General features: G+C 56.0%; 1 protein-coding gene and 2 long non-coding RNA genes across 3 annotated transcripts; 1 reads left to right on the forward strand and 2 right to left on the reverse strand.

Moving 5' to 3' along the window:
* Positions 1-14488: 14488 nt before the first annotated feature.
* Positions 14489-23522, reverse strand: LOC114098013 (ficolin-1-like). Its single transcript, XM_027942100.2, has 11 exons — positions 23427-23522; positions 22938-23067; positions 21685-21801; positions 20413-20526; positions 19100-19153; positions 18768-18803; positions 17984-18016; positions 17460-17587; positions 16896-17025; positions 16028-16162; positions 14489-15031 (listed from the first exon to the last, which is right to left on the reverse strand). The coding sequence occupies exons 3-11, from the start codon at positions 21764-21766 to the stop codon at positions 14784-14786; spliced, it is 960 nt and encodes a 319-aa protein (XP_027797901.2). The 5' UTR covers positions 21767-21801; positions 22938-23067; positions 23427-23522; the 3' UTR covers positions 14489-14783.
* LOC139701633 (uncharacterized) lies at positions 22006-24337 on the forward strand. The gene is made up of 2 exons (XR_011704187.1): positions 22006-22240; positions 23515-24337. It is a non-coding gene; the product is annotated as an uncharacterized lncRNA (long non-coding RNA).
* Positions 24338-24705: 368 nt separating this feature from the next.
* Positions 24706-30411, reverse strand: LOC139701634 (uncharacterized). The gene is made up of 3 exons (XR_011704188.1): positions 30333-30411; positions 27909-27990; positions 24706-25321 (listed from the first exon to the last, which is right to left on the reverse strand). It is a non-coding gene; the product is annotated as an uncharacterized lncRNA (long non-coding RNA).
* Positions 30412-69692: the final 39281 nt, after the last annotated feature.

Here is a 69692-nt window from a genome sequence, read left to right on the forward strand (position 1 = left end):
GAGGACAGGGAGAGAGGACATGGAGAGGGGACAGGGAGAGAGGACAGGGAGAGGGGACAGGGAGAGGGGACATGGAGAGGGGACATGGAGAGAGGACAGGGAGAGAGGACATGGAGAGAGGACATGGAGAGGGGACATGGAGAGGGGACATGGAGAGAGGACATGGAGAGAGGACATGGAGAGAGGGACATGGAGAGGGACATGGAGAGGGGACAGGGAGAGGGGACATGGAGAGAGGACAGGGAGAGGGGACAGGGAGAGAGGACAGGGAGAGAGGACATGGAGAGAGGACATGGAGAGAGGACAGGGAGAGAGGACATGGAGAGGGGACAGGGAGAGAGGACAGGGAGAGAGGACAGGGAGAGGGGACATGGAGAGGGGACATGGAGAGAGGACATGGAGAGAGGACATGGAGAGAGGACATGGAGAGGGGACATGGAGAGGGGACATGGAGAGAGGACATGGAGAGAGGACATGGAGAGAGGGACATGGAGAGGGACATGGAGAGAGGACAGGGAGAGGGGACATGGAGAGAGGACATGGAGAGGGACATGGAGAGAGGACATGGAGAGAGGACAGGGAGAGAGGACATGGAGAGGAGACAGGGAGAGGGGACATGGAGAGGGGACAGGGAGAGGGGATAGGGAGAGAGGACATGGAGAGGGGACATGGAGAGGGGACAGGGAGAGAGGACATGGAGAGGGGACATGGAGAGGGGACATGGAGAGAGGACATGGAGAGGGGACAGGGAGAGAGGACATGGAGAGGGGACATGGAGAGAGGACATGGAGAGGGGACATGGAGAGGGACATGGAGAGGGGACATGGAGAGGGACATGGAGAGAGGCCATGGAGAGAGGACATGGAGAGAGGACAGGGAGAGGGGACATGGAGAGAGGACATGGAGAGGGGACATGGAGAGGGGACATGGAGAGAGGACATGGAGAGGGACATGGAGAGTGGACATGGAGAGGGGACATGGAGAGAGGGGACATGGAGAGGGACATGGAGAGAGGACATGGAGAGAGGACATGGAGAGAGGACATGGAGAGGGGACATGGAGAGAGGACATGGAGAGGGGACATGGGAGAGAGCCTGGAGTGATATTGTTTTTGAATTTATTTAGTTGAGAGGTGATCTAAGAATAATTTTTATAAATACATAGTTTAAGTCCTGTTGTAATGTAATATTCCTGTTGTAATGTAGTTATAGATATTGTTGTTTGGGGGATTTCCTGATTTTTTAAAGTTTTTTTTTTTTTATAAAAGTATTTGGGAGGGAGAAGCCTGTGCAATCAACATAATGAAAAGACAAATTTTGCATTATACGTGGGTCTTCATGTGCACACAGCCCTGGGAAGGTAGAGCTGGTTGCTGGGCACCAACGATGCTCCATGGCCAGGCTGCTTTCCATTGTCTGGGTGGACACCTGGGAGCATCCCAGAGACCTGCTCCTCTATGTGCTTCCCGATGGCCAGGAGCCCTGATGGCGAGGCCTGGCTTTGGCGGAAGCCACTGGTGTGAGCGAGGCTTCAGCCTCTGAATGAGATCTGAACCAGGACCTCACAGCTAAGACCCCTGTATGGGAAGGGCAGGATGACCTCCTTGGAAGCCCTCTGCAGCAGGAAGCTGGTGGACCAAACACAGGCGAGGCCATCCTCTGCCTCCAGGGTCCCTTTGTACAGATCCGTAGTGGGGGCATGGGGAGCAGAGTGCTGGGGGTTAGTGAGCAGAGTGACAGTACTGTCCACCTGCCTTACCCTGCTGGCCCAATCATCCTCCCAGACCCCTGCCCCTCTGTCCTGAATGGGTGGTGCCTCAGAGCTCCCCAGAGACTGACCAACAGGACATCAAGAGAAGCATGAGTGGGAAGCAACTCCTGGTCACAGGCTGAGAAGTCCCTTGGTAGGGCACACGCTGTGAGAGACCCCAGGCAGGCAGCACAGGTGAGCCCAGCCCAAAGACCCCCGAACCAGGAACCCTACAGTGACCAGCCAGAACCTGAGCGCTGGAGGTTTGGGTGGAGGTCCTGGAGGCCAGGGCATGTAGCTGCAGTGCTATGGCAGGAGATGGCATTGCCCCAGCCCCAGGAGACAGACGCACATGCCCTGTACTTATTCTCTCTGGACATCCAGCTGATGGGTTATTGCCACCCACATGGAGGGTCATCCTTTTGGTGGCCCGTGCGGGGAACACCTGAATCTTGGGGGTAAGTGAAATTGCTCGCCCCTGAGGGAGAGCGAGAGAATGGGTGACCATTTCAAAAAACAATGTGTTCTTGTTTTGATTTATTTTGTTTTTGTTTCAAGCTGCCTGTCCCTAGAACTTTCTCAGGCAAACTGGGAAAAATGGTTGGCTCAAGGTTTGAAGTTGTTCGGCCCTGAGGAAGAGAAAATTGATACAACGATTTTTTGTTCTGTTTTTGTTTCATTTTGCTTTGGTTTTGTTTTGAGTTATCTGTTTGAGTTGTGTTATCCTTGTAGCAGAAATATGGGGTCAGAAATTAGCAAAGAACAAACCAAAAGAATGTTAAGTAAATTGTTAGAGGAAGGAGGCACCCCAGTAAAACCAAAAAGAGTCAGGGCATATGTTGATACAATACAAAAATGTAGCCCATGGCTTTTTAAGGAGGAGTTGTTGAATATATCACAATGGGACCATCATGGTGAAGATTTAAGGGAGAGGGAAAAGAAAAACCCAGGTGCTCTGCCAGTTGGCACATTGCCATTGTGGATGATGATACGATTTTGTTTGCCTAGTCCAAACCTTTCAGTTCAGATTATGGTAGAAGACATGTTAGATCAGGAAAAAGAGGAGGCCTCTAAAGAGAGTCAGAAAGGGGAAGAAAGTTTAGAGCAAAAAAAGCTATCAGGGGAAAAGTTACAACAGGAGGCTGCTACTAACACCTTTCTATCACCAGAGGGCGTAAGTGTCTGACCAACAGCCCCGCCTATGGGACCCTCAACCCCCGTAGCTGATAGATGGGATCCTGAGACAGGACCTCAAAGATTAGCATGCCCTGTATTTGAGGCAGCAGGAGGGCAGCGAATTCACCATGTTTTAGATTTCAATACAGTGAAGCAGCTAAAAGAGGCTGTAACAACCTATGGTCCTCAAGCACCCTTCACCATAAGCTTGGTCGAATCCATTACCAACTTGAACATGATGCCAGCAGATTGGACTAGTGTCTGTAAAGCTGTGCTAAATGGAGGACAATATCTGTTATGGAAGGTTGCCAATGAGGAATTTTGCATGGACATGGCTAGGCGAAATGCAGCAGCTGGTTATCCTCAGATAAATCTAGATATGTTGTTAGGAAAAGGACCTTATGAAGGTCAGCTGCAACAAATTGCATATGATCCTGCTATATACTCACAAATTGCTGCAAATGCAGTTAGGGCATGGAAGACTTTACAAGGACATGGAGATTTACAAGGTCAGTTATCTAAGGTAATACAAGGAGCTAATGAACCTTATGCTGAATTTGTAGATAGGCTTATTCAAACAGCTACCAGAGTTTTGGGGGATACAGAGCAAGCAATGCCATTAATTAAACAGCTAGCCTTTGAACAATCAAACAGATGGTGTAAGGAGGCCATTAGACCATGGAAACATGGAGATTTAAACACATATATCAAATTATGTAGAGACAATAATGAGCAAGGGCAAGTCCTGGCAGCTGCAGTACAACAGGCTTTAGATGCCAGGCCAAAACCATGCTACAATTGTGAAAAAACAGGACATTTTAAAAGGAGTTGCCCCATAGGAGGAGGGTTTAACAAAGCTGGGTATCAAAGGAGTAGAATACTGGGTATTTGCCCACGATGCCATAAAGGGAAACATTGGGCTAATGAATGCCATTCTCAAACCACCACATAGGGTACTCCATTATCAAAAAACAGACAAGGACCAGGTGTTTACCCACGATATCGTGGAGAAAAGCATCAGGCTCCATTGCCAAAAAATGGACTGGGGGGCCCAATGCTCCGGGGCCCACAACCACAAATATACGGGGCATTGGAGGAACCCAGCAACACCATCAGGGTAGTGCCCAGGACACATTATCCATCAGATCTCTCATCAGACAAACCAGAGGGAGCGCAGGGTTGGACATCTGCGCCTCTGCCAGAGCAGTACTAACTCCAGAGATGGGAGTTCAAATCATTCCCACGGGGGTAAAAGGACCTCTTCCCCAAGGAACAGTAGGCTTATTATTGGGACACAGTTCTTCTACACTAAAAGGACTTATAAGTCCTGGGGTAATTGATCCCAATTATGGAGGTGAAATAAAAATTATAGCTAGTTCTCCAAGAGGTATATCAGTAATTTCACCAGAAAATAGAATAGCACAGTTATTAATAATACCCAGCCTGCATGATAAATTTTCCAGTCGTACTGTAGAAAGAGGTTCCAGGGGATTAGGCTCCACAGGTGTAGACTGGACTATGCTGTCTTTAAATTTAGATTCTCACCCAATGCTAAAACTAAATATTCAAGGACATGAATTTAATGGACTACTGGATACAGGTGCAGACCTTAGCATCATATCTCGTCAAGAATGGCCAAAACATTGGCCATTACAACAGGCCACTCAAACGCTTCGAGGCCTAGGAGTGGCGACCAATCCCCATAGAAGTGCAATGGTATTAGATTGGAAGGATCCTGAAGGATGTGAAGGAACTATACAGCCATATGTATTGGATCATCTTCCTATAAATTTATGGGGATGAGATGTCCTAGATCAATTAGGTTTGACATTAACAAATAACATCAATCCAAATGCGCCCACTACTAGGGCTAGACAAGGTTTTAGGAAAGAAAAAAGATTAGGAGAACAAGAACAAGGTATAGCAGCACCAATTCAAATAGATCAAGGAATAAATAGACATGGATTGGGTTTTCAGAAGGGGTCACTGAGACAATCAAAATTACTTGGAAATCAGAAAGACAAGTATGGGTTCCTCAGTGGCCCCTGACTAAAGAAAAGATACAAGTAGCCCATGACCTGGTAAAACAACAATTAGCGGAGGGACATATACAACCTTCCATATCTCCCCATAATACTCCCATTTTTGTCATTAAAAAGAAATCTGGTAAATGGAGATTATTGCAAGATTTAAGAGCCATTAATAATGAGATGGTTATTATGGGACCTGCTCAATCGGGGATTCCCCAATTGTCTGCTTTGCCAAAAACCTGGTATGTTTTAGCTATAGATATTAAAGATTGTTTTTTTTTTTTCAATTCCAATTCATCCTGAGGATAGTCCACGTTTTGCATTTACTATCCCTGCACTAAATCATGAAGGTCCTGATCAGAGATATGAATGGAAAGTACTGCCTCAAGGGATGGCTAACAGCCCAACTATGTGTCAAATTTATGTTAACAAAGCAATCCAGCCACTTTGAAATCAAAATCCTGAACTACAAATATTTCACTATATGGATGATGTATTATTAGCACATAAAGATAAAAACACATTGCTAGAATGTTATGCCACACTTACAAATTTATTAAAAAATTATAATCTAGAGATAGCAATAGATAAAGTACAATTAAATCTTCCAATTAATTATTTAGGAATTCTATTATCCTCAACCATGGTCTGTCCACCAAAAATTCAAATACGAGTACATCAACTCAAATCACTTAACGACTTTCAAAAGTTATTAGGAGACATAATTGTATAAGGCCTTATCTAGGCATACCAACAGGAGAGTTGGGACCTTTATTTGATATCCTAAAAGGTCCATCAGATCCAAATTCACCCCACATGTTAACTCCTGAAGAAAGAAAGGCATTAAAAATTATTGAAACATATATGGAATATATGCATTTTGATAGAATTGATATAAGTTTGCCTTTATTATTTATTGTACTACCAACAAAAAATATTCCTACAGGAGTATTTTGGCAAGAAGGTCCATTATTATGGATACATTTATCTTATTCTCCTAACACTATTCTTACTAGGTATCCTGAGGCTGTAGGACAATTAATACTCAAAGGAATAAAAGCAGCAAAGGGAGTGTTTGGAATTTCTCCCAATAAAATTATTACTCCATATACTATTAATCAAATTGATGAGTTAGCTAATGAGTTAAATACTTGGGCAATAATCATGTGCAAATCTAATGTTTCATTTGATAACCACTTACCATTTAATCCTTTGTTGTCTTTTTTGGTCTTCGCATCCTGTAGTTTTTCCAAAAATGACAAGAAAAACCCCTATCATGAATGCTCCAAATATATTCACTGATGGGTCAAATAATGGTACAGCAGCAGTAGTTACCCCTGATCAAACTTTTACATTTTTAGTACCCCAACAATCCGCTCAAAAGGTAGAGCTTAATGCAGTATTACAAGCTTTTGTGATGTTTAAAGATTCTGTATTTAATTTATTTTCCGATAGTCAGTATATAGTTAATGCTATAGTATCCCTTGAAGATGCTGGTAGGATTTCCCCTTCCTCTACTGTTTTCTCTTTGCTTTCCACTATACAAAGTCTAATCTGGGACAGAAAAGATCCATTCTTTATAGGACATATCAGGGCACATACAGGATTGCCTGGAGCCCTTAGTTTGGGCAATGATTTAGCAGATAAAACTACACATGACATATATATTTTCTCTACACTAAAAGAAGTTACAAATTTTCATAAAAGGTTCCATGTCAATGCTAATACTTTACAAAAGTGTTTTAAAATAACTAAGGAACAAGCTAGACAAATAATAAAACAATGTCAAAATTGTGTGACCTTTTTACCACAAGTTAATCTTGGAGTCAATCCTAGAGGACTGATACCTAACCATATTTGGCAGATGGACGTCACACACCTGCCAGAATTTGGAAAATTAAAATATTTGCATGTTACAGTTGATACTTCTTCCAGATTTTTGATGGGCTCCCTTCATGCCGGAGAGAAAACTAAAGATATTATAGCTCATTGCTTACAAAATTTTGCCACTGTGGGCGTTCCAAAACAGTTAAAAACAGATAATGGCCCTGGCTATACTTCTACCTCTTTTAAACAATTTTGCTCATCATTTGGCATTACTCATATAACAGGAATCCCATACAATCCACAGGGACAAGGCATAGTTGAAAAAGCTCATCAAACTATTAAAATGTACTTATTAAAGCACAAAGAGGGAATTGGAAAGGGGTATATGTCACCCAAAGATAAACTTAAAATAACCCTTTTTACTCTAAACTTTTTAAATTTGGATTCCTCAGGGCTTAGTGCTGCGGAAAGGCATATGTGTCCAAAAAATGTACATAAGCCCAAGGTACTTTGGAAGGATATTCTAACAGGACAATGGAAAGGTCCTGACCCAGTGATTGTCTGGAGTCGGGGTTCTGTTTGTGTGTTTCCACAGGGAGAACAGCAGCCGATTTGGATTCCAGAGAGACTAACCAAAGCGATTTCTACAGACCAAAAAGAAGATGATTTGACTCAAATCCATAACAGCTGATATCCAGAGCTCCAGCTTGGCTATTCTTACATCTGCGACAGTGGTTCTCCCACACCTGGAGGCTAATGAATAACGAACACCATTAAGGCCTACTTCAAATGTAAGAAACCTTGGGGCTTGCTTGTGGGAATACCTTCAGATCCATTATGCAAGTTACAGGAAAAATGATGGGATATCCAAAGAAGAGTCAAACCCAGGTGGTAACCAAGATGTCTTTTTTCAATATCTATTTTATTATTGCCTTTTCCCACATCATAAAGTTCTATTTTATTTTTTGAGCTCATACAGACCTAGGTTAATGTTTTTCTGATCAGTTTTATTTTTTGACTGTGGAGTTTTTAAACATTGCAATGGAGATTTCACCTGTGTAAAGCTACAAGGCCTTTACTATTGTCTTATGTGTTGTACGTTTGTGTGCACACTTGTGTTTTGTGTTGTATGTCTGTATGTGCGTATGTCCATATATCATATATGAGGAGCACTCATGAAGAAATGGATCTGTATTTTTTTTACTCACATGATTTGAATGGTTTGGTTTGAATTTGGTAAACAGCTGTTGAGGATTGTTTTAATATGTGAACAAATAGGGAGGTTGGCAGATCTGTTTGTTTACTTTCACCTTTCCTTTTCATTATATTTAATAATGCTGTTCAGGATAATGTAAATTGTTCAGAAAATTGTTTTCTTAGTACCTGTTGGAATGTTACATATTTTTTTTTTAGCCATCATTGCCAGAATTTCTATCTTCATCCCAGTGCCGGTGAAGACAAAGATAAAACCAAACTACAGCTTCTTCGATAGTTATGACAACAAACTGTATAAACTGATGCACCAATGAATAATGTAACTCAACAAGTAATGCTCAATCAAGGAGTTGGTTTACTTTGGGAGGAGATGGACATATTGATAGATTCCTTTGCTTTGAACTGCTTGCAGAACTTGCCTGGACTATGTATCACTTGTATGCATTGTAAACTGTCTGTTGGTGCAGCGAATTGTGGTAGTGCTGGGGTATCTTTGCTGATGGTGTCACCGGTGGTACAATTTTTCAAAGGAGCCGTCAATTGGCTTAGTGTCGTGGCATTTCTGTATCCTCCTCCCTTCTGCTAGTAATAGTCTGGAATTTGGGGGCCAGCAGAGGTGAGCAAATAACCTCACACCACCCCCCACTGGTGCATAGGCCTATCCACAAGTATGGCTGTATGCTGGACCGGTAGTCAGTGACGGGTAAGATCCAATTGCAGTGGTACCAACCTAAGACAGGAGGCTGACGCCTTGAGGTCAGCTCATCCAATGATGGGTAAAGGCCATTTGTAGTGTTGGACAGCCTGACAGGCACGGTCCCTAAGCCACACGTTTGGTGCTTGATTGAACGGAGCGGGGGAGATGCTGGGAGCCGTGGCCGAGTGGGAGTGATGCATGGCATTTTTGGTTGGGGGGTGACGCCAGCGGGCCATTGGGATGGTGATGGTTGTGTTGAAATGTGTGTTTGGTTGGATGTTGGACCCCTGCTGTCCGCCTCGGCCTGCTGCTTTAGAGCTCTCGCGGGGACTCCCGGAGAGTTCCCATTGGTTGGGGGGTGTGGTAGGAGGGATTTCCGGAGGAGGGATTTCCTGTTGGTGTGTTGTGTCCCGGGAGAAGGCCGCGTGGTGGCGTTCGCGGGAGTCTTGGAAAAGGAGTTTGTTCCTGCTGGAGTGGCTCGTGGTTTTGTGCCCAGCCGGACTGCGGCAATCCTGCCACTCAGGACTCCCACGATGATTTCTGGGAACACCCACAGGATGCCCAGCAGAGCACCACACCATCTGCAGGTGCCTGAAGTTGGGTGTCACAGTGGGTCAACTGAGAGGAGCCTCAGTGGCCCCAGTCACTGGCCGCAGAGAAGAAAACCCCAAACCTGGGTCCCCATCCTCGAGGTCAGGGAAGGCACACTGACTGGGTGTTACTGGCTCTTTCCCATTAAAAATGGCACAAGTTAGTTAGCAAGGAAAGATGCGGATGCACCACGTCTCACTGGTTCCTGGAGCATCTGTGGTGCGAAGTCCTCCCCGGGGCCCAGGGTGTGGATCATGCCCGGTAGGAGCTCCTGCTCTCACCAGGGGTGAGACATTCCCGTGGCATCAGGGAGGCCTCAGGAGCGGGACTCTAGGGGGGCACAGCTCGGGGCACAGCTGGGGACCTGTTTCTCCCAGGCTCAGCAGGGTTTCTCTGAATGCTGGGGAGGCACATTCCCTAGTTACATCCTCCCTGCCCTCGGGCCAGCGGGCCTCCAGACAGTGGCTCAGAGGGCAAGGCCACCTTCCAGCAGGCTCTCAGATGGCATCTGTGGGGAAGGACAGGACTCTCCAGGCCTGCTCTCTTCACGCTAGGAGCGTCCTGGCAACGTTGCCTTCTGCGCAAGGTGTCCTTGCTGCGGCTGTGAGGCAGAGAGGGCGCCGTGCGTTCTTGTCAACCTCTGTCCTCCTGTGGACGTGGGACAGTCACAGTTCTGAATGCCTTGTGGTTAGATGGGGCCGCACACTGGAGAGTCGATGAGGGAGGCCCACAGGGGCCAGGCCAGGGGTCTTCCAGGACTGGCCCAGAACCTCCCGCACCACGTCGGGGAGAACGCTGGCCCCTGCCAAGCGGCACTGCAGTGTGGGGTGGGGTCTATGGTTTTAGCAGCTGGCAGCCCTCAGGCCAACTCCTGCCGGTACCACAGGAGCCACCCTGGTGGCCTGGCCTGGCAGCCCCATGGCAGGTTGGAGGGCAGAGGTTCGAGTCTGATACAAGCGTTGCCTCTGACCCCACGTAGGTGGTGGCTGGACCGTCCACGTGGCTCAAGGGGAGAGCTTGGAGAGCAATTTGAAAGTGTGTGCTTATTTTTCTGGGTCCTCTGACGAGATGTTACAAGGAGAAGGAGAGCCCCGCAGTTTCCAGGGAGAGCAAGGACAAAGGGATCAAAGAGTCGGGGAGGCTGACCGGTGGCCGTGGAGAAGGCCCGGCATCTAGACGCCCCCGCTGCACAGAGCGGCCTGCGGGCGCCTCGAGGCGCGTCATTTATTTTTCTTTAAGTGTCTCAGCCTGTAGTAAAAATCCCTCCTGCCAGACCAGGGAAGTCGCCTGAGCTGACAGGCAGACGGGGTCGGTGAACTAGTGGGGACCTCAGGAAGACAGGCGGGGGAGCAGCGTGGCAGGAGGAGCCGGGTGCCTGCCCCTGCGGGGAGCCTGGCTCTGCTCACTGTGACCTGGACCTGGGCGGGAATGAGCTGCGCTGGCCTCCGACCCCGGCTGCGGAGGTGGCTTGCGAAGGGCGGCTGTCTTCAGGGAGAGGCCGCTCAGGCGAGGGCAGAGCTGGGAGCTTCCCACACCCTCTGGGCTCCCGGCCAGCGAGGCCTCCCACCCTGTTCTTTAGCTGCACTTGAGCTTCTCTGGTTGTCATTGTCACCATGACTCGTCAGCCTGAGGCATATGGGTGGGGGGCGGCTCAGGAGCCATTCCTGGAGCTTGCCCGAGGCTGGCGCCCCACCCCCACCACAGGATGTGGTGGAAGTCCAGGCAGGAAGCCAGCAGGACCAGGAACCATCCGAAATGCCTTCTGTCCCAAGGTGGCACCCAGGGCCCCAGAGTGCTGGGTCTTCAGTGGCGAGAAGGTGCTCTATGAAGAAATCGGGGTTGAAATGCAGGTCATCAAATCCCAGCGCTCGGCTCCATCCCCCGCAGACCCAGACTCCGTGTCCCAGTGGCTCCCGACAGACCCATGTCCCTTCAGCTGCATTTGGAGACCTACAGGCCTAGCCCACTCACTGCCACCTTAAGATGCCACAGGATGGTGTGGCCAGGGCAGCTGCTCCCAGCCCTGCAGACCTTCCTCTTCCCAGGGCAGCTGTGCCCTCATGAGAGCTGACCTTGACCTTGGGAGTGCTCTGTCACTCGAGTTTCCTGGGCTTGCAGCGAGGACACAGGAGTCAAGGACAAAACCACATTAGCAGGCGCAGCCCTCACTGCCCGTCCTATGTCTGGGCACTTGGCCCTGGGCCAGGCGCCAGCCTCCCATCACTAAGTGGGCAGAACAGAGAAGCCGTGGGCCTGCACACAGGGGACCTGCCTCTGTTGACCCTGTGGCCCAGCCTCTTCTGGGGGCTGTGCCCGTGGGGCTCTAAGGAAGCTCTTTACCCTGACTCCCTCGACCCTCTGTTCCCAGCACGGCCTTCTGCTCTACCAGGAGCTGTGCTGTGGCGGCTGGGGGTTGGGCTCATCGCTGGACCACGGGCACCCTGCGGGCCACACAGCTCCCTGGATTGGGCACACGTGTGACTCCAAATTTGAGTGCCCATCAGAGCCACCTGGGGAGACCAAAAATGCTGTCATGGGCCCTCCTGGGTCCTGGGAGACCCAACTTTCAGGGGAAATAGCTGGAATCTGATGTTTTAGAAAACTTTCTGGGGATTCCGATGGTGACCATGGTGAGAACCACTGTCAGCATGTCCAGCAGGCAGAGTGATGGCCAGGCCTTCTCCCACCCCCCAGCCACGTGTCCAGGGCCCCTGCTATTCCTCAGAGTCCAGGGAGGAAGATGCACCATAAGAAAGCTCACGTAGGAACAGGTGGCAGTGTTTGTCACCTGACCCTCTGCGGAGCAGACCTTCTGGGAATCGGTGTTTAGAAGTGTAAGAATCTAGTCTAGAAATGCAATGAACCCAACGTCTCTCAGATTCCAAAGCAGGCTATAAAAGCACCAAGATTTACAAGTCCAATCATAAGACTAAGTCAATTAGTTAGCTCCATATTTCAGTCGGACTTATGAGACCTTTTTCATGATAGGCCAAATTCCTTATGCATTATAAGATTATGAAATACCAAGCCCATCTAGACTCCTAAATATAAAAGATGTGATTCTGTGGCCTTAATGGGACGTTGCTGTCCCTGGGGATAGGGGGACCTCTCCCTGCAGTCACTGACTCAGGGACACTGGATGCCAGGGAAAGACGTCGGTGTCACTCCTATCCCTGGATCTGATCATCTCTGTTTCTTTAAAAATGATTCAGACCATTTTAAAAGATGTCCCCGGCAGCTCCTGTGCTGAGGGCTTGGTCAGGGCTGGCTGGATCGGAGGGCTCTGACCCTGGACTCGTCCTGTGTGCAGTCATCCCCGGGGGCTGGAGGGCCTGCTGTAGGTGGCAGCTTGGGGGAAGCAGGTCACTTCCTGCTGGGCCGTCCTCTCCCCAGCCCCTGGCTCTCTGCTCCCCAGCTGCCGTGAGCTGGGCAGCTCCCTCTGCTGTGCCCTTCTGCTGAGATGTCTCTGCCCTGGACCAGCCGACCCAGGCCTGACCTCTGAACCCTGAGTCAGGGGAAGCCGCCTCCTCTCGGGAGTTGGGGCTGCAGCCGGGAAAGCCGAGTCACACGGGGTGTCGAGGGGTGCAGCTGCCTCCTTGCGTTGCGTGGAGAAGGTCGAAGGGGTCCCCACAGGCCTTACCCAGAGTCCTCCTGAGTGGCCTTGGGGTTGCTCCAGCTCAGGGCTCCTGTGTGCGCACTCAGTGACACTTCCAGGCCACAGAGGGGATCCGTCTGGGAGCGACGGTGTGTGTCTGCTGCCCCTAACTGCATACCCCGATATTTCCTGATTTAGTGCCTCCACCGTGATGCGACCAGCAGTATAAAAGTCCCCGAGTCCCTACACTGGGCACTGAGGGTCTTTCTCACTCAGGGGCTGCGGAGGGAGGAGCAGCACTTGTTTTGGTTATGAGCTGCGTCTACCCAGTAAGTAATCAGGAGGAGGACCTTTTATAGGAATGTTGGCCGCCGGCTTCAGCACAGCTTCTGTTCAGACCTCCTCCCGTCCTGTGCAGGGTGCTGGGAACCCAGGGCCTCCAACGAGGCCTTGCTCTGCCATGGAGGAGCACCCCGCCCTGCTAGGCATGTTTTACTGAGCTTCCAGATATACCTCTCTCACTCCCCGAGGAGCCAGCCCTCTCCACCCACCCACCACAAGTAGCTCGGCAAGACCTTGGTGGGCTCCTGACCTACAGAACCTCAGGTCACCAGATGCTGCTGTTTTAAGGCACTAACTGCGTGGTGACCCGTGGAAGCTGGGCTGAGAGTCTAGACACAGGCCTGTTGCAGAGGTCCCGTTCCCCGGGCCCTTCCTTTCCTCTCTGAACGTCTTTGGTAAGCAGAGTCCTGGACTTGACATGGCCACCCCTCCTTCCCTAGCCTTCACCCTTCCTCAGTCCTATAGAGAAATTTCTCCCTGGCTGAGACAGGGAGACCCCACCCACCATCTCCCAGGATGTCTGCTCAGCTCAACTGAGTTAGGCCCATGGTCCCAGGAGGAGCTGGGCACTGGGCAGGGCAGGCCAGCTCTGGAGATGGCTCCGTCAGCTCCCGGGGGCTGCCATTATCGGACGCAGACGCTGGGGTCCCTTGGCCCATCGACAATGGAAGGCTCCCACTAAGTTCCGCTCCTTTTATGAGAGCTTCCAAGTTCCAAAGTGTCCTTAAAGGTGAGTGAGGGGCCATGAGTCAAGAGGGGGCTCAGGAGGGAGAAATGGGGTCACCCCACCAGGGGACAGAGCTTGGCACTGGAGGTGGCAAGCTGGGAATATGCTCTTAAGCTTTGGGACCAGGGAGGTCGTCTGCTAAAAGGGCTTCCTGACCGCTCCTGACCTACTGAGCTCCTAGAGCCCCGTTCCAGGGCCCAGATGTGGGAAGGGCTGGAAGCCCTGCCACTCGAGAACCAGGAGTCGGCTCTGCGGCCTTCTGGGCACAAAAGCCTCCTCAGAGTGGTTCGTCCAGTGAGGTCGTGGTGTGGGCTCAAGGGCCAGGCCAAGGGCTCCGCAGGCCGTGGGGAGAGGGGAGGCGGGAGGCCGTGTGGCCCTGTAGCTGGGACCAGGTGAAGGTTTGTGACTTCGATGCAGACACTGGGGTCCCTTGGCCCAGTGACAATGGAAATGAAACCTAGTCAGGCAGGGAAGTGGACACGCAGGCAGGACTTCTGCGGGGACGCCCCTTAGGAAGGGAGACTCCGTTCAGGCGGGTGTCAGGGTGGCTCTCTGGTGAGCGAAGGGGCTGCTTTATTGGTCACGTGTAGGGGCGGGCGGGCTGGTTGGTCAGGGGCACCCAGTGGAGCCCCGGGCTAAAGGGGAGTCCGCAGCTGTTCTCAGGGTGCAACAGCACCCGACGTCAGCGGGGCAGAGCCCACTCTGGCTGGGGGCTCAGCCAGGCCCCTGGGTCTGCTGTCTGTCTGTGAGCCAAGGGCCTGTGTGGGCTTGCCCTCGCCCCTGTGTCCTGGTCTCACTGTCCCCACCTGCACAGGTGGGAGAGGCCTGTGGGAACTAGGTGGGCCGCACCTTCATCTCCGACATCTGGTAGCTGTAATTGTACCCCTTCCCCGTCTTCCAGTTGACGCCGTTGGCAAAGGTCTCGTGGTGACCCTTGAGGTAGAGGCCATTTAGGTTGGACAGGTGGCATTGAGAGTGCCACCAGGCTCCACGATACTTCTCCACACAGTTGAAAGGGCTGATGTCATTGTCCTGGTCCTTGGTGGAGAAGAACATGTTGTTGTGATACGTCAGAGAATCACCTGCGCGGGGGAAAACGTGGGTTCTGTGGTGCTGGAAGCCTCCCTAGGTCCTCCCCGGCCCTGCCTCCTGCTCCCAGCCTGACCCTCACCTGAGCACACATGCTGAGGCCCAGGAGGATGCCCGGCCTGCCCAGGCTTGGGGAGGAGGAAACCGCAGGTAGGTCCCCCCGTCCCTGCAATCTCGGCCTCCCTCCTGCACCCGCTGCCTGCTCCCCGCAGGGCTGCCCAGGACCATCAGAGCTGTCCCCCCTCCTGCGCCTCTCCCATGGACTTCTCCCCCACCTGCCTGGTGGTCCCCAGGGAGGCACAGCACAGCCCCCACATGGACGCACCCTGCTCCATGCTGGGCGGTGGCACCTCTGGCTCCTACCGGGGGCACTTCACCCACTAAGCCTTACCCCCTGCAGAAGGCAGTCTGCTCCCTGCCCGCGGCCCTCCCGGGGGTCTCAGCTGACAGTGAGCCTGCGGAGCAGCCACGGACCCAGGCTGCGGGCATGGAGATTCCCCAGGCCATCCAGCACTGGGTCCCGTGCAGCCAAGTTGGCTTCATGCACAGCCATCTCCAGAGGCCGCAGGGGGCTCCATGCACTGGGAACCCTCCAAACAGGTGCTCTGTGGGACATGCCACCCAGAGTCCTGTGGCCAGAGTCCCTTTGAAAAGGATGTCCCAGGGACATGTTTGGGAAGCAGGGATCCCAGGACCTATGGGAAATGACTGTTCTCTTCTGGGGTTCACCTGTGACAATGGCAGTCACTCAGGCCCCCTCCCCATGGAGTGGACATGGCCCTGGAGTGTCAGCTGACTGCATCCTAGGCCCCACACTCCATAAGGACATGGGTCTGGGCATCTGCTTTTGCAGGTGGGAAAACCAGGTTGAGTGGTGGCCCTCAGCCGGGTCCCCAGGGGAGACAGGGTGGTGGTGGTGGCCCTCAGCCGGGTCCTCCCCACTCCCACTCCACTCTCAGCCTCAGCCCAGGCCCCAGGCGGACGCTCACCAGCACTGCCTCCAACAAAGGCTCCTAGGGTGAGCTTGTACTTCTCTGCCTCCCCCGCCACCCTGAACGAGCTGTACTTGGCAAAGTCACGGTTGCCCTCAAAGTCCACCAGGTCCACCCGGAGCTCGCTGGTTCCTGTGGGGACGGTCTGGTCTTAGCCCTCGAGATCTTTATGCCACCAGTCACGAGAGGTCCCTATGTGGGGCAATGAGCGGCCAACGTCTGGACTGGGCAGTCAGAGGAAGCTGTCTTGGGCATGTCTGAGGACCCGGGGCCATGGGGGACCTGGAGTGGCCCCTGGCTCCTAAGCAGCCTCCCACCCCCACGGGTCGTGCTGAAAGGCCACGTGGGCCCTGCCCTGGGAGGGCACCGGGGCTGTGTGGGCAGGGGCTCTTGCAAGGACCTGGGGCACTTGTGTGGACACTTCCCCATGACCACGGGGCAGAGGGCAGGAGAAAGGGGCCTGGCTTCTTTCATTTGGCCACAGGGCAGTCAGGATGTGGATCAGAGCGGGTGGGAGAGCTGTGCTGCTTGGGGGCTGTCGGGCCACTGTCCTGGAGGCCACTGTCCCACAGGACAGACAGCAGGGGACACAAAGCCTGTCCCCAACCTCACTGTCCTTGTACCCCTTGATCTGGGGTTCTCAGATGCCAGTGGCCCACAATGGACAAGTGCCACCTGTGTCTTGTGTTCTGGGAGACCCCAACAGGGGGCACACGGCCTGGAATGTCACAGCTGAGCCCTGCCTGTGACCACACTGGACACCTGGGGTCATGGGGCTCTGGGCTTCTGCCCTGGAAGCCCTGGTCTGAGGGCGGGTCCTTTCTGTCCAGCCCATGGCCACCCTCGCCCAGCGCTGCCTGCCTACCCTGGGCGGTCAGGACCTGGATGTTGTCATTGCCCAGCCAGAACTCCCCCAGCTGACTGCCGAAGCCCTGCTTGTACGCGGCCCAATCCCGATAGAAGTCCACAGAGCCGTCGAGCCTCCTCTGGAAGACCTGCAGAGCAGCAGGGGACGCGAGGGGAGGCCAGGCTGACTGCCACAGTGCAGGGACCCCGGCCTCAAATGGGAGCAGGGACTGATAGTTCTCAGAGCAGCAGGCTGGAGCCCCGGGCATGCCGCGAGGTCTCATTGCAGATAACCCATGATGGAGGAAATGGAGGCTCAGAGAGGGTAGGCAGCAAGCTCAAAGTCACACAGCAGGAGGGTAGTGGGCTTCCTTGGGATCTCCCCCTATCGCCTGGGCTTTTACCCACAGGGGTCACCTCCCCGTCACTTCTCAGTCTCTGTCCCCAGTGAAGGAAGGGGCCGGAAGGCACCAAGGGAAGGAAATGGACTCCCACAGGGTCTGTTCTCCCACCAGCTGCAGAGCCTGGCCTCTGAGATTCTTAGGCCACTGCTTCTGCCTGAGGACCCCAGCGGCCGACTCACAGTCCATCCCCCACCGTCAGTGTGCATGTCACACAGCACAGTCAGGGGCTGGCAGCTGGACAGGTAGATGGTGTACCAGCCGCTCAGAAAGTGGCCTTGAGTGAGCAGCTCCTTACAGGTCCGAGGTCCTGGGAAGAGAACCAGGGGATCAAGTGGGATGGGGCCTGGGCGGGTGGGGGTGGGGTCCAGGAGGGGAGGCAGGGACGGCAGGCGTCCGCAAGGGCAGAGGAAGACTCCTATGCCAGGGACAGAGAAGCTCCCCAGGTCGCCCAGCTGTGCTGGCCTGGCCAGCCTCCTGACTGCCCCCTCCAGGACCACCCAGCCTCCTCCCCGAGCCTCCTGGCCCCTGGGGTACATCGCAAGGTCTTCCCGAGGTTGCCGTGGAGCGAGTCGTCCAGCCACAGCTGCCATGCGCTCGGGTCATCAAGGGAGTGAAGTGTCCGCTCTGTCCTGGGACTGTGGCTGTGTGTCTGCAGCTGGCCCGGGGCTGCTGGGCTCAGGCACAGGGCGGGTGGTGTGGTCACCTGTGGCACATGACTGAGGGTGCCCAGCGACTCCTGTTTGGGGAGAGGGACACTGGCCATCGGTGTGAAGCCACCGTCCCTGTCCCCTTCAGCTCCAATTGCTCCAGGAACACAGCAGAGTCTTTTCAGGACCGGCCAATCCAGCCCTGGCCAGTGGTCACTAGATCTGGCTTCTGTGGAGCACGTGGCCCCACTGCTGCTTTCCTCGGTGGCCTGGTGACAAGCACCCTCCCTCTTCAGCCATTTCTTTGGGCCCCCATCAAAGAGCAGGGTGAGCTGGGTCCAGCCCGGTCCATCCCGTCTGCCCACACTGCACCGACTGTCCTGTCCTCGGGAGGGACGGCCGGCTGGGCTGGTGTCCCCGGCATTGGGACTCGGCTCTGTGTCCTCATCTTGCAGCATTTAGTTGTAGACAGAGCACATGACTATGTCTTAGAGTTTAGTAATTTTGCTTTTCCTGATTTTATAATTTTTTTAAAAAGTAAGTGAGCATAAACAGGACAAGAGTTAAAAGCACTCAAACGTTCAAGTTCACACAACAGCACCATCTTCATCTTGCCAATCGCTTAGGCTGACTGTGGCAGACCCCGGGTGCCGGCAGCGGGCACTGGGAGGACCAACCGTGTCCGGGCCCCTGCCACCCTTCTGCTCCTTGATTGGACAAGGGGAATGTGGGTGGAGGCCCTCACCCACCCCCGGGGAGGCCGTGGGGCAGCTGAGGCCCGGGAGCCCTGCCTTTTCCTGCCCTGGACAGAACCCGCGGGCACCCGGGGCTGAGGCTCACCTCTCTCTCCTGGCATCCCCTTCTCCCCGCGGTCTCCTGGAGACAGGCAGAGCATGAGATGCCGATGCTGGGAGCCCCCAGGCCCACGGAGCGGGAGTAGCTGCCTGGGCACCGCGCAAGGGCAGGCGATGCTTGGGGAGGTTGGTGGAGGGCAGCGGTCAGCTGGGCAAATCCAGCCTCTGGCCCGGGGCAGCTCCCAGTCGTGGTCCTGCAGGGACTGCGGGGCTAAGGTGCTGGTGGGGCAGGCGGGCCCTCATCTTGCCTCTACCCCACCCCATCTTCCAGGCAGACGGAGGTCCTCTCAGCCCCACTCAGCTTGATCACCCTGTCACCTTTGGGTCCAGGTGGTCCTGCTTTCCCAGGGGCTCCGGAGGTGCCTCGCTCTCCTGCAGATTCCAAACACACCAGGGAAAGAAATGCCACCTCGACAGTTCTACCTGAGATCGACGCCCCGGCAACGAGCCTCGACCGACCCTCCCCACAGCCCAGCGGTCCTCTGGACGGTCAGCTGGGGCTCAGCCTGGCAAAAGCTGCGAAGAACACTACTGAAGCCCACTGTTGCTGACCACGAGCTGGGGCCCCAGACAGGGCCTTCATCTGGCTCACAGTTGCTCTTGGGGTGCAACCTGGGTCCCACCCTCTGTAGATACAGAACCTGGGGCCACACAGGCCGCACAGAGCTGGGCTGTCCAGTGAAGCCTCAGTCCTGGGACAAGAACTGTACCCTCAGAGATCCTCAAACTAGGGGTCACCGCACAGAGAAGGGCAGGCCTCTCCCACAGTGTCCCATGTAGGAGGATGTGGCTCTGGGTCGCGCCCAATGCCCTGGACACAGTGGAGATGGTGACACAATCACACAGCCCTTCATGGGTGTTCTGACCAGAGGAGCCACCACAAGGCCTCCAGACCAGTGCTACCAGCATGTGTGGGTCCATCTCGGACAGCGTCACACACAGGGTCTGACTGGGGCTGCCCACTCAGACCTCAGGCCTGGACACCCAGAGACTGTATGGGTCAAGCTTGGTCATCCACGGTGGTCCCGTCCCCACTCAGTGTTGCCAGGCACCTCCTTGAACACCTCCAGGCTTGGGGAGCTCAGCAAGGCAGCTCCCCGCTGAGCGTCCTGCGCCAGGCTGGGGCAGCGAGGCCCCCGCACAGCGTCTGCACCTGCGCTGGCTTGGAAGGCACTGCCCGGTGACAAGGGCTCGGACTGCAGCTTGAAGCTGGGACCCTGCTGTGCCCTGAAGCGGCCCTGGGTTGGCCGCTGCGCCACTCTCACTGGGGTATGAGCTCAGAAAGGACCCCCGATTTTGTCATCTAAGATGGGCTGAGAAGGAAGTGGACCCTGATCTTCAGGTGGGGACATGGAGGTGCAGGGATCGGGAAGTCTCGCCGAAGCCGAGTGAACCTGATAAGGATCCCGGCCTGGAAGCCGACCTGCTGAGACACTCAAACCTCACGAGGCGCCTGGGGGGAGCCACTCCTGCAGCGTTTTCAGAACCCAGTGGCACCCGGGCAGTCAGCTTCGCCACTCACCCTAGCAGGGGCCAAGGCCAGGGTCGCCCAACCTGGCACCCAATGTCAGCAGAGCTAGAGTCGGTGCCCCTCTGCCCACACTGCCAGCCACCCACCGGCCGGCACTCACCTCTCTCTCCCTTGGTGCCAGCCTCTCCCTTGGGCCCTGAGAGGCCGGGCAGCCCGGGGCAGCCCCGGAGAATGGTGAGTTTGTCGGAGCCCTCCAGACCCACCAGCTTCACCTCTGCAGAAGAGCACAGGGTCGGGCAGGGTCGTCAGCTTGGCCTGAGGTGCCTGGACTCAAGGGCACCTGTCACCTCAGTGACGTCAGACGGCTGCTGCCAGTCTACCTGCTCAGCCAGAGGGCTGGCCTGGAGGCGAGCTCCCCTCCCACGGGGAAGTGGTGTGTCCTCGCTCAGGCTGGAGGCGAGGCAGAGGAACTCAGGGACAGCCCAGCTCCCCAGGGCTGTGTGTTATGGGGCTGGTCACAGCCCGAGAGCTTGCTTTCCTGGGCACCAAGGAGGATGAGCGTAGGGTGTGGCGTGGTCAGAGGGAAGAGTGCAAATAGAAGAGTGGTCACTGCCAGACTCGGGGAGGCTGGGAAACTGCAGATGGTAAAGAGTGATCAGCATTTCTAAGAAACAGGGAACTGGGTCAAGGGGACACTTTCTCTCCGGACCTCGGGAACTGAGCATGGGTGGGGAGGGGTCTCCTAGGTCTCTGGGGAGGGGGCACATCTGACCCAAGGACACAGAGCACAGCTGGAACCAGAGATAGTTTTCTTTGAAAAATATTGTTGTTGATTAGAAAGCAAATATGTCCTAGGAGGACATCTGATCCACGGGACCAGGGCTGTGCCTGGACATGGCAGTGGCCAGCTGGGCGGTATTCCTTCTGTCCTTCCAGCCTCCTCCCACTGGAGCAGGCTGCAGGCCACTGTTCTCACTTCTCCATCACACGCTATGTGTGGAGGAGGCTGCTCTGTCCTCAGGAATGACCTCCCCTGGGGGTAAGAGTGGTGATTGAGGCTCTTGGCCCCCAGCCCTGCCCAGCTCCGACCGGGACCCCTGCTCTCCCTACAGACTCCTTGAGGAAGGGGGCAGCCCCAGGATGAGGGAGTCTCAGGTGCCTCCCTGCCAAGAAGTAGGCAAAGTCCAGGGCCCTTCCTGCCGTCTCAGCACCACAGTCAAGCACTCCACAGGCTGCGCCCCCTGGAAGCGGCCTGCCCGCTGCCCCTCGACCTTGGGCATGCCACTCAGGGTCTCCGTACCTCCAGCACCTTGTCCAAGGAGGAAGTCAAGCTTCAAGTCTTTGTAAGAAGATGTGTGTAGAGGGACACTAGGTAGGTGGGCAATGAGTGGGTGGTCACCACTGGCAGGACCAGAGAGTGAGTCTGGCTCACCTGGACAGGTGTCTTCAGCCTGGACCGTCGGGTCTTTGACGTACAGCAACAAGACGAGCAGGACAGTGAGCCCTGGGGCCATGGCGACTCTGCTCAGCTCCGGTCCTCCTCTGTGACCTGGCAGAGGCCCCAGGTTTTATAGGCGGGGGCCGCCCTGGCCTGGGCTAGTTTCCCAACTCCCCAGGGCTCACCCACTTCCTACGTGCCTGGGGCTCACAGCAGGAGTTATGAAATTAGGTCAAAGGATGAGTCCTTCCAGCCAGGTCCCAACTGGGAAGCAAGCTGCCCACCTGACAGGGCTCCCTTCCCCTACAAGGACACCCTGTTCCCAGAGAACTCCCAGGGTCCCCTCTGCTGGAAGGGCTTGTGGGCAGCTCCAGACCGCTCCACGGTTTGTGCAGGGAGAGGAGCAGGCCGCTCTCATGGCCAGAGCTACTCGACACGCTGGGATGGAGCCAGACTCCAGCAGGAGCCAACTCAGGGCTCAGCGTGTCCCCAGGCTTCCTGTGTTGGGGTGCATCAGAAGGGACACCTGAGTCCACCGTGCAGTTCAGAGGTGAGGCTTTGGCAGGAAGTCGGATCAGGTAGTCATTTGGGTGGGGCCCAGGGGTGAGTCTAAGGGCTTTCTAAAAAGATGGAGAGTCCAGACCTGAAAGCACGCATGTACATGCACACACACACTCACACACACACTCACGCACACACACTCACAAACACGCACTCACACACACACTCACATACACACTCACACTCACACACTCACACTCACACACTCACAAACACGCACTCACACACACACTCACATACACTCACACTCACACACTCACAAACACGCACTCACACACACACTCACATACACACACACACACTCACACACTCTCACACACACACACTCACACACACACACTCACACACACACTCACACATACTCACACACACACTCACACACACTCTCACACACACACACACTCACACACACCCCCACACACAAACACACACTCACACACACACACACACACTCACACACACTCACACACACACTCACACACACAGAGTCACACATGTCCCTGTCTCTTGCCAAGTGATGCTCAGGGCCCGAAGCAGGCATCAGCAGGGCTGGGCTGTGCCTCAGTGGCACGTTTCAGGCCCCGAGTTCCAGCCCAGCATCAAACACACAACTGTCACCAAATGTGCCCCCGGGTCTTGTGCCTCCAGAACAATGCGCCAAACAAACCTTTTCCTCTGTGACTCACCCCCTCTGTGCTGTTGGGATCCCAGCCACACAAGACGGACGGACGGACGGGTGGCGTTCCAGTTGGGTCAGTGAGGGTTGGATCAGTGACTTCTGCAATGGCCGTCTAGGTGTTGGGGCCACCTGTCCCACTGAAGATGACCAGACAGAACATTAAAAGATGTGCTTGGGGGCACAGACCAGCCCGCCCAGCCCCAGGAGCCACACAAACCCCGGCGACATGGGCCAGTTTGGAGGCCTCTCTGCCGTGAGGTTTGCCGGTCACTAAAAGACAGCTGGGGGCTGGGCAGTCACCCCAACAATATAGGGCACAGGTCAGGCCTAGGCCTGCAGAGGGCATGGACTTGGTCTCGGGACACAGGAGGGCTGCTCCCTAGGACTTGGGGTGCGTGGACAGCAGCCAGTCCTCTTGGGGACTGCCAGCTGCTTTTGAGACAGCAAGGTGTCCCAGGGAAAAACTCCACTCCTGGAGTGACCTTCAGGTCCTTACAGGGTGGTGGTGTCCTCAGGCTCCCGGGGAAACCGCAGGCTTCCTGAATGTCGGTGCTGCTGTTGGCTTTTCTTTCTTTTCATACCAGGACGTGATTGAATGAAGCAGTTCATGAGGAGGAGAAGCAACGCATCCCACGACCGCGGGGGACAGATGGGAAGCAGATCCGCAGGTGCTATGGGGACTGTCTGGGACGTGGCAAAGCAGCCACCCTCCGAGGAGGCTTGTGGCCGCCTCCTGAGGAGACAGCACATCCCGGGAGGCTGGGAGAGGTGGACAGAGCTGCCCTCCTCAGAAGACACGACTGACCCGTAGGCGGTTCCAGGGATTCCAGGAATCAGCTGTCAGGATGAGCAGTTTACAAAACCCAAAGGTGCTTCTAAAACAAGTCACAAGGAATTAAAAAGGGAGCAGTTGGAAATTTGCAGCACAGCCCTGAAGTCAAAGAGCTGAGACTGGAACTAGAGCGCCCTTCATCCTCTGTGCAGGAAGCTTTCAAACAGGGACCAGGAGACCTAAGACCGGACACAGGAAGTCCAGCCCACAGTCACGGGCAGTCCACGTGGCCTGGTGCTGATGACCTGAAGATTCACTGCATTATCAGTTAAATCCCCACTTTCTGGTGATGCTGGACAAGAAGAATTTAGCACATACGTGAAGGCAAGATGGCCTTGCTCAGGAGCAAGGGGCAGACGGCTCCACTCAATGCAGAGCTCGCTACAGATCTGCAGGGATGGGACCACGGCCCTGGCGCAGGCACACGCAGGCCCACGGAGCCCAGCAAGGGGCCCAGAAACAAGTCCAGGCGTGTTCTGACCTTTGGCTTAACAACAGCAGTGGCTGTGCCGAGAAATGGGGAAAGAATTAACTCTAACACATTCCAGGAACGAAGGGACCTTCCTATGAGAAAACGAGAAGTCAAGAAGTCAACTTGACTTTCATCATACAAAAAAACAAAACAAGAGGAAAAAAAAATCGATGTTGGGGGAATTACAAACCCCAATGTGGAGGTAGAAACAGGAGCTTTAGATCAAATTATAAGCTATCAAATAACTTCACAGGTATTTTATTCAGGACAGAAAATCACTAACCACAAAGGGAAAGTTTAAAAACTGACACAAAGATTAAGGACGTTTGTTTTTCAAAACACACCACCAAGAGAGTGGAAAGACAAGCCACAGGGGACAGAGATATTTCAACACAGGCCTGTGACAAAGGACTTGTATCTGGAATAAAGATCCCTGTAAATCAGCCCTCTGCCGAGCAGAGATGGGCAAACAGGCCCCGGTGGACTCCAGCAGGCGGGAGGTGGCAGGGGGCGGAAAAAAGGGCTCCTGCCCAACTTCACATGTGACCAAAGTCACTGAAGTCACTGGAGCACACCACCCACACCACCTGCTCCACCAAGGGCAGGTGTGTCCAGGACAGCGCCGTGCACGGTTCTGGTGGGGATCAGAGGAAACTGGGGCTCCTGTGCTGGGCCGAGGACGCACGCTGGCCCAGGCATGTTGGAAGACCATCGGCGTCCCTTCCTACGTGGTCTCCTGTGACTCTGCTCAGCAGAACAGTGCCCAGCCACAGAGCAGACACAGCGAGAAGGCCCAGCCCGTGATGGAGATGACCAGGATGTCCATCGGCTGCAGAACGGGCCCAGCCCGAGGCCAGTCCATTCCCAGGACTCCCCTTCACCAGTAAAATCCACCAATCCCAGCTTCCTGCCGAAGCTCCGTGGGAATTCACAAACGGAGGTTGAAGGAGACAGACCGAGTGAAGAATGCCGACGATATAACTGTGTCTGTGCGACGTTCAGAGGGTGCAGGCCTGGAAGGGCCGCGGGGCTCGCCCGGCTGCACCCTTAGCTCCTGGTGTCCTCGGTGACCGGACGTCATGTTTCACTTAAAACAACAACAACAAAACACAGACAAGAAACTAACAATAAAAGGGAGTGTCAGTAAGATGGATGTCCCCCGGCCCTGCGACCGCCTACAGTGGGCGTGGACAGCCTGGGAGGGTAGGCCTTGACGTCCTGCCGCTTTTCTTGCTGTCATGAGCCAGCCAGGTCACCAACAGACCAGATACGTCTCTGTCCCTCCACTGCGTCAGAACTTACTGAATGAGTTAATCCTCAGGTGACACCACTCTCATCAGTGGCAGTTCAGTGGATATGTGTGGGTCCCTGGTGTCAAGCTGGGCAGTCACAGGGTCATTCAGTCTTGATTTCTACATCTGTAAGGCTCAAGTCACACAACACACTCTACACAACTATATGTACAGGCTACCGAGAGGCTGGGAGCCGTGCGGCGGCCTCAGGCTTCAGGAGGCAGATAGCAGGTACAGATAGGGTCACCACAGGTGGTCGGATGAGATTAGAAACCACCGAGGACCTGTGCAGGGCACAGGGCCATGGGAGCACAGGAACCTCTTCTAGGCCAAGGTCCAGAGAGTGCCAGTCTCATGTCAGCTTGGAGTGTCAGCCTGAGGTGTCAGCTTGGAGTGGGACTTGCATGGTCGTCACTGGCAGGAGAAACTGCTTTGCTGAAGCCCCTGACAGAGAACTGAAGGTTCATTGCTGTGGTGACATTCCTGGGTGAGGCTGTGATGAGTGACCAGGTGACAGGGTCAGCGTGCTGCTGTGTCCAGGCTCAGGTGCCCCTCCTTCTGTGGGTCTCGAGTGAGGGGCTGCATCCTGAGGTGGTTCCACTAGCTCCTGGGCCTGATTTTTCCAATATGAGTTTGATACACCCACACATTCATGTGCTTCTGATTAATCTGTAAGTCACAGGTGGTCACTTTTATGAGCATGATCAATTTATTTATCAGCATGTGCCTTATGGTGGTGCCAGGCAGATGGTGGCTGTTGATTTGCACAAACAAGGTACAGAGTTCTTGCTCTGATTAGAGCAGCTCAGGGCAAACTGGGGCTTTGTGAAATGGGGTGACTCAGGGTTAGGCTGAAATCAGCTGTTCTGTCCACCATGGAGTCACAAAGGGAAGGGCACAGCCTGAGAGATGCTGTTCCGCACACCATGGAGTCACTAGGAGAGGCACAGCCTGAAGACAGCTGTTGTACACACCATGGAGTCACTAGGGCAGGCACAGCCTGAGGACTGCTGTTCTACACACCATGGAGTCATTCAGGGCAGGCGCAGCCTGAGAGCTGCTGTTCTACACTCCATGGAGTCACCCAGGGCAGGCTCAGCCTGAAGACAGCTGTTGTACACACCATGGAGTCACTAGGGCAGGCACAGCCTGAGGACTGCTGTTCTACACACCATGGAGTCATTCAGGGCAGGCGCAGCCTGAGAGCTGCTGTTCTACACTCCATGGAGTCACCCAGGGCAGGCTCAGCCTGAAGACAGCTGTTGTACACACCATGGAGTCACTAGGAGAGGCACAGCCTGAAGACAGCTGTTGTACACACCATGGAGTCACTAGGGCAGGCACAGCCTGAGGACTGCTGTCCTACACACCATGGAGTCACTAGGGCAGGCGCAGCCTGAGAACTGCTGTCCTACACACCATGGAGTCACTAGGGCAGGCTCAGCCTGAGGACTGCTGTCCTACACACCATGGAGTCACTAGGGCAGGCACAGCCTGAGGACTGCTGTCCTACACACCATGGAGTCACTAGGGCAGGCACAGCCTGAGGACAGCTGTTCTACACACCATGGAGTCACTAGGGCAGGCACAGCCTGAGGACTGCTGTCCTACACACCATGGAGTCACTAGGGCAGGCACAGCCTGAGGACTGCTGTCCTACACACCATGGAGTCACCGGGGCAGGCTGATCTGTACACCATGGAGCCATGCAGAGTTGGAAACAGCCTAGAAACTGCTGTTGGATGCCTCATGGAGTCACTCAGAGAACACAGCCATTCTCCACACGTTCTCTGACTTCCAGGAGGCTGACCACTGACCACTGCTTTCTCTGGCTCCATGTGCTAGATCTGCAGCCTGAGATGAACCTCAGAAGTGTGGTGGACAGAGGAAGTGGTCCTTCATCTTGGGCTGTGCCCACACGCCCAGGCCACCCACAGTTGGTGGGACTGAAACTCCATGCTGTAAGGGGGACTCTCTGTTATTCAGTGAGGTCGTGCTGTGGTCACATGAAATAGTGGAGCCTGGTGTCCCCAGCCACAGGAAAAGTGCTCTGTCTGGAAGACAGGGGGTGGCAGGTGGCCGTGTGGATCCTGGGAGGCCTCTGGCTGCACCCTCCTCCTGTGCTCACAATCAGGCCACCAGTGGGGCAGACCCTCTCCTGGACCTGGTCATCTTTGGGCCTGGGCTGCTCCTCCAGGCCTCTGGGACGCTACACCTTGAGAATGTGCCCCGTGGGACCCCCTCCTCTCTGGGGCCTGTGTGCATGCCCTGGCCTGGGCTGTCTGGAGGGCTGTGGGAAGGGGAGGCTCACGTGGCTGGACCTGGCTGGGGTTCTGCACACTGGTCCCTAGGACGCCTTTGATGACTGTGTGACATTCTTACCTGGAACCCTTCTGCTGCCAAGTCCAGTCCAAGAGAGCAGAGTCCACCAAGTTTCCTCTCCCCCAATTTGTAGATGTTTTCTCTTTGGGGGAGAAGAAATCAGGACTTACTCTTGATGATGCTGGGTGTTTCCACACCATGGGGCCCTTCTCCCCAACCGCGGGTCACCCCCCGTCCTGCTTGGGGTTTCACTGGCCCTCCTCCAACCTGGGCTCACAGGTGGTCTACTGCCTCCTTCTCTCTCCCCAGAGGCCTGTGCTGCACTGGTTCTGGGTGGGGGGTCCCACCATCCCGAGCCTCTGGGGAACCTCACGTCACATGCTTGCAGGAGCCTGGCCCCATTCCCACCCAAGATTATTCCTGGACCAGTCCTGGGGAGAGAGGCCTGAGGATCCCTCCTCCTGGCCACGTCCACTTTGTCCAGAGAGGCAACATTGAACAGCGGGTGCTCAGGGGGGCGGGGGACAAGAGATGGCACTGCCACTAGGGAAGGCAGCCTGGCAGCTGTGGGGACAGCTAGCACTCCACGTCCCAGGGGAGGCCACGGGAAGTGAGGCCCCTGGGCACACACCCACTCTCGTCATGGATAATTCTCCAGACCCAAAGCAGGAGCAGCCTGCAGGCCCATCCCTGGTGAAGGAGCAGGACACTAGCAGGTGGGCTATCACCTGGCAGGGGGACCTTCAACCCATGAGATGAGCCAAGCCACAGGTGGTGGGGCCGTTCCCACCAATGTCCACAACAGGCAGATTCACAGAGAAAGCAGACCAGGCCTGGCCAGGGCAAGGGGGAGGGGAAAGGGTCCAGCAATGACAGGCCAAGGGTCTGGATGGGTTTCGAGGTCAGGACTGTGTTCTAGGCCTGGAATGTTCTGGTGGCTTCACAACTCAGAGAGTCCACCAAACACCACTAACTTGTCCACCAAACACCGCTAACTTGTCCACTTCCAGAGGGTGAATTTTATGGTCTGCAAGTTACATCTCAATAAAGCTGTTAAAGAAAAAGGATTCCAGGGGGATTATGAGGGGTGGGCTTCCCTGACTCCTGGGACCCAGCCCAGGGCCCCTGGACACTGGGCAGGGGGCTTGAAGGAAGCATCATGGGGCCCGAGAGAGTCCACTCCTGCCGGAGGCCTGGCCTCTGCCTCCCACCCTCCTTCCCTTCCTGCCTCCCCTCATCTCTCCTGGGTCTTGAACCTCCTCCTTGCCAGGACCCCACAGCGGGTAGTGGCGATGACATTAAAAAGCCCCTTCCCAGCTACAAAATACTCCAAAGTGCTTAGCGGCCCTTGGGAGCAGCAGAGGGTGAGAGCCAGGACCTCAGGCGCACTAGCCACAGGAAGGAAAAGTCCCTCTTGAAGCTTCCCCGGGGTCAGCCAGGGCCACAGGACAGAAACCCCCAGGGCTCTGGCAGGAAGCTTCCTCCTGCCGAGGCCCCTTTTAACTTCCCAGAGATAATGCAGGTGCAGAGTACCTGCCAGGCACCTGAAGACAGATGACCAGTGTTTGCCGGGAAATAGTTTGTGTCAGAGCAAATTGGAATTTATATCTCAGGAGGCAGGTAATCCCCTTTAGATTGCTCCAGCGTCCCCAGGACGAGCGGGCTTGCGCAGGGCTGGCGGCTCGCTGAAGACAGACAAAGCCGTGCGCCTCGGAAGACCCCTGCTCGCCCAGTCCTACTCTGGATATCTTAATTGAGTCTGCAAACCCTAGGACACCACGGAGAAAACAAGCCTCATGATGTCCTCTTCCAGCTCCGCACAGGATCAAGGTCGTGTTCACCTTCGGGAAACTCAAGAAACAAAGCAGGGAAGGAGTTGTCTTCCTGGGGGTTAGTTTTGTGTTATGCTTGTTCTTGTTTAGTTTTGTGTATATTTTTAAAGCTTGTGAACAGAGGAGAAAAATCCAGGGGCATGTTCCCACTAAGTTAAACTAGTTGTTCTTAAAATCCCAAATCCTTCTACAGCTTTTTATTCCCAAGGACCAGTACACAATCTGCTTTGCTCTTGATTTAAACATGCTGACAAGCGGCTGCCCGCTCGCCTGCGCAGCGCGAGAGTGGATTGGGGCTGTCATATATAATGCATGAGACGGGGAGCCGCGGATGCGGGGAGCGGGGACGGGATCTGCACAGGACTCGAGGTGATCCGCGTGCAGCTCTGTGCCCAGAGTCACTGTGCAAACATATTTACCCTGCATAAAAGAAAGGGATGAGTCTGCGCAGGACGATTGTCCACCGGAGTGGATTTAATTTCTAAACCTGCATTAGAGCAGGATTAACCTTGCTGAAGGGTACCGTGACGTGGGCAGAATGTATAAAGCTAACCCTGGGTCCGCACAGCCAGAGGAGGAGCACTAGATGGAATTAAACATTTATTGCACATAAATGCCTTCTCCGCAGCCTCCTTCCTCCCTGCCCAGTCACCTCTGTGTTGCAGGTTCTCTGCTGGTGGAGCAGGACACAGGCCCCTGGCTCAGGCCTGACCTTATGCTGCTTTCTGCATCCTCCCAGCATCCCTGGTCCTGGTCCTTCTGGTGACAAGAGACAGCTGTGGACAGGGGCTGGGTTTGCAGGCTCCCATAGGCACAGGCACATGTACGCAGGTTGAAACACGGTCCCTGCTAGGGTTCTCTGCCTCTATGGAGGAGAGATCTCTGGAAGGCCGAGAACCTGGCCAGGAAACACATTGCCTGTTTCCTGTTCTGTGATTGGGAGGCACGCCCTGTGAAGAATCCCAGGGAAGGCTCTGATTGGCCATTCATCAACCAATCGTCACAGCTGAGGAGGAGGAGAGAGGGTCCTGAGCTCCAGGCAGCACTGTGGGAAATGGAGGTGGAGCTCAGGCAGGCTGTCTCCCTTGGTCAAGGTGTGAGCAGTGAGTCTCCCACATCCCAGGAGACCCTGCAGTTCTGGGCACACCAGAATGGTTGGTAACTGTCTGCTCAAGAATCCACCTAGAAATTTCCAAATCTGATGAGTGAGTTGGGCAAGCAGGTTGTAGCCTATTTCTTATTTCACCACAAATTGTTTCAATAACAGACATTTCAAAAGGAACAACAAATAAGAACTGAAACAGGGTCACAGAACATCTTGTGGTTTCCTTACCGAAACACGAATCCTCAGTTCCTCGTGTGGTTCAGCCGAAGCTGCCTTGGGGGAACTCCTGCTGCCCCAGCCCCATACCAGAGGCACGTTTCTCTTTGAAGCACTGCCAGGGGTACACCTGGGGCACTTGGGAATCGGCTTCAGGTCTTTTCACTCCTCCAGATGGATCCCTGACACTAGGGGCGTCTGGAGAGTTTCAGTTTCTTTCCCTTTGAGCAGGAGGACAAGGCCCGAGCCCCTGAATTGCCCCATGACCTGCACAGAAGAGCCATGACGAGGACAGAGCTGGTGGTGGGAAGGACCCTGAGGGACTGACTCTGCCTTGTCCTGTGCTGGGGCCTTGGGCCACCTGGGCATGGTCATTGCAGAGCAGGTGTCCGCAGCTAGCAGAACCACCTGGATTTCATCCACCCTTGATGTAAAAAGTATCCACAGTGATATAATGAGAGATGACATCCTTCGAGGACATGGTGGGATTGTGCTAGTAACCAAATCACCTTACTTCACCCTCCTGGGGGGGGGTCTCCTTCATTCTCATTTTACATTTGATGACACTGAAGGCCCCTGGAGGAGGTCACACAGCAGACCCTGGGTGTGGGCGAGCACTGGGTGCACGTGGAACAGGGGCTTTGCAGGAGGAAGATTCTTACTTTCTCTGGACACGGACCTCTGTCCCCAAGGTCACCCCCGACAACATCCTCCTAGGATACTCCCTGCTTGAGGCTCAGCCCTCAAATCAGTCCTGCTTCCTCCAATCTTCTCTCCCTGGTTTGGCTCAGCTGAGAGGATGTAAAGACTGTGTGAGTAAAATAATCTCCATGCTTGGACCGTAAGCTCAGCCCGGAAGGGAGGGTCTTGTTCTGCGTTCCCTTGCTTCTGAACATGCTTCGACTACCAACTGGATAATCATGTCGGGGAAATGATCAATCAAGTTAGGACATTTCCCCATCCCTGCCTGACCAGCCAGCCTCCCTTTCCCTCTGCATTCACACACCCTGAAGAGCAGAAGGAACGGGTGGGATGCGCTGGGCTGTGGGAACGTGCCCAGCCCTACCCTTCAGTGTGGACTGGGTTTGTTCTGGAGTCGGAGCTCAGGCTCAGCTGCAACAAAGAGAATGTCCAAGAGCCCGGGGCGTGGCCCTCTGAGGCTCCTCCCGGCTCTCAGTGGGGCTGCTGAGCACCTGCTCCAGGACAGCCATGGCCCCGGCAGGAACCAGGCAGGATGGCTCAGGTGCCCACTGGGCCGGGGCCGCTCAGTGCTTTCCTGCTTGCTCTGTGGCTGCAGATCCGTCCCAAGCCTGATCAGGACAGGGCCCCTGCCTGAGAGGTGGGATGCTCTCCCGCTGTCTGGAGGCAGGGAGGGCAGGTTCCTCATGGTGCGCAGAGGGCAGGATTGACCGTTTTGCTTTGCCTTGAGGCAGAGGAGAGGGAGGGAGGATCCTGAGCTCCAGCCAGCACTGAGGTTGCTTGGCAGAGGGGGTCAAGCTCAGGTTCCAGCTGTCACCCCCACTTGCCAGGTCAAAAAGTGAAGGCTGTATCAGGAGGCCGTGTGCCAATCACCACCAGAATCGGAGTCACCACGGAGCTCAACTCTGGAACTCAAGCTGGAACCGCGTGTGCCACCTGCCCGTGAGGCGCCAGCCTGCTTCTCTGTCCTCCGCCTCGTTGTTCCTGGAAGGAGGGCCACGCGCTGGAGTCACATGTGCTGTGGCCCTGGAGAGACTGCTGACAGCCCCCGACCTAGAGGTGTCCAAGCACCTGGGGAAGCTCCCCTGGCACTGGTGCTGGGTCAGGCTGGTGAGGCCTCTCCAGGTTGTGCTGAGCCTCAACTGCCTCACCCCAGGGGAGGAAAGGCCCTCGACACCCCCAAACACCCCTACCCAGTCTGCCCCCCGGCTACAGGTCCATCCGTCCGACCTCAGTGCCCAGGAATCCCCCTCCTCCCTCCCCTCCAATGCTGCCTCCAAGGTGGAGCCTGGGAGGCCCCTGTGGGTCCCCGCTGGCCCCCTCCGAGGCCTGCCCCTGTCCTGCACTCACAGACTGGGTCTGCTCTCCTGAGCAGGCCCCTGCAGCCCTGGCCCAGGCCTGGGTGAGCTGTGGATCCACAATGACTGTTGGGGAGTGGACAGACGGGGGTGGGGAGGCTGTGTCAAGAAGTCCTTCCATTCCTCCCACGACTCAGGGACTTGATTTAAGACAGGTCTTGCTCTCAAGCAGTGACCAAACCACCATAGGCTGGGAGAGGACAGGGACTTGGCGGGGTGGCCACCTTGAAGATGCTCCCAGGCTTTGGGGGAGAGTGGAACAAGCACCAGTTAGAGCCGGTGTGATGAGTCCCCAGAGGAAGCCCTGGTGTGGGCAGCAGAGGACAGATGTGACCAAGGTGGGGCTTGGACGGGCCGTGGCTGGGTGGGGGTCTGAGCAGTCTGGCTGCTGGCCCGTTCCTCCACCACGGTGCTGGGCCAGCAGCCGGGGCGTCCTCTGGTTTTGCCGCGTGGGCTGCAGCTCAGGTGTGCGGGCGCCAGGGGGACTCTGCTTGCTGTTCTGCTGAACGCTGCTCCTGCACACCATGGTAAACGGCGTGGTCTTTCAAGGGTGTCCAGAGACCAGGGGACACTGAGCAGGACTCCACACTGGAGAGGCCTCTCAGCAGTGGACACACGGGTCCAGGTTGAAATGTTTTTCTCCAATTGCATTTGGCACTGAATGGATTGAAGCCCCTTGGCCTGGTGGCCTGTCTCGCAGTTAACCCTGCATGCTCCACATGGGTCACACTCAGCACAGGCTGCAGCCACCTGCCCTCTGCAGGGAGAAGCAGCATCTCCTGGGTGGAACCTCTGTGCCCGATGGCCTCAGGGCTCTGTGTGGCCAGGAAGAAGGACCCTCGTCCTTGCTGCTGTGCGTGCCCACGGGGATGGCAGCTACACAGGATACAGAGGTGGCAGCACCCTCACACCAGGCCACAGAGCCCCCTGTGGCCTCCTGTCCACAGCCCACGTGTACCTCCCGAGCAGCCCTGTCATGGCCCCGCCCTTACCTGGAGTGGCCTGTGTGGGTTTAGTGTGTATTTACTGAGCACTGACCCTGGGCCTGAACACAAGGGCAGACCCCCACCCCCAGGAGCTTACTTACCTTCTCCTGGGTCGGGTGCAGAGGACAGGCACGTGGCTGTGCATTGTCAGGTGGAGATTAACGTTTGCAGAAAGGTAAAGTGGGGTGAGGGGACAGAGGAGGACAGAAGGCTCCACCTCACACAGAAAGGCTGAGAACAGCTTCGACCAGGCAACACCAGAGCAGGACTCAGGTAGGTCCTATGATCTTACCCCTGTATACGATCCTTGCAGCAGCCCAGTGGACAGAAGAACAGGCTCAGAGAGGGTGAGGAGCCAGCCCAGGGGTGCACAGTGTCGATGGCAGGAGGAGAGACAAAGTCTTGCCTATTCCAGAGCCCTTTTCTCCACCCTGAGTGGATGAGCCAGAAGACCTTAGAGGAGGCCACACAGAGGAAGTAAGTGCACAGAGAGGACAGAAAGCGTACGTCCCCATACACTGGCAGGCGGTGTGGCTTTCCCTCTTTTTCGTATTGCTTCTCCTTAACTTTCCAAATTTGTTGCCGTGGAAATTTGTACCTCTAATGACCAGGTAAGAGAGAAAGAAAGCAGGCAAGCCACCTGACCCATGTCAGAGCAGCTTAAATGTCCCCTTTTTAGGATAGGATGGCTGGAACGATTTGGAGTGACCGGCATCTCTGCAAGTGCCGACAGGAGTTGAAAGATGTCCACTAAGTGCACTGGGACCCCCACCCCCACCCAGGCAAGTGCCCTGCGGACCTTCTCCTCCAGGGAACTGGAGGACCCACACGCCTGACGGCAAGCTCTCAGATAAGCAAGAACCGGTGCCCAGGGGTCACCACCTGAGGCTCAACAGGGCCAGCCCCCGGCCCCCTGGGAGAGAGACTGGAGGTGGCCCTGAACTCCCAGGACCAGCTGGGGGCTCAACCCAGGTTCAGCCCTGCCCTGCCCTGCCCACTGTGTGTCCTGTCGAGGGGCTGGCTTTGGAGGAATCAGGATGGAGTCCTGTGTTTTAAATCCCCACCTCAGAGCTGCTTCTGCCTCTCCCCGCTCCGTGCATCTGCCTCTGCATCTTTTGTCCTCCCCCTCCCGAGCACCCCAGGCTCTCTGCTGCTACAAAGGGGCTTTGATTCTCTGCCGAGAATCTGGGCCACAGGCTCCAAACGAGACCGTTCCTCTTGGGAGGAGCAAGAGGAAAGTCATTTTGCAGGCTGTAGGTAATTAAGTCACCACACAGTTATGGAGCACGAATTATATGATGATTAATCCCGGGGACCGCGAGGAGATTTTTCATCTTCAAAGCTCTCCCGGTGCCTCATTAATCATCTCAGCCCAGGGGGAGGGAAGGGCTGGTTCTCTTCCTGCAAGTGGGGAAACTGAGTCAGCTGTGCCTACCCCACCGCTCTCCCTGGGGACAGGGTGGGAACAGCCCCCCTGGGAGCATGGAGGGGTGTGCAGGGCTCCTCCCGGTGTCTGGCTGGTGGCTTCTGCCTGCTTCCCAGCCTCGCCTGGGCACGCATGCAAGAATCAATAAAAATGTTATTTTAAATAAAAAGAAAGCCAGCCAGCTCTGCTCGGGAGGCTGCCATCGACTGCCACCGCTCTCCTTTGTTCTTTTTCTCGGGTACCTGCGCATTTCCAGCTCACAGCCTCCCTCGGAAAGCCGCCTGCCTTCCCATTTTCTTAGCGAGCAGTTTAAAGGAAAGCAGCGTTTTGCTCTCAAATGCCTTCCCTTTCCAACTGGGACACACTGCTATAAATACAGCGCATCCTGTTTTGCATTCAGATTGTCCTGGAAGTGTGGGGCTGTAAATAATACTCTCTCGCCGCTCCAGACAGGGTTATTATTATTTTTCTCTCCCCACTCCTGGAGCTGGTGATAAATTAAACATTTCTTTTGCTCCCCACGCCCCACAGCTGATGTGCAAGATGGGGTTGCTGGCTCTGCACCTGCTGTCAAGGCTTGGAGGTGACCTGTGGGTCCCCAGGAAGGCAGGGGAGCAGTGAGGCCAGGGTCAGGAGGGAGCCGCTCTGAGCTGGGTGCGGGTGGGGGTGGGCGCGTTTCTGAATCAGCGCTTCCTTTGGGGGTTTTCTTCCAATAATAAGGAGAGTGCCCCAGATCCGAGGGTGTCCCTTACGCAGGGGGAGAAACTGGGGCTGTCAGGAGATTCCTTCTCCAAACACAGAGACCACAGTCTGCTCCGGGTCTGCGGCCTCACGCCAGCCTGGGCAGGGGTTTGTCCTCTGGGGTGCTGGGCTTGTGGAGGTGGGAGCGGCCACTGCCCTGGGCCCTTCCGGGCAGCAGCAGGGGTCACGGGCGTCTAGGGGGAGGACGAGCCCCCCAGCTGGGGCAGATCCTCAGGCCTGGCTCACCTCGCCTCGGGCACTCTCGGCATCTGGTTTTCCTCCACTCAATGTAAAGTGCAGACAAACAGCCCTCCTCGGCCTGGGGAGACCTCAGTGACTGAGGACCACAGGTCTGTCCAGGGCGATGGACACCACCAAGAGCGGAGAGGACACCTGGGGCCAGGACATCTCAGCCCTCGCAGAACCCCAAGGTGATTTTCTCTTTGGAAGACCTCCCCGTGTCCATCTGGAAGCTTGCGGTAGACAGCACTGGTGGCCGAGTCACACCCAGATCTGTCCTGCTTCTGCCCAGGCTCAGGTGGGCGAAGGCCCTGTCATGGTGGGCCCTCCTGCTGTCCCCTCCAGGCCACCCAGAGGGAAGCCGTTTACCTTTTGACTCTAACTGAGCCACAGTCCTCAGGCCACCCTTCCAAATGTGCCAAGTGAGGGCCCTGAGGCCCCGAGGCCTGGGCAGGAGCCAGAGAAGCCAGCGAGCTCCTGTGGCCATCTGCGCCCAGGCCTGGGTGGCGGCTCCCCTGTTGCCCACCTTCCAGGCCCCCCAACCTTCCAGGTAGTTGTGGGAATGCAATGCCCCAGGGACAGCCTGTTTCTGTAGCAGCTTGGAGCTGGTGGGCAGAGGGGTGGGGGGACAGGTCTGAGCCAATAAAAGGAATAAATCTGGCTTCCTGAATGCCTTTCCCTCCCAGTCTGGGCAGCTGGGCCTGCACACCTGGGCCTGCACACCTGGCCCCACCAGGTGCCCCTGGCTTCCTGGCTCCTCCGGTGCTGCCACTCCCGCAGGCTGCTGGGCTGAGCTGGAAAGAGGAGGAAAGCTTGGCCGCCGCGAGGGGCAGCAGCTGCTGGCTCACACTCGGCTTTGCCAGGAGCCCTGTTACGCGCCAGGAGTGTCTGATCCAGAAATGTCCCACAGCTTCTGTCTCCACCTTTGTCCTGGGGCTGATGTGTCCACGCTCCCTGCCCGCCGTTCTGGAGCGTTGGACGGCACCTCGGCAGCCCCGGTCCTGGTGTGCGAGGAATGGGGGGTGAGACCCCAACCCCTAGGCTCGCTCAATCCTGCCACCTGCGTGTTGCCACCCCCTTTAAAAGTGAGGAAACTGAGGCCCAGAGACATGGAGGAGTCAAATGGGTATGGTGGACGCCCAGCTGAAGCCAGATCTGCCAGGCTGCGAGGTGGAGATTGGCTCCTCTGAGCCCTCCCTGAGCCTGGCACCCGATAAGGGTGACCCCAGCTGTCCAGCCTCGAATCCCACCCTCAGTGACCTCTCCCTGGGCAGCAGTGTCCCCACAGGCTGCTCTGAAGGGACTTGGAGCCCACCTGAGCGTGAGTGGCCTGGTCACAGGGTTCCCTCGCAGGCTGCCGCGACTTTCTGTGCCTGGTGGGTGTGGGGGGATGCACTGAGTGGGGACTTAGGGGGAGAGGACGGGAAAGTTAGTGGGGCAACTAAACCTGGCCTGCACTCCTGCAGTCCCCAGCCCGCCCGACGTCACCTTGTACTTGGAAGATCTGAGCCTGGACCTCAAAGGACATGGAGACCTCCCTGCCCAAACAGAGCCCCAGGCGTGGAGGGAGGGAGAGTTGTCCAGGCCACAGGTGGCAGGACACAGGTGGATGGAGTCCTGGGCCCCCTCTGCCAGGAGTCCCTTGCTCTATCCCCCCATGGGGCGAGGTGTACTTGGTCTGGGGAAAGCCACCAAGAGGGCAGAGGGCAGAGGGCAGAGGGCAGGGATGCCCCCCCACCTCTGCCCGCACAGAGGTGCCTAGAGGCCTAGCCCGTCACCAACTTTCAGGACCCTCTAGTTGGGCTCCTGCACTGAGCCAAGACCCTGGGGTCACCAGTGACCTCAGATTCCCATGAGCCACGGGGCCTGGTGCCCGAGGGTGACTGGGCTGGGGAGGGCCAGAGGCAGGACTGGGAGGGTCCCCATACCATGGGCCACTGGAGAACTCCTCCAGGGAGTTGCTCCCCCACCCTGGGCCAGGTGGGGACATTGACTGGGCCACACTCAGGCCCCAGGGCTGAAGCAGGGGGCAGTGTCTTGCCCCAGGCCCCCCTGTGCAGGTGTGGCCAATGCTTCACCCCCTCTGATGGGGTCACAGGCGCTCAGGTGGAGACGCACGTGCTGACGCCCCGGGGCACACACCCACGCACTCACATGCCTCGGCCGCTGTGCCTTCCGTCTCTAGGACCCGCCGTGTCTGGACTGCCAGGCTACGCGTGGTCTCTGTGACGGGCTTCTCTCCGCCAACTGTTCCCAGGCTTCATCTCTGTCACGGAGTGCGGTGATGATGCTTTCTTTGTGGCCGATGACCTCCCGTTCTGCATGCGCCAGGTTCTATTTACTCCTCAGCCGACGGGCCTGGGGCTGAGGCTGCTTTCTGGCTGTTCTAGGTGTTGCTGCCATTGTGAGGGGACAGACAGGTGTGATGGTGGGAAGGGGAGGTGGGGAGTGATTCTACACCACGGGCCCGTGCTGACCCCCACATGCCTCTTTTCTAAGAAGCAACTGACCCTGCAGCCTGTTTGGCCTGAGTGGACAGGCGATGCCGCAGACCTCAGCAAGCTCCCAGGGATATCTGCAGGAGAGATGCAGGCCCGGATACCGTTGGTAGGAGGAGCCCAGGTTGCCCTGCAGGGGGCTTCCACCCTCTTCACAGGTCAACCCTAACCCTCAGGGGGATAAGGAGAGTTCCTCCTAACCCTGAGATCTGTAAGAATTTATGTTTAAGAATCCAGTTAGAACGGGTCAGCATGGGCCAAGGTGGCCTCGAGTTGCCGTGGCAGTGGGGACTTGAAAGTCTGTTGTCACCCTGTTGTCAATCAAAAGTCAAGAGGTGGACCTGGGCTGGACAAACTGGAGTGCAGGGAGACACGTTGTCCCTCTCCTCTGAGAGGACCACTCTGTCCCTTGAGCCTGTCCCCTGTCCCTGTTCCCTGTCCCTTAACAAACTCATCCCTCTTACTCTGAGAGGCGTGTCTGAAGTCTTTCTGACTTGATCACAGGAATTGGGGCTCTAAGTGGGGGTCTGTGTCCTGGAGGGCCCCGGCCCTGGAACACCATGAACATGCGTGTGCAGGTTTGTACGTGAGCGTGTCTTCCGTTTGCTTTGGTCCACACCGAGGGGCAACCGCGCGGCCCTGGCGATTCTGTTTTAATCTGGGGATGAGCCAACAGGCTGCTTCAGGACAGGCTCAACCCACGGTCCCCGACACTTCTTATTACTGGTCTTGTGGTCACAGCCGTCCACGTGGGTGTGACGGGTTTGTTCTGTGGTTTCGACTCGATGTTCCCTGACAGCCAGAGCCACTGAGTCCATCTACCAACGGGCCCATCCTGGACCTCTGGGGAAGTCTGTATTCAAGTCCTTTGCTCTTTAAGAAGAGCCTGGGTGGAGGAGTGGCTTCTGTGTTCTAGAGCCAGGTCCCTCACAGGTGCCTGTTCCTAGCCACTCTCCCACTGTCTACTGTCTCCCTGCTCACTTCTCAACAGCAGGAGGTCTGGGTGTTAACAAAGCCCAGCTTTTCTGCTTTCTCCTCCTCATCCTGCTTCTTCTTTGGTTTAGGTGTCAAAGAAAACAGGGCCCGATCCAGGTCCGCCCGCCAGTGCCTGGGAGGCCATCATGTTAGCCCCAGGTTCACCTCCCGGGTCTGCTGTGGATAATTTAACCCAGATGACCGCACGTCCGCCTGTGGGCGGCCTTCTGTCGGGGACACTGGTCTCCCTGGGGTGTTGTCTGGAGCTTGTTTGGAAGATCTGGTTGGGTTCTCCAGACCCCAGTGCCTTGATCCTTGGCCAGGTCTCGTGCCAGGGCTCTGTCCCCACGGCAGCCACCCGGCAGTGGGTCTTGCCACAGGGCTCTGAGCCTTCAGCCCCACCCTTCCTGGTGTTTCCGGGACGGCGGCTCAGCTGTGTCCCTCGAGTTTTAGCTCTAACAACAGAAGCCAGGTGGGATTCTGATAGGAACCAGGTGGAGTCTGTGACCATGTCGGGAGGCACTCCTGTCCTGATGGCCCGTCCCCCCTCGGGCTCTCCCTCCTTTCAGCTGCGTCTTCTCTGGCTGCTGTTCAGAGGGCTGTGGGTTAGGGTCTAAGCCTTGCCCATCTTCAGCTCAGTTCACCCTCAGTGTTTTACTCCTCCTTATGTTATATAAGTGGATTTAAGTGGAATCATTTCCTTGGTCCACGTCTGCCTTGTCCTTTGTGAGCACGTGGTAGAAAGGTCCCTATAGGTCGGTCTTGTGTCCTGCCACCTTGGGGACCCGTTTACTTGCTCTAAGAGGTTTGTAGTGGAATCTGGAAGTCCCACCACCTGCAGACCGAGGTAGTTGTCTGTTCCCTTTCCTATCTTTCTCCTGCCTAATGGCTCCGGATAGACCCTCCAGAGCAATCGTGAACAGAAGTGAGGAGAGAAGACCTTCCCGTTTTGTTCCTGGGCTCAGGTGGGAAGACTTCCGTCCTGTGTTACCTTTGAAGTCATCTGTGGGCGCTTGATCATTTTTAAATGGTGCCACAGACATTCTCCTGTGCCGTCTCTGCAAGTCTTGACCGTGAACCCCCAGAACCCCAGAACCCTTTACTCGTTCTCTGCTCCTCCAGGGGCATCCTCCTCCCTCCTCTGACCTACCGACTGCTTCCAGTGCCGCTCACAGTCCTTCAGCCAGCTGGAACCTCAGGAGCAAACCTGGGTGCTTAGTGCCGAGTCTCCTCGGCAACTGATCTCAGTACAGTAGTTGGGTGCCACCTGACCTGAGGCAAAGGAAGAGCAGTATCAAATGCCAGAACCTCACCCAGATGTCACCTCCTGTTAGACTCGCAGCTGTCAGGGACTGAGGAGCGCACCGTCAGGGGTGGTGGAGGGTGAAGATAGCACACTTTCTCATTCAACTGCCCTCGAGCATGGGGCGGGGGGGGGGGGATGAAGACAGGAGCAACAGGGACTCTAGCAGAGCTCCCCCTAAAACCCTTACAAATCAGCTAGTTCCGTGATGTCTGTGCCGCTGTTGTTCTGCACCTGGCACTGGGCAGACTGGAGGGGAGAGAAGCCTCCCCCGCACCTGCGCCTGGGGTTCAGAGAGTGAGGCCAGGGCCCCGCCAGGGCGGGGGTCTGTGGAGGCTGCGCCTTCCGGGCCACTCATCTGGGCCAGAACGTGGCCGGCTTCTCCCTGGCTGGGCCAGGGTGGACGGAGAACTGCATTCTGAGGGACCTGCCGTGCATCGCAGCTTGGAGAGCCCCGTGGGGCGGGCTCAGGACCCTTTCCAGAGAAGAGGACAGGCGCTGGCAGGATGGCAGGGAGGAGGGCCCTGCTCCAGTCTGTCTTCTGCATGGCCCTGGACTTGGGGCTGGAGCAAGAGCTGAACCAGGGCCTGGTGTGTGCCAGAGCCCTGTGGACGGCGCTGTCACCTAGGAGCAGCTGTGTCTGGGGAAGGCGATGATCAACGGACAAAAGCACTTTCTCTGTGAATTTTGTACTAAGCTCTGGGATTCCTGCCACCCTGTTAATCACAGGGGTCTCTTGTGGGTGCCAATAACAAGGGGTGCACACAGCCTGATCCCTCAGGAATGAAGGGGATTCTGGCTCTTTCTCTGCCCTGAGTCCCCAGGGCTCAGCTGACAGAGGGGCCTGCAGAGTGATCCTTCTTGCTCTCGGGGGCTCTGGAAGCCAAGCTGTGAGCTCCCTGCACGTGCCACCCACAGCACAGTGCTGCAGCGTCTGTGGTCCCCAGGGCCAGGCTGATGGGTGGCCACGTGTCTCTGTGCAGAGGGACTTCTCTGCTCGGCTTTTGCAGTGAAGGAGCTCCCGGGAGGGGTGGTGGTCTGCACCAGGACGTCTCTGGGCGGGAAGCAAGGAGGCAGCACAGGTGGCCCAGACTGGTGGGGCGAGGCACTGCCCACTTCGCAGCACCAGGGGAAAGGCCCACACTAAGGATGCTGTGGTCCCCTGCACGGGCTGCCCTGGACCTGGGCACACTGGAGTCCTCACCATCTGGAAGGTTGCGTGACATATCCTTCTGAGGCACTTTTTTCCTCTTAAGGTTTCAAAGAATTGGCAAGAAATGCTGGTCTACACGAGGTTTCTCTCGAGGTGACGCTTCTCCTGGCTTGAGGTCAGCACTCTCAGATGGAACGCAGTAGGTCTTTCCCTGTGCGTGTATCAGTGTGTGCACGTGTGTGCTCCATTCAGGGCCCACTCCTCAGGGCAGCCAGACCGTGGGCACAGGGGCTTGGCCTGGCTACTCCAGGGTGTGGGGATCCTGGGCTCTTGGGTCAGTTGGTGCAACACAAGCCTACCCCGTGCACCCCGTCCACCTGGCATCCACCTGTGGCTCCCTCAACACATTTCGCTCAAACAAAGATAAGAGCAAAGCCCCTGCTCGTGCCCAACGGGACACACTATCTTCCAGACCCCTGAGACTCACCTGCCCTCTGCCCAGAGGGGGCACTGACGGCTTGCTCTGTCTTTGGGGACAGTCTCTTCCAGCCAAGTCTCACTGCTCTGTGGATGTCCCAGGCCCTAAATCCCAAGTGTGTTAGCTCTCTGGCTGTGTGACAAACGACTCCAAAGGTTGGGGCTTAAATCAAGAGCCACTCATCCTGAGCTTGGTGGACAGGAATGGGTGTGGCTGGGCGGGGCGCCTGTGGCTCTGGGCACCTTGCCAGGCTGCCTGGAGGTGGCAGAAGGGGTGTGCTCTCCTCTGGGGGCTCGCAGGGCAGCACTTAACCCGGCAGCTGGCTTCTCTTGGGCCCGGAGCTGAGCAGGGGGAGAGAGCAGGTGAAAAAAAGGGCCAGAAAGATGAGGGCAACAGTCTCTGCACTGCCACCTGGCTGCATTGGCACTACATGACCCTCTGTCCCCGACCCCATGCAGCAAGCCCCCCTGCAGCCTGTGCTTCCTCGCTTGGTGGGGTGGCCCCCTTCTTCACCCCCGAGCCTGTGGGCTGTCACTGACTGTGCACCTCTGTTTCCGTGTGGTGCTCTTGAGCATCCTGAAGGGGCGGCGGTAGCTCCAGGCCTGGGCAGCGGGGCCTTCAGAGGGAGTGGAGCCCCTCTGGGGGCTGCCTGGCATCCTGGGCTGAGTGAGCAGGGGCTCTGAGTCTCGGTCACCTGCTTCCTGGCCTCCCAGTTGGATCATCAGCTCAGGTGCAAGGCCAGGTGTCCCTCACCACCTTGGCCCTGGGCAGCACGCAGCACCATGGCCCTCTCGGCCTCCACACAGACGCCTGGGCCTGTTCCTTCCCTCACGTGATGGTCGAGCAAAGGCCTGGGAGGTGCTGGCTTCTCCGACGCTGGCCCCGAGCAGCCAGGGGTGCTGTGGGGGAAGCCGCCCTCCAGGGGAGAGGGACACCACCCGGGACCCATAGTCCGAGTCCATTTCAGATGGTGCCAAAGGCTCCAGATACAGTGCCAAGGTGAGGCCAGGGAGGGGACTCCTTGGAGGGACATGGCCTAGGTGGTCTGAGGGGGACCTGGGTGAGGGACGGCGTCCACCTCCCAACAGGCCTGAGCCCGGCTCTCCAGACACAGGCCGTTTCCCCGAGCAGGAGAGGGAGAGGCCGCCCTCCAGGAGGCCTCGCCTCTATGAGAAGACACTCCTGCTCCTCCCCCGGCCTTGGGGACAGAAGAGGGCCACCTCCAGGGGTCGCCTTGAAGCCAGTGCAGAGCCAGCCTGTCCCTCCCCACCCCAGTCCTCTCCTTCGGACACCAGAGGGCTGCGGAGCTAAGGCAGGGCCGCCGAGAGGTCAGCATTCCAGAGGAGGGTGACCAGCATTAGGCCCTCTGCAGATCCTGCCACGCAGGCAGGGTGGGGGCTTTCTCCTGGGTGGCCCTGTGGCAGCCGCTGCCTGGCAGGTACCCCAGGGCTTCTGTCCACACAGTGGATGAAGGACAGAGGGGCTGCCCAGCCCTGCTGTTCCCCGCACGGCCCCCGGATGGGGCTCCCTGTCGGTCCAAGCTCATAGTGAGCATCCTCCTCCCTCCAAGGGCTCCAGAAACTTCCTAGCACAGCCACGGCCTGGGCCTCATCAGAAGGGCCTCTTGGAGATGCTGGGGGTGGGGGTGGCAGGAGGAGGGGGAGGAGGGGCAACCCCCAGAGCCACTCAGAGGGACAGCCAGGAGCCCCCAGCCCGGCTGATGCTCCTTCCTGGCTAACATCACCATGTGTCATAAAGTTACAGAACTCTTTTCCGGATGGCCACCTCTCCCAACCACCTCTCCCAGCCTCTCGGTGTCCTGAAGGGCAGGCCAGGCCAGGAACACTGTGACGAGGATCACCTAGTCTGATGGCTGAGCTGGCTAGGACCCAGGACTGCTCACGGCTGTCTGGAGCTCAAAATGAGACCCTGGTGGCCACTAGCTCGTACTGACCATGGTGCCAAATGGGTTCTTTGGGAGGTCATCTGTTGATGCTTTCTACAAACTTCACGATGCCCTGGGACCCAACAGACACCTGGGCTTGTTGTCCCAGGGCACAGCCCCCCATTGCCACTGCTCCTGAGTTCTGTGCCCTGAGACTGAGGCTCCCTGGGGCCCTCCCTAGAGCCCCTTGTGACTGCCTGCCCTCCTGTTCCCATCTCCTCACCCAGCCCCTCGGGACAGGTACCTGCCTCACACCTGGGTGGCGCTCCACCCTGGGTACCCGTCCTCACACGCAGGGCTCTGCTCCTCAGCTGAGCTGGGAGCACTGGGGACAGGCCTTGGATGCCCGTCTGGCCTCTGCCCCTCCAGGGTGCTCAGCACAGAGGACCCCAACATCTCTAGTCATTTTACAGGGTCCTGTGGCAATTGGCCAGCGCTTCCTGTGCCACCCCCACGTGGAGGGCTTGTTCAAATCCTTATCACGATCTCACTGGGAGCCACATTGGGGACCCTCACGTGGCCCCTCTCATGTGGTCAGCAGTGCAGATGGCCCTGCTGTCCACCCAGGAGCAGCGATCTTTGGCTACCCACAGGGTGACAGGTGCACATCTGGCCCATTGCAGCTCCTGGGGGGACAGCACAGAAGAGTGCATGGGCCGGGTCGTGTCCATCCACCCCAGTGCAGAGCCTTCCGGGAGGCCACCTGGCCGGCTCCTGGGCAGGGGTGGGAGGAATGCAGGGAGCTCCCTCCCCGACAAGCCCAGCCTGTGGACGCCACAGGAACAGGGAGGGCAGCTCTCCCACGGGCCGCCATAAACTTTAACTGGGCTTTCTAAAGGCCACAGACGCCAACCCCTGTCCTTTATGTCCATGCTTAGGACATAAAGTGCTGATCTGGCACATGCTGATCTGAAATGCCGGGAGGAAGATATCTCCCAAGTAAGCTCACGCCTGTGTCAGACACTGCCGAGGCCCCCAGGCCAGGTGGCTGCCCTCAGGGCCCTGGACCAGGCCTTCCCACCCAGCCTAGGGCTGGGCTCGGCCCTCGGGCCCCCCGCCGCGCTCTCCTCTGTTGAGGGCTATGATAGCTAGGTCTCTTCCACCCTCATGGGCCACTGGACATGGTGGTAGTGACAGCCAGGTGCTGTGCTGAGCGTTGTCTGCACCTGAGGCCCAGAAGGGTTAAGTGACTTCCCTCCACCCAGAAAGTGGCCGAGCCTGGACTTCGCCTGCAGGGTCCTCCAAGTCCAGGTGTGAGGGACCGTTGTGGCGGATGCCAGGCTCCCGTTGGCGGCTTGGAGGCCTCTGGGCCTCCCCTGTGCGTCTGCACCCGCCACACGTGGAGGCACCCGTGCCAGCCCAGCCTCTCCCTGGGACTCATCCCGGCCGTGACTCCCTCCAGGAGGCCTGGGATCACACGAGCGAGCGGCGTTTCACGGGAGGAGCTTCTGCTGGAGAGGGCTTCTTCCAAATGGGGGATGATTGGGCTTCCAGGGCTCGACACTCACTAGTAATGAAACCTGCTGACGTTTCAGTGGTGCGGAAATAAAACGACTAAAAATGGGATCCAGAGCCGCTAACGAGGGCAACTCGGCGGCTTCAGAGACAGTGCGGCTGGCAGGGGGCTGGGCACATATGGGCCCTGCAACCAGGACAGAGGGGCATCTCTGGGCCACCTGAGTGAGGGGGCTGTGTGGGGTGGGCCTTCCCGATCTCGTAAGAGGAACCCCTGGATCCTCAGGGCACCCGGCTCAGCCTGGGGCGTCCCACCCAGCACGGCCACAAGCCCGAGTCTCCACAAGGCCCCACAGGCTGGCAGCTGGGACAACAGACGTTTATTTCTCACAGATCTGCAGGGTTGGGGGCCAAGGCCGAGGTGCAACGGCAGGACGGGTCTCTCCTGAGGCTCCTCTCCTTGGCCTGCAGACAGCTGCCCCTCCCTGTGATCACATCATCTTCCCTCCAGATAGGTCTGTGTCCACATTCCCCCTTTGAAGAGGACACCAGTCATGGCTGAGTGGGTGGGTCAGGCCCACCCTGATGGTCTCATGTTAACCTCTGTGAAGACCTATCTCCAAACAGTCACCCCAGAGGTACTCGGTCAGGTCTCCTACATATGAATCTGGGACACAATCCAACTTGGATGTGTCCCTGGGCCGAGCTGGCACTTGATGGTTCCTGGGTGCAGTGTTCTCAGCCTCCTCACAAGCGCCAGCAGGGACTCAGCTGGCCACAACAGAGCTGCCCTCCAGGAGCCCAGTGTCTAGTGGGGGAGGAGGACCACGGACGGACTGAGGGCAGCGAGGCTGGCCAGGCCACAGTAGGGTTGGGTTATCCCTGCCTGGTGGGCAGTGCAGCCCCAGGGCACCCACGGCTGCAGGACAAGTGAAGGACACCCTAAGACGTTCATTCATACACAGCCTAGTCCCCGGAGGGGGAATGCTGAGCACCAGTGTTGGTCCATCTAGGCCCTGCCTGGTCCCACAGCAGCAAGAGCCTACGCGCCTACACAGAGGCCAGGTCCAGAGGCCGTACCTCTCCACGCCTCTCCCCACGCCTGGCCTCTCCCCTCTGCTAACAGGCCGGATGCGAGGTCATTTTCCCAGAGTCATTAAAGTGGAAATGGAACGTGCACTTGCTAAGAAGAGCTGGTCTGAATGCACTGGGCAGCCAGAGAACAAGGCTAATGGGACAGGAGGGAGGGCCTTTCAGCTAATGGGCCTTCTCGGAACAGGTCCTGCAGGGCTAGGCCTGATGTTCCTCATGGCTGGGCAGGCACCTGGTGGCCTGGGGCTGAAGCCTATTAAGAACTGCTATTCCAAGGCCCTGTTTTTCCGGTCACAGTGAGACCCCTGAATGGCGCCTTGGGGGGGGGTGGGGTGTCCAGGTGGGCCCCCCCACCTGGGGGCCAAGCCAGCCCCGTCCACAGCTTGCCCTAGGGCCAGAGCAAGGAGTGCCGCTGGGTGGAACCCACTCAGGCCTGCCCTGCATTCACCAGCCACCACCCCTGATGGGGACATGGCCGTGCAGGCTGGGTGGGCAGCAGCAAGGTCCAGGCTGGCCTTGTCCCTTGACTCTGAGACCTCTCTCCATGAAGCTGGAAGCAGCCTCCCTGGGCCCTGCAGATCCCCTGTGGTTCTGGCCCAGGGAACGACTTTGGAGTGAGGGTGCCCCGATGTGAAAGCAGTAAGTACACCCCAATGCTTCCCAGTGAGACGGGGCAAGAGGGGCTCCCAGCTCCCCAGCCTCCTGGGGACAGCCTGAGCCCAGATCTCCACCTGCAACCTGGGGACAGCCTGAGCCCAGGTCTCCACCTGCCACTGTCCCAGAGCTACTGCCAGGCACCAGGGGGAGAAAGTCCCCCCAGGAGCGCTGGGGTGGTCTTTGCTGGTCACTGGACACGTGGTTCCTCCTCATTCTTTCCGTGGGTGAGTCCCTTTAGTCGTCCCTTAGGTCGTCATTTTTTAAAGGCACATCAAAACGCCGCTCAGCTGAGCCGCTTTGCCACCCGACCTTGAAGGGGTGACCTGAGCCCCACGCCATCCCTCCTGGAAAAGCTCGCTGGCCTCCTTGGGCAGTGCCCCTGTGCTGTCACCACCCCTTGCCCAGCCCCTGCCACCAGGAGGAGGGGCATTACAGAAGCTGTCTCCCGAGCCGCCTGCGTGGGCGCCGCTGTCAGCAGCGGATGCAGACACGGCCCCGGCCCTGGCGCCTGCGGCTCAGACCTGCGTCGAGCGCTGCCCACCAACGCCCGACTGCAGCCTCAGCAGACCCAGCGGCGCGGATTAGTTTATCATTTGATTAATCAAGGGAGGAAGGGCTGCCCGGGAGGCAGGCTGATCTCTTCCATAGCGGCTTCCTCGGTGTGTTAATTTTACGCAGTGCTAAATTCTGGCTCCTTCTCCTTTTTTTTTAAAGAAAAGCAGACATAATTGGGACAATGCTGTTCTCGTGCCCCTCTTACTCCACCCCAGTGCCCGCTTTTAACAAAGCCATCGCTTGCCACTTAATGGACACAGCGCAGTGATGAGAGGTGAAAAGAGCCAGTGGAGAGTCCACCCCTGCCCTCCCTCCTGGCCTCCCCTGCGCCCTCAGCCCATCTCCATCCTCCTGCGGGGAGCCCCCGCCCACACCATTCCCCGGGTGGGAGGCTGGGTTTGCTTATGCTACAGGAGGCCCAGCAGAGTCCTGCCAGCCTGACGGTGCAGACGCGTGCCCTTCGCCGCCCCACAGTCACTGCACTAGTGGGAGGCTGCTCTGGGTAAGGAAAGGAGACAAAGACCAAGTGCAGCAGCTGCTGGGGCGAAGACTCCAGGAAACTCGAGGGCACTGGTTCCCCCACCACTAGGTGCTCTTTAATGCTGCCACCTTGGGGACCTCCTACAGCTGGAATGTGTCTGGCCAGGGCCATGTGTCTGGGAAGGTGGAAGAAAATGGGCACTGGGGAGTCTGCCCTAGGCCAACAGGGAACTAAACATTCAGCACTCAGTGTCTCAGTGGTGGCTCCCAGCATGGCTCAGAGAGGTTATAGGAGCTGCTCAAGGTCACACAGCAGCTGGGAAGTAGAGGAGAAGCCCATGGGGACAGCCCCCACATCCCAGGTTGGTTGCCAAGACAGCCCAGTGTGGGAAGGTCTTGCTCAGTCCCTGAATGGCCTCTGAGTCTGGTTGAGCCTAAAGGATGCGCAGGAGCACAGCAAACAGGAAAGGCTCTGAGGGCCTCCCTGAGGGCATCTCAGCCGGGAAGGGCCAGGAGCCCAGCCACTGGGGCAGGAGAGGCCTCCAGGGCTCAGGCCCCAGGACTCAACCTGCTTCCTCAGCGGGACCACAGTTGGAGTGTCGGGACTAACACCGCCCAGGGACAGTGAGGGAGTGGGAGGCACAGCCTGGCCCGAGTCGGAGCTCCAGTGCAGATTCCCATGGAAACAGTGGTCAATGGGGAGGGAGGGCGGGAGAGCTCAGAGGCTCTGTCCCTTGGAACAGGCTGGCTGTGTGGCCCACGCGAAGGCCTCCTCCCCAGGAAGCCTGCGGGTCCCTGATTGAGCGCGGTGCGGGAAGGTTCTTGGTGGTCTTCCATTCCTGACATGTGACAAGGGGCACGTGAGTGTAGATGCGTGAAGGAGCCAAGCACCCAGGATGGCCCTCTGCTCTGTCTGCGGTGACCACTCAGTCCCAGGAGGACCATATGACATCACCATTCCTGGGGGGACCCTCTAATCCTTAGGCGCCCGTCAGTCCACCTGCAATACTGGTGAGACGTGAAGCCGCATGCGGCGCCTGTCTATGAAAGTGCCTTGTCTTCCTCAGGAACACACCTGAAGTCAGCTGGGCTCTGGGCGGCCTGCGTGGGCCCTGAGCGCTCCGTTAGGCGCCTGGTACCCTGACCACCAGGCTGACCTGATTTGTAGCTGAGGAACGGCCGGCTCTCTCCTGCCTGGCCCCTGCCCTCCAGGTGGAGAGAGCAGGCTGCTTCTCGGAGCAGTGCTGGTGTTGACTCAGAGGAGCAAGGGTGGAATCGTTTATCATTCAATTAATGGTGTCAGCAGAGTCATTATTTAAATGACCAGCCACATGTGTAATCAATCTTTAATGAAACAATAATTGTACTTCCCAGTCGCCGTGTGCCAGCTTCCCAAGCCCTTCCCCGGTAAGTGACAAATGCAGAGGGTGTCACCGGCAAGGGCTGAGTCTTGGTGGGTTGACTCTTTAGAAGACAGGCTGGGGGGACAGCAGTGGTGCTGGGGAAGGAAGAGCCAGTAAGTGTCCCTGCCAGGACCACTGCCACCCTGCCCAACCCTGCAGTGTCACGCAGGGGCTAGAGTCCCCTCCAGATACCCTGCGGCAAGTGAGGAGCCCCTGGAACTGAGCCTCAGGGGACTGGGGAGTCCCCTCCTAGACACATCCACATCTCCCCATGGGACAGAGACCCCAAACCTCACTGTCCCCACAAAGGGCAGGGAAAGGGAGACCGGACCCCATGTGCTGCTTGTGCGCTGCTCTTTGAGTATCTGGGCTTCACAGGGAGGGAGGAGAACAAGCCCACTGGCTGCAGGAGGTGCACGTCGAGGCTGTGCCTCTGCCTGGATTCCCCGTCCGCCTGGCGGGCACCTGTCTGCCTGGCTCGGTGGCTCTTGGCACTCAGAGCTGGGCTTGCCAGCAGGAGGGACAGTGCCAATCCCCCAGGGGTGTCCTAAGCCCCCCTCCTTCCTCTGCCCCCTTCCTCCAGGACCCCCCGCCGCCCGCCTGGTGCATCCAGCAGCCTGTGGACCCACACGCATCCCCTCTGCCTGACTCCACAAGTGAACTCATCACAGGCCACCTTCCCAGACGTACCTTCCATAAACACCGCGTTGACATCTGCGGGGGTGTGCCAGCTCTTGTCCTGACCCCTCACAACAGCAGTAGTCAATCTGCAGTTGGGAGAGTGGCTCACTGTCTCTCACCTCTGAGGGCAGGGATCCTGCCTGTCTTTGCTACAGCCCCGTCTCATCCCCAGTGAGGCACCGGTGTGTTGCCATCCAGTAAATAAATATTCAGAGAAGAAATATTACTAGTAGAACCTTCCTTGGTTGAGCAAATTAAAAAATAATAACAATGCAGGTTCTGGGCAAGATAGACCAGTGGGCCAGAGGACCCCCTCCTGAGACGTGGGGTTGGGGGGCCAGGGGACCCCCTCCTGGGACATGGGGTCATGGTTTGAATCTGGACTCTCCCCAAAGCTCATGTACTGAAAGGCACGGGCCCCAATGCAGTGATGTCCAGAGCTGGGACTTTAGGAAGTGACTGAATCGTGACGCTCCAGCCTCAACAGGGGAGGGACCCACTACTGCTGGGAGGTGGGACCAGTTGGACGGAGCAGGTCACTGGAGGGTTTACCCTCTCCCTGACCCCTTCTCCACCCGCTCTCTGCTTCCTGGCCACCATGAGTTGGCAGCATATCCTTCCACCATGACTTTCTGTCATGCTCAGGGCCAAAGTAATGGAGTTGGCCCACGATGGACTGAGACCTCTGAAACCGTGAGCCAAATAAACCTTGCTCAGGCATTTGTCACGGTGATGAAAGGCTGACTAGCAATGTTCTGTAAATCAGGGGGTGTGAAACCAAAGAGGTGAGTCCTGCCACCCTTCTACCTCACTGCCCAGAGAAAGTTTCAGGTTGTAGCACGGCAAGGGGAGCCCAGAGGATCCTGAAGTAGAGGAGGCAGAACCAAGAGCTCCGGGAGGACAAGGCAGCTGGAGTCCCCCCACAACAGCACAAAGGAGGCAGCTGCAGAGAGACTCGAGGGATCACCGAGGTGCCCTGCGTTCCCAGGGAACCCACGGTTATGTGTGAAGACACTGCCTGAGGCCAGGGGAGTCATGCAGAAGGACTATAGGGAACAACCTGGGAGCTCAGAGGGCTGGGACAGTGCCCATTCCCATGAGCCAGCCTGTGGGGCCAGGTGTCACAGGGCACCGAGTGCACACTCAGGGAACCATTGCTACAACAGTGAGAGAAGATGGCTCCCGACTAAATGCCACACTGTTTCCATCTGCAAGGGCTGATAGGCAAGGCCCAAGAGGACAGACTGATCCAGAATAAGCTCAAGGATATCTCCACCACCCAATAATGTAAAATCCATGCTGTCTGCCAATGTCTAGCATTTAACTGAAACTTTCCAGGCCCACAAAAGACAAGAGCATACATCCCACACTAAAAAGAAAAATCGATCAAATAAAAGTAACCCCAAAATGGCACAGATAATAGCATTTGCAGATGAGGACATTCTGCAGTCACTATAACTAATTCCATATGTTCAAAAAGTACAGGAAATAATAAAGATATTAAGTGGAGACATGGAATATGTTTTTAAAATAATCAAATAAAAATTCTAGACATAAAATGTTCAAGATGAGTTAAACACTGGGTTGGATTAGTGGTGCTTTAAAAAATAAAAGATTAACAAATTTAAGGCATGACAGTGGAAATTTTACTAAATAGAACACAAAGAAAAAACATGGGAAAAAAGTAACAGAGCACCAGTGTGTCATGGACAACTTCAACAGCTTAATATATATGTAACTAGAATCTCTCAAGAAGAAGGGGAGGGGAAGAGAAAAGCATCTGAAAATAAAGCACAAGTGTTTTCTAAATTCAACTTTAAAAAGCTATAAATCCACTGACCTAAGAATCTCGATGAAATTTAAGAGCAAAACTACACCAAGGAACAAAATAAAAAACTTGTTTCAATTGGTGATAAAGAGAACATTCTTAAAGGCAGTCAGAGAGAAAAGACACATGGCATAGAGAAGGACAAGTGGTGGTGAGGCAGACAAGAGAATGGGCAGAAGGAGAACAGGCAGACAGGAGAACAGGCAGAAGGAGAACAGGAAGACAGGAGAACAGGCAGTCAGGAGAACAGGCAGAAGGAGAATGGGCAGACAGGAGAACAGGCAGACAGGAGAACAGGCAGAAGGAGAACAGGCAGACAGGAGAACAGGCAGAAGGAGAACAGGAAGACAGGAGAACAGGCAGACAGGAGAACAGGCAGAAGGAGAACAGGCAGATAGGAAAACAGGCAGACAAAAGAACAGGCAGAAGGAGAACAGGCAGACAGGAGAACAGGCAGACAGGAGAACAGGAAGACAGGAGAACGGGCAGACAGGAGAACGGGCAGAAGGAGAATGGGCAGACAGGAAAACAGGCAGAAGGAGAATAGGCAGACAGGAAAACAGGCAGAAGGAGAACAGTCAGACAAAAAGAACAGGCAGAAGGAGAACAGGCAGACAGGGGAACAGGCAGAAGGAGAATAGGCAGACAGGAAAACAGGCAGACAGGAAAACAGGCAGAAGGAGAACAGTCAGACAAAAGAACAGGCAGAAGGAGAACAGTCAGACAAAAGAACAGGCAGAAGGAGAACAGGAAGACAGGAGAACAGGCAAACAGGAGAATGGGCAGACAGGAGAACAGGAAGAAGGAGAACAGGCAGAAGGAGAACAGGCAGACAGGACAACAGGAAGAAGGAGGACATGCAGACAGGAGAACAGGTAAAAGGAGAACAGGCAAACAGGAGAACAGGAAGGAGAATGGGAAGACAGGAGAACAGGCAGACAGGAGAACAGGCAGACAGGAGAACAGGTAAAAGGAGAACAGGCAAACAGGAGAACAGGAAGAAGGAGAATGGGCAGACAGGAGAACAGGCAGACAGGAGAAAAGGCAGCATTTTTAAAGTCTGAAAAAAAAAAAGCAAAATTGTGGGGCTGGGTTGTGACTTAGTGGTAGAGCGCTCGCCTCGCAAGTGTGAGGCCCTGGGTACGATCCTCAGCACCACGTAGATAAATAAAATAAAGATATTGTGTTCAACTACAACTAAAAACAAATATTTTTTTAAAAAGCAAAATTGTCAAAATGGAATTCTCTTCCAGCAAAAACGTGTTTGGAAAATGAAGCTGAAATAAAGAATTTTTCAGGTCTATAAAACCCAAAACAAGTCATCACCAACAGACCTGAGTCGTGGGGAGAAGGGAGCCTGTCAAGCAGAAACAAAGTTAGGCCACGAGGATGCTGCTTTCAGAGAAGAATGCACAGGCAGAAGTAAAATGTGTGACAGCAGTAGCACAAGGCTGGGAGAGGGAGCCGGGGACTGAGGTGGTCTCCGTCTGGAGTGACTCCCAAGTCTCACTGGGCTCCTGTGCAGCAGTGTTCAGAGTTAGGGGTTTTGGGGAAGTGACTGGAATATGAGAGCTCTGACCTCATCACTGGATTAATCCGTTTGGTGGATTCATCATTTGAATGGACTACTTGGAGGACATGGAAACTGTAGGTAAGTAGGCAGGTCCTGGGGACGCGCCCTCAGGAACTATTTCTCATGCCCAGTATAGCTCATATTTCCCTCTCCCTCTCCCTCTCCCTCTCCCTCTCCCTCTCCCTCTCCCTCTCCCTCTCCCTCTCCCTCTCCCCCTCCCCCTCCCCCTCCCCCTCCCCCTCCCTCTCCTTCCTTCTTCTTCTCCTTGACTGTCATGAGCGGAGTAGCTTTCCTCACCACACCCTTCTGCCATGATGTTTCTGCCTTGGAGCCAGCCAACCATAGATTGAAACCTCAGAAACTGTGAACCAAAGTAAATCTTTCTTCCTTTAAGTTGTAAGGTTCCTGTGACGTAGGCAAATGTAACTATTACTTGAAGGTGGACTTTGATAAGCTTAAGATGTATATCATAAACCTCAAATCAACCAACAAAATGTCATGACAAAGGGTTATGACTAATCAGCCAATAAAGGAGATAAATAAACTTGTCTTTAAAAAGTCACAATTGATTTTTTAAAGGGTGAAAATGAAATTAAAGGAAACAAAGAATATATGGAATAAGTAGTGGAAAAAAGCAAACTATTGGTGATAATATAATTGATAACTAAATGTAAATGGCCTAAGCACCCCAATTAAAAGGCAAAGATCAACAAATTGGGTAAATAAGCAAGACTCAGCTATATAAGAAATTCAATTTAAAAGTTCAATTTAATTGATAAAAAAGATATATCATACTAACACCAGTAAAAATAAAGCTAGTATGGTCATATCACTATATGACAAAGAAGATTTCATAGCAATGATATCATCAAGGAAAAAGATGGTCTTTTCATAATGAAAGGGGTAAATATTGAAAAATGAAAGGGGTAAATATTGATAAAAAGAGCATAATAATTATCAATATTTGTGCTTCAAAAACACAAAGCTGGGGCTGCAGTCGTAGCTCAGTGGGAGCACTCTGCAATAGCATGCGCAAGGCACTGGTTAAATCCTTGGCACCACATAGAAATAAATAAATAATATAAGATAAAAAGTATTTTTTAAAAAGAGCCAGTGGAATGAGGCTGCATGCGCATAATGAAAACAACACAAAGCAAAAGCTTATAGAAATGCAAGGAGAAAAATCTACCCAAAACTGTAGTCAGAGACAACAATCCTTTTCTCTTGGTAACTGATAGAACAAGTATCAGAAAACCAGCAAGGGTATTAAAGACTTAGGTGATATCACAACTTAGGTGACATTCCTACCGATTTCCCAGATACAAAAAGAATAACAGTGAAACACCATGAAAGATTTTTGTCAATAAATTTTTTAAAATTAAGTGAAATGAAGATGTGAAAGACAAAACCCACCAAAACTACCTGAGAATGAATAGATATCATTAATTATCCTATATCTACAAAAGATTCTTAATTTCTAGATAAAGCTCTCCTACAAAGAAATGCCCAAAGAAATGGAGTTCAATTCACTAGTGAATTCCACAAAATAAAAATGTATTTTTCATAATTTCTTCTAAAATCCTGAAAAGGAAGTAGTGTTTCCCAAGTCATCCCATGAATTACTCGGAAACCAAAGGTAAGCAAAGACAGAACAAGAGAATGAAACCAAAGAGTAAGATCCCTTATAAGCATGGATGAAGCAATCTGGACAACACGTTAGCAGGTGGACTCCAAAATTGCTCAAAAAGGGGAGACCTTATCCCTGGTGAAACTCTTTCCAGGATGCAGTTGAGAAATCATTAACATAAAATACCTAAGATCACAAAATAAGCCACTTGCACTAAAATACTAATATCAAATATTGAGCTAAGATTTTAACAAATCAGTGTGATTTATATTGACAAATAAAAAAATAGAAACCAGTAACTCTCAATAGATGCAGAATGGCTATTTGACAAAATTCAGGAATGCTTCCTGATAAAAGCTCTCAGCAAATTAGAGCAAAGGGAAACTCACTCATTTAGTCAAGGGTAAGCATGAAAACCCAGCCAGTACAAACTAGGTGCTCCCTGAGATAAAAAGTGAATAAGAGCATTGGCTCCACCTTCCTATTCAGCTTTATATGAGAGTCCTAGACCTTGCAATAAGGTAAGAAAAAGAAATCAAAAGCATCCTGGTTGTACGGGAGGAAGTAAAATTGTATTCACAGAAGATACGATTGGCCATATAGAAAATAGCACAAGCTCTCACAACCAACCAACCTACCAGAACCGAGTGAGTTAGATGCAGGACACAAGACAAATGTGTGACTATTGTATAAAGTTTGGGAAACTATTGTATCTGTCCATGTTATTAACAAACAGTTGGAAATTGAAACTCAAAACACAAAACCATGTACACTAGCATCAAAAACCATGAAACACTCACTTTGAGATAATTGGGACAAAAGTTATCCAAGGCCTATATACCATATAGGCTCAGAACCAAGGCCAAGGAAGGAACTTCCCGTACAGCAACGGAACAGAGCAGAGAGGCCAGCAGGGGACTGTGTCAACAAGATTCAAGGTCAGGTTTGTGGAGAAATGATGGGACATCACGACTGCACCAGAGCACATATGGACCTCCAATGAAGGAGATAAAGGAACTTCTATCCACAGCTGGTGCTGTGTGCAAGAATTAACTGGCGGATCACCCCAGCTGTGGAATCTGAAACTCGTATCAGGAAATCAGGAGAGAGACCTCTCTGATCCTGGGTAGGAACAATTTCTTAGTTATGACCCTAAGAGCGTGAAAGGGAAAATTTGGATAAACTAGATTTCACTAAGTGTAAGAAATTCTGCCCTTCAAGAGACAGCGAGAGGGGAAGGGAGTGACAAACCACTGTGGGAAGATAACCGAGTCACACATCTGATGAGGACCTCGTATCCGGAACACGTGAAGAAATGCCAAGCCCAGCAATGAGTCAGCAGACAGCCAATCAAAGGGGGAAACAATCGGAATGGATAACTTCCCAAAGAAAACAGACACGAAAAACCCATGTGTAAAAGTGCTCCCTATTCTTGGTCTTTAGGGAAGTTGTTGAAGTGGCTACGTTCACTAGGTCTGCTTAAGTGGCCTGTTAACAGGCTTGACCAGAGGGTGCTAAAGCCCTGGACACCTCACATTGCTGCAGGGTGCAAACTGGAACTTTTAGAAACACTGAGAGACACAGGTACAGAGAAAGTGAGGCTGTAACAATGGTCTTGTGAGATGGGGTGTCTGGAGCAGGCTCACCCAGAGCACTTACAACTGCACTTTACCTCGAGAGTGCAAGCCCCCTGCCTTGGCTGAGTACCGTGGGGTGCACAGTCTTCCCGATGTCACACCTAGGGTTTACTGTCTCCTATTGGGTTGTTTAAAGAAATGTACCTTTAGTTGTCCCCACCTCCCTCTGTTCCCCTGCGGCAGGAGGGTCCCCTTGGATGGAGTGCATTTTATCATGTAGGCAGTTTATTTCTGTTGGTGAAGGTACCCCTGCCCTCCCCTGTCTGTCAAGAGGCCGTGAATCTTTACCCTCTGGATGACCTCCGCGCAACGTCCATCCTGCCCTCCCCACCACGGCCTTTCCTTTATCCCCAGCCATTTTACATTTAAAGCCAAAAGCTGTATTCTGACAATGTACACGGGACTTTCGATTTCCCACACTACAGCAGTTTGAAAACTATATGGAGTTTTCCTAAGTAGCCAAGCATTCACCGACCTAATGGCCCGGCCCTCCTCCTGCACATACTTCCCCAAGTGCAAAGTCGTGCGTCATGCGAAGGTGAGCAGTGGCATCCCATGGTAGCTCCCTTTGCCACAGTCAGGATCTGGAGGAGCCCCGAGGACCATCAGTGAGTAAATAAACCAGTGGTGCAACCCACACCTGGGAGCTCTGCGCAGCGACCAGGAGTGGACGGCCGGTGAGTGCAGCCGAGCCGTGCTGAGCAAGGGGCCATTGTGCAAAGCTAGAGTGCAGACTGCTCTCCCGGGGCCAGAGTAGGCCAAGGGCTTCCTGGAAGGCAGGTGGGTAGGGAGTGGTGGGCGGGCACCTCTGGGGAGTGGGGTGTTCCCCGTGGAGGTACGGGCGGTGTCCTCCTGAGCAGACACTGGTGGTGGGCCTTACTCAATACCACAGTCTATACGGGCAGTGCACGTTGCCTCCGCCCACCTCAGGAGAGCTGGGGAAGAGTCAGGCACATCAGGTCGGAGCCCTGGGAATCCGCTTGCCTGCTTTGAGGAGCATGGAGGAGCCGGCATTTATGGTCACCCCAGCTTTCTATTCTCTAAGTATTTGTCCAGCCTCCCCCAGGCCTGGGTCAGTCTCCCAGGCCCCAGGAATTGCCTGCATCCTCAAGGGACCTCAAGCCTGGGGAAGGGGCTTTTGACGGCATTGGGCGCAGCTCGGGAGGCCTCTCCAGGACTGGGCTTTCAAATTCCCAGCACAAACTACTCAGGGTCGCAGAATAAGCCACTGGCACTAAAATACTGTGGTCTCCAGCTGAGGTTCAGTGGCCTGGCCCTGGTGGGCTCCTTGGAGAGCCACACGGCAGAGGGAAGTGGCAGGAGCGCAGCCTGGTGGGGGCTTGGTAGAGGATTTCACAGGTATGACGACGCCTGACTTGAAGTTCCTCTGTCCCTGTCACGTTCACTGTGCTGAGGGAACTTTTGCAGCCCTGAGGATGCATTCTAGTCGGTCAGTCTCCGCTGAGTTACACCCTGGCCCTTCTTTAAAACTCTAGAGACAGACTGGCTCTCACCGAGTTGCCCGGGCTGACCTGGAACCTGTGACACTGCAGCCTCAGCCTCCCAAGTAGCTGGCATCCCAGCGTGGCCACCAGGCCCAGCCAACACCTCTCTTTCCACGAGCGCCTCACCGTCCACTAGTGACTCCTTCTCACTGGACTAAGCGGACGCTCATTTTATTTCCACAGCTAGACTGTGGATGGTCAGGACTGCGAACATGGAGACTATGGGCACAGAGGGTAGCCGCTTGCTCTTGTTTCAGAGCCGCTCCCAGTGAAGGCGAAGGATTGGGCAATTTGTGCAGGGGGAGCCCCGGGGTCCCTGGCTTCAGCCGTGAAGAGCAGCTAGCAGGGACCTGTGCCCTAGGTCAGCAGAGGGAGCCCTGTGTGCTGAGGTGAGGGTGGAGTCGTTTTGCGTCCAGCTTCTGGCCACCCAGGGACCCCAGTTGGTATTTCCCGCTGTGAGCGTGGAGGATTCCAGGGCTTTGCCTTTGAAAGCGGTCCTCCCACTCCTGGACCAAATACGCCCAAGAGCCTCTGGGCCTGAAGGCTTGGTGGCGGGGCAGCTGCCACACTTCAGGAGGGAAACGACTGGATGAGGCTCCCAGAGAAGGGACAGGGCCCTGCTGCAGAGGTGCCTGGCTTAGAAACAGGTCTCCACAGAGTCCAGCTTTGCTGGAGCTGGGCGGGGGTCATCTCCTCTTTGTGCAATGTCAAAAAGAGCAGGGTGATTCCCGGGCCTCCCTCTCCAGGGATGGCAAACCAAAGGCCACTCAACCGTTCCAAGGGCACAGGGAGATGGAGAGAGCAGAGGTGGGTGGAGAAGGTGGGAGAGGGCAGTGGGCAGGAGGGGCAGCTGAGGGCGGCTTAGCCTGACCCTCACCCCTGTCCTGAGCTTCGGCCCTGCCTCCCTCCCTGCAGAAGCCCAGCAGCCTGGATCTCCATGGACAGTGGGCAGCGGAGGTCCCTCTTGGCCGACTACAGAACTGAGCCCCCCTGGCATGGAGATGGGGTTCCCTGTGGCTGGCTCCCTGTCCTGGGCTTGGCCATTCCTAGAGCACAGGGGGCTGAAATGGGGCCTAGTCCTCTGCCCACTGAGAAGGGCAGCACCCAAGCCCAGCACCCCATCTGCCCCAGCAGGAGGCTACACCCCAGGTCCCAGGGCTGCTTTCCTCGCCCCCTGGCTGCCCACTGGCACCCATGCAGGCCCCTCTCCCCCAGAGCTGGGGTCAGTTTCATTTGGGCCCAGAGATCAGAGACTTGGTACCCTTACCTTCTGCCCATGAGTTCCACCCTGCTGTGGGGACCCTGGGCCGACATCTCCCTAACGCCCAGCACTCGCTAGCACAGCCTTTGTCTTTTCAGGCACTAATGGGGCTAGATCTTTAGCAGGACTGGGGAAAACACAGTTATACCCCTCGGGGAGGCAGCCCATGGCCACACAGGGAGACCAGGCCCGGTCTGCCAAGGGGAGAAGAGGGCGTGGGCTGCTCCTGGACTGGGGGATCTGAATCACGGGCACAGTTCAAGGCTGCGTCCAACGGGGACACCAGGCCCTGTGTGTGAGGCCACAGCCGCTGGAGTGCGAGGGTAGGCAGAGTTTAGCAGGCGCCCTGGGGAGCCGGGCAGCAGGGAGGAGGGACAAGCTCACAGCTGGTGGCATCAGGTGACAGCCAAGTGTTCCCCCTCCATGGCAGCTCAGGAGGCAGCTGGTGGCCTCTGCTGGCTCCTCAGGGCCTCTCAGGGTCTGCAGGGCCCTTGCCTGGTGTGATGCCACCACAGAAGGACGCACAGAGAACTCGGGGTGTGATGGGAAACCAGCCCGGTGGGTCCCAAAGACAGAGGAGGTGAACTCTCAGACGGCACCCTGGCTCTGCTGACCTGGGCCCTGTCCCTCCACGGCCCCTGGCCTGGGCTGCGTGGGCTGCTGACGGCCAGCCACCTCCTCCAAAGACGTTCCCAGGGTCCCAGACTTGGGTCCAACAAGCCCACAGACTCCTATCCCACTGGCTGAAGGACCTGGGCCTCACATCTGGCCCGCAGCCCAGGAGGGAGGGCAACCAGGCAGAGGGTCCACAGACCCCTGTCTCCCCTCTCCCGCCCCTCCCCGGGGCTCCTGGTGGTTAGACCCCTCATTTTCACCCACACCCAAGGCCCTGAGGACTGGGCTCTTCTGTTTCCTGCCCTTGGCGGGGGCTCCACACCTTGCTACGTCTGGGGGCTCTGATTCCTAACAAAAGTGTCTGGTGCCATGTGGCTGCTGTGAGCTGCTGCTGGGCACGGCTGGGGTCCTCCTGAAGGGGCTCGGCACTGCCAGGAGGCTTTGGCCTGGGGAGACTGCAGGCCAGGGGGAGCGTGAGGGCCACCTGTTACGGCGCCCCGGCGGACGCCCTTCCTGGCTTCCGAGCTGAACACGGCGAGAGCGTCCCGTGTCTACTTCATTAAACATTAAGCTTTAAAGTTGATTTTCCATGAGGACCATAAATCCCCTTGTGCAGGTCTGGAGGACAGTGGCTGGGGTGCCAGTGGGACAGCAAAGGCACAGGCCCATCTCCTCCCTGCTCTCCGGGGTCAGAGCGCAGAGTCAGCCCACAGGGATGGAGCCAGCCAACCTGGGGCAGCGGGAGCCCAGCTACACTCCCTGCCCCACAAGCAGAGAGAAGCGACAGATTCTGCGAGGGGACGGTGGGCCCGAGGCCTTTGTGTCCAGCAGGGGAAGGTGCAGGTGAGGGGCTGGGGAGGCCCAAGGTGGGGGTCTCCTCCCAGGGGCTTCACACCCTGAATGCTCTGCTCTGTAAGTGGACGTCCTGAGGAGATTTCTAGCAAAATGCCGGGCCGTCCTCTGACCCCCTCTACTGACCGCACTGGTAGTGGCTGAGGTTACTGAGTGCTCACTCCCTGCCAGGTGAGGCTGTGGTTCTGCTCCGTCCTCAGGGAGAACCCACGAGGTAGGCACAGTGCAGCCTCCCACACTGTGCGTGAAGACTTGGGGTCACAGAGGATGCGAGTCACCTGCCCAAGGCACATGGCCAATGGGAGCCAGGGCCCCCCCGCCCTCTTGCCGAGGTCGCCAAGTGAAGCTGGGGAAAGGCCTCGCAGGTCCCTTGGAGCCTCTTGCTGTGAAATCCAGACCTGTGGCCCCGCCCGGGCCGGCTTGGCCTCTGCAGCATGTGGGAGCTCACCCAGCTCAGGGCTCACTGGGGCAGCTTGGCCACTGCGCTCTGACCACCAGCGAGCGGGATCGGCCAGCCAGCCAGGGCGTCTGCCTCTGCTGCTGTGTGTCCTCAAGAGTGCCTGGGGACTTCTCCAGCCGAGGGCCTCGGCAAGGGTTGGCCTGGACTGGCGCCATGCTGTTTTGCCTAAATTTCTAAAACCCAAAATCCATACTTCTGGGAGCAGCCGGGGTGCCCTAGAGTTCACTCTGTTTCTTAGAACTTCTCTTCACGAATGTCTTCAAAGTACTCAGATGCCGGGAAGAGACAACAGGGACTCGCCACACGCCTGCCTTCCAGCATCCACAGGGAGCACAGCCTCATAGTCTCCCCACCCTCCCTCCCCCTGCTCCACCCCCTCACCTTCCTCCCTCCCCCCCTTTCCCTCCTCCCCTCCTTCCCCTCCCTCCTCCCCCTCCCTCCTCCCTTCCTGGGAATCAAACCCGGGGTGCTCCACACTGAGAGGCGTCCCCAGTCCTTCTCACTTTGTATTTTGAGACAGGGTCTTGCTCCATTGCTAAGTCTGGCCTGGGACTTGTGACCCTCCTGCCCCAGCACACCCCCCACCCAGTCACGGGGTGGATCATTATGTTTTGTCTGTGGAGAAGCTCCGGTGTCGGTCATTTGTCACAGCAGCCTGAGGCTGGGGAGGACTGTGGCGGAGGGCCTGTGAGTGCGGCTCTGGGAGCAGAGGGACGCAGGCCAGTGCCCCTGCCTCTTCCCTGTGCAGCCCTGATGGGGCATTGGCCTCTCTGGGCGCAGTCCCCTTGCTGCACAACCATGACAGTGAGAGTCCCTCCCAGGCCGGCCAGCAGTTGGATAAGACACCAGATGCCTGACGTGCTCCCACAGCTGGCACCTGCTAATGCCCGACAAGCGGCTGCCTTTTTAGATTTATCTTTAGGGCCAGCGTGAACGTGAGAGCTCTGTAACCTGCAGTCGGCTGCCCGCCGAGGATCTGCCTGACGGCTGCCCCAGGGACTCCTCGCAGCGGCTCACACATGGCCACTGGCCCAGAGGCAGGTCCCCAGTTACCAGCTACAGAGCAGCCCTCAATCCAGGCAGTCCCTCCAGAGGGCTGCAAGTTCCATTTTCCACGTTGTCCATGCAGCCTGGCTTTAGGAAAACCTAAATCTTTAGCAAGTCCCTGGGGAAGGTCTGTCTGCCCAGCTCCTTCGCTGATGGCTTGGCTCTGCATCAGTAAGACAGGCCAGCTGTTGCCTGCCGAGGTCCTGAGCACTTACACCAGAAGTAGAGACGGAGGATGTGGTCAGGGGAAGGGCTGGGCCAGCGGGGCTGCGAGTCCACGCTGGGGACCAAGGTCTACAGATGGCATCCACAGGGAGCATGCACTCAACTCTGGGGAGACCTTCCTCTGTCCACAGCCTGCAGATGCATCTGAGTAGGGCATGCTTCTGGTCCTGCTGTGTGGGTGGGAATGTTGAGAGAGGACGGGGACATGGAACAGGGCTGGTCTTCCCTCTCACAGCCACCTGGGAGTGCTAAGGTGTTGAGAGCCACTGCCGAGTCGGAATGGCCCCTGGCATTTTGCCAGAAGTAATGGTTGAGATGATGATAATTAAGTTAAGCTGTGTATAATTGCTGTGACTGGATGATGCTGGATTGAAACAGGCTGTGTATTCAGTTGTATATGGACCCTGCTGACCGGCAATAGGGCAGCTCCTGATGCCTCGGGAGACCTTTGAGTTCCTGTTGAGTTCCCGTTGAGTTCTCATGGAGCCCGGTGGACGAAGGAAGTTCCGGGGGAGGGAGTTCCGGTTGGTGTGTGGTGTTCCTGGAAGGGCCACGTGGGTGGTGTTCGCGGGAGTTCAAAAATAAAGTTTGTTCCTGCTTGAGTGGCTCGTGATTTGTGCCCAGCCAGACTGTGGCACTAAGGTCCTCGGCTGACAGAGCCCCAGAGCTCAGGACTTAGCAAGGTCCAGTGGACAGTGGGGATGGGGCCAGAGGCCAGGCAGGCCAACTCCTGAGCCCAGCTCTAAACCAAGACCTCTCCAGGGCTCGCAATGTGGCTTGGGAGAAGCCCTCAGGAGCCAGGCGGGCCCACAGCGTCAAGGCCCAGGTGTCCTGCGTGAGGCTACAGGGGCTCCTTAGGGTGCACCTCGGATGGATGTGACAGGCCTGGACAGACCCTTCCTCCCCCCACCCCCTCCCTCCCCCTTGCTGTGTCCCAGCCAGATGCTCTGTCCTGGCGTCAAGGGAATCCGGTCACCACAACAGCCTTGACCCTCAGGAAGCTCAAGGATCGGGCTCTCACTCGTGTATGACAGACGCTTCCCGGGCCCCCACAGAGGCAGAGCCCCTGCTGTCCCATGGCTGATGTTCCCAAGCAAGGGGCGGACCAGGACAGACAGACATAAACGGACACAAGCGTTGCCCAGGCCTCTCTGTGCCTGAGCCGGAACCCGGCTGAGCCTGGAGTTAGTGCTGAACAAACAAGAGGACCAGCTCGCCAGGTCTGCTGCCCGGCTGGCCCGGCTGGCCATGCCACCGCAGAGCGGGTGCCCACGTGCACACTGTAGGCCTGCCGCGGGTGGAGCTGCCCTCGGGGAGCACCCTGACAGAACTCAGCCACAGTGGCACCAGGGGTGGCCCATTTCCCTTGGAATCTCAGGATTTCCCAATGGCCCTGGCCAGTGGGCAATGGGAGACACTGCCCGTCCCTTGATTGAACTCTGCTGAGTTGTACGATGAGATCTGGGCCAAGGAGCATCGGCTAAACAAACTGGCCTGTCCTTGCTGGGAGGGGGCAGCAGAATGTCCAGCCCCCGCTTTGGAAGGAGCCCTCAGGACGGGGTGAACCCGGGCTTTGAGCCAAACCTGGCCTAGGCACTCCAGCCCCCAGTGTGGTCCAGCTTGCAGGTGTGAGGTCACACCACTGACACCCCAGGCCACTGTGGGCCGGGAACCAAAGTCCACGCTGTGGGGCTGCTGACTCTGGAATCACTCAACAGACACCCAGGGCTGGAAGGCGGTCAGTGTCAGCAAAGCCAGGTGTCCTCAGCTGCCATAGGGTGGCGAGTCTCCAGACCCAGGAGGATGAGCCTGACCTGAGGCCCACCCTTCCTCCCTCGGCGCAGGGCACTCAGCTGGGTGGACAGCACTGGGGGGAGCCAGGGTCCTCACTGGCCGCTGTCTCATAGCTTTGTTGCATTAAATTTGAAGGAGAACACGGAGCTGATAATGTTGGCACAGTCACCATCCTGCCTGGGGTGGGGGCGCTGAGGCCCCTCAGGCTGCCGTGGACTAAGGCTGGTCCACTTAGTCTATTAAGGCCAGTCCGCCGGTTTCAGCTCACTGGAGTCCCCTCCTCTGTGCAGCTGTGCAGTGGGAGTGGACGGAGCCAGAGCCACCCTGGGAAGCACTGGGTCAGGGCCAAGCCACCTTCACAGGCAGACCACAAGGTGTCCCATGCCCGGGCCAGAGGGTCCCTGTGGCCTTGCCCCGCTGCACAGGCCCGCTCCTGGGACAGCACTTCTTGCTCTAATTTTTCTGTTCCTAGTAGGTGCCAGGTCGGGGACCTTATGGTGAAGGAGGGGAGGGACTAAGAAGGGCAGGAGGGGACAGAGATAATGAAATTGGACAGATGAGTGTGGAGGTCAGCTCCAGAGGCAGTAAGAAGACCACATGTTGGTTGGCATAAAAATGGCCTGGGGGCTGTGGACAGGGTCACTGGAGGGGCCTGCATGGACACTATTCAGAAGAGTGGGGTGGGGCTGGGAGGACAGCCGGGGCATCCTGAAGGGGCTGGTCAGCAGCAGGAGCAGGAGAGCTGGGGTAGCTGGGTGGGCTGCGTAGGGAATGTGGCTTCTTCAGCACAGGAGCCTTTGGAAGGCTCTGGGAACAGAAAGCTCTACTTCTAACTGTGCTGTCTGCCCACGCTAGGGGGCTGGCTCCTGGAGCTAGGGTGGGTGTCCATGTCCTGGTCCCCAGCGCCTGTGACTCTCAGACCTGGGAGTGCCCCTCTCTTGGTAAAGGAATTAGCAGGTGTGATTAAGTCAAGGACATGGAGGTGGGGGCTGTCCCCAGCTGTCCACTGTTCCACGTGGGCCCTCTTACGAGGAGGCGGAAGGTCTGGGTCAGCTGGAGGCTTGGCGAGGGAGGCAGAGGTTGGCTGATGTGCTTTGCAGGAGGAGGGAGGCACCATAGGCCCAGGACTCAGAAGCATCCAGAAGCTGGAAGAGGGATGGAAACGGAGCTCCAGGGACCCGGGTGAACCAGCCCGCTGACGGTGATCGTCAGCCTCTGACCCCAAAGCCACTACATTTGTGACAATTTGTTATAACTACAGCAGGAAACCACAAATAGCCAAATCAGGCAGGGGGGTCCTGACCACTGTCACCGTCCACCTGGCTGCTGTCGGTTGAGTACTTGAGGCCAGACCACCCACATCCTGCGGTTTTGCTGGACTTTTGCTAGAGTTTTTCCCGCGTCAGCAGCACCATCACTTCCCACGGCTTCTCCTTGTTACAGATTTTTAAAACAAAGGAGCGGTCACCCTGACGACCCTGCAGAAAGGCCACCGGCTCACGGCCCCCAACCTGGAGGCTGGAGCAGCTCGTGGCAGGAGCCCAGTGCTGGCTTGGAACCACTGAGTAATGCGTGATAAAGGACGAGATCACAGATGCCAAGGGTCCGCCTCTCGGCACTGCAGGCTGAGACCAGGCTGCCCACTTGGGGGCTCTCCTCGGGGTGGCACGGCCCCACATGCTCCCCTCTTGTTCTCTGTGCCTGTGCCCAGGCTCCCTCGAGGGTCTCTGGGGAGGAAGGAGCACCTGCCCTGGAGAAGCTCTGCACCTGCCCCAACTCCTCAGTGTGGCCAGCACAGGCCGCGCCCTCCTGCCAGGTGAGGAGGAGCAGGACACTCGGGAGCCTGGCTGTCCTGCTGCTCATTTGCCGGCCCGGTTCCGCGAGTGCACTGATGCGCACTAGCGGAGGGGACAAGGAGCTCGCTGCTGAGCGAAGGCCAGGAGACGGTACAGGATCCTCTAAGAACAAGGACCAACAGCTGGTGGAGCCTGCAAGACCTTGCAGCAGGGAGCGACACCGCAGGCTGGAGAGGGCTGGGGAGGAAGGCCTGGGGTCTGAGTGCCTGCCAGGCCTCCCACGTCCGCACAGGCCAGGGGGCTGAGAGGGGTCAAGAGAAGTTCTGGGACCTTATTTGGTCTTTGCAGATGTGATTAAGGGTCTCAGATGAGATCATCCCCGATCCCCCAGGTGGTCCTAAATCCAGTGATAAGTGTCCTTATAAAGGACACTAGAGGGTGAGAAAAGGGGAGGCCAGGTCGAGATGGGGCAGAGGCTGAACCAGGAGCCCGGGGCCTCCGGGAGCTGGAAGGTGGGGAAGGATGGTCCCCTGAGCTCAGGAGGAGCGCGGCCCTGCCACTCGCTGATCTTGGACTGGGAGAGAATGAACCTCTACTGTTGGAAGTCACTCAGTTGGTGGCACTTGGCTATGGCAGCCCCAGGCACTCGGGTGGGGGGAAGGGAGGTAGAGGAAGGTCCCCCAGTGCTCTGGTGCTGGAGGCTCCCATGCGAGCTTCCCAACTTTCTAGAATCTGGGACTCTAGAAGGTCCCAGAAAGAGGACCTGCTTGAATTTGTCTCTGTGTCCACCACCTTGTCTGGCCTTTGGCTGGTTCTCTCTGCCATGGGTCTCTGGGCACCAGCTCTGCTTGACAGTGGGCAGACTTGGGGACGCACCATCCAAGAGGGATTGTCCCACCCACATGGAGGTGCTGCCGGCCTGAGAAGCCATCCCCTGCCCTCTCCCCAAGATGGAGGCCCCCGCAGCGCCCCCTCCCGCTAGGGTGAGGACAGCAGCCCTGTGGGTCACCCCAATCAGCGGTGGACTTGCGGCTGCCCCCACTGGGTTCACTGTCACTAGGGAATGATTTCCCAAAGGACGTGTCCGTCTCACAGTGGGATAAGTAGCTGGCGACTTGGGAACTTCTGTGAGCTCACTTGATTGAGTGACTTCCGACTCAGATTTTGCTCTGCGCGTTCATAGCTGCCACCCAGGAAATGAAGCGCCCGGCTCGCCTCAGACGCCACCTCACCCCCCCACATCCAATTAGCCACACGGCCCCAGCGACTCCCAGTGTTGGTGCCAGACAGACCAGAGATCAATTTTTCATGGGGCATCGGACTGTAAATGATTTTTCTATTTACTTATGTAACTCGTACATAAAAGATGATGGTGTTTAATCAAATACAGACCAACTGCAAATTATGCTAGGTAAACAGTGTGAAAAAATTCAATATGCCACTGACTGCTGATATGCACATACAGATCTGTGATTGAGATACATTTAAGAGCAGCCGTCTTGTCCGTGGGGTTAACCCTTTGTGCGATAGTTACACACTGCCAGGCCTTGGCTTGTGTTCCCGTCGGGCAGTGTTGAAACAGATTTTTGTTTAATCACTCACACACTCACTCCAGCGTCCCTGAGTTTCTGGAAGAAACTTCTAGAACCTCCTGGAAAGAGAAGCCCACACTTGCTTTGGTCTTTGCCCCGCAGCAGCAGCCTCTAAGACGGGTTCTCGATAGGCGAGATTCCCCGGGAGGTGTTTGGCAATGTGCAGAGTGCTGTCTGTTTCTCTGTTGTATCTGGGGGTAGAGGCCGGGGAGGTGACTCAACAAAGAACCCTCTGATCCAGAAACAGCAGTGGTACTCAGTAGAGACCTGGCCCTGTGCCGTGTTGTGTGAGTGTAGACTGGGGTACGTGTGGGGACAGAAACCGACCCCGACTCAGCACTTCTCGGGGCTACAGGCACCTGCAGGTCCACTGCCCTGAGAGCTTTTCTCAGCAGATGTTTCTCCTCTTTAGGACACAGCCTAGGCACCCCCTTCAGGGACAGCCCCTCCCCACATGGGGGCTTGTGTCCCCTGCACAGGCTCTACACCCACTGGATCATACCCTTACCCCAGGACACTTGCTGGGCTATGATCTGCTCCCCCAGAAGCTCATGAAGACTACGGGGGACTTAAACCCACCTTGTTCATTTCTGTTCTCTCAGGAGCTTGTACAAGGCCCAGAGCCTGGTGGGTTCTGGATAAATGTTTGCTCTCTGGCTGGCTGGCTGGATGGATGGAAGGATAGATGGATGGATAGGTGAGTGGATGGGTAGATGGGTGGATGGATGGATGATGGGGAGAGTAAACAGTTTGA

This window comes from Marmota flaviventris, chromosome 13 (assembly GCF_047511675.1).
Source record: "Marmota flaviventris isolate mMarFla1 chromosome 13, mMarFla1.hap1, whole genome shotgun sequence".
NCBI lineage: Eukaryota > Metazoa > Chordata > Mammalia > Rodentia > Sciuridae > Marmota > Marmota flaviventris.

Excerpts from the sequence above, each read along its gene's own strand:
- LOC114098013 (XM_027942100.2), bottom strand. The coding sequence starts at position 21,766 with ATGGCCCCAGGGCTCACTGTCCTGCTCGTCTTGTTGCTGTACGTCAAA. Across the intron at positions 19,154-20,412 it reads TGGCACCAAGGGAGAGAGAG|GAGAGCGAGGCACCTCCGGA; the intron begins GTGAGTGCCGGC and ends TGGAATCTGCAG. Across the intron at positions 15,032-16,027 it reads CTTTGTTGGAGGCAGTGCTG|GTGATTCTCTGACGTATCAC; the intron begins GTGAGCGTCCGC and ends TCCCCCGCGCAG.